The following is a 72,089-nucleotide window of genomic DNA, read 5'->3' as shown; positions in this document are numbered from 1 at the left end:
CATATAAAAAATATATAGGGAAAAATTGGGTATCAACAGCTGCCCCTTTTTACCCGAGAAGGATGAAAGAGTTTTCGGGTAAAGAAATGATGGCCAATTTTGACCGGATGGGATGTTTTGAAAGACAGAGGCCAAACTCCGATTTTCAAATTGCCTGCATATCCCTAGTTTTATAGAAATCAGGCCATGTGTAGTTCTGAATTCACCCGCGGAGTAGGCCGATGAAATTATTGCAAGAACGGACACGAGATGCGGAAGCAGCTACGGTGATCAGTTAAGGCTCGGGACGGTTGGAGGGAATGGGAGCAAGATTGCTCCTGCTAGGATAGCGGTTGCTTACTGGTTACCTGCAGATAAAGATGCTACAAACGTATTTGCGAAAATTTAAACATGATGCAGATTCCCTTTGGACCATAAAGGTTGTCTTTGGACGGTTAAAGATGACGTCCTTAAACCATGACGTCTTGGGCCATGAATTGTTTAGTGAGGGATTAGTAGGCCATGAAATGGTATTCTCAGTGATGAAAATAGTGCCTCTAAACCATGACGCCTTTGAATAATGATATGAAAATTTGAGAGATCCTCAGGCCATGGCATGGTGTCTTCCGGCTATGAGGATAGTGCCTTTAGACTATGACACCTTTGGACAGATTGTCAAATTTTCAGCCCATGATATGCAATAATATGATGTAACAAGACAAGGCTTAGTCTTGCGAAGTGGAGGGCAGAGCTTAGCCTGATTGAAAAGCAAGTAGATAGTAGTAGAAATGGAGCGATATCTATGCAAAGAAGGGACAATGTTTCGTCCGGTGAAAATGGTAAGGCAAGGATTAGCCTTATGCAAATGGTGAGGCAAGGATTAGCCTTATGCAAATATGGAGTCCGGGATGAGACTCATGCAACTATGGAGTCAAGGATTAGACTTATGCAAACATGGAGTCAGGGATTAAACTCATGCAAAGGTGGGACATAGCTTAGTCTCATGCAAAGAAAAGGCAGTGCTTAGCCTTACGCAAATATGGAGGTGTCACACCTCCTTTTTCCGCACCCGGGCGGGTGCAAGGGAGTTTTTCCAATTAAAGGACAATCGAAACGGGATTTGTTTATTTATTTCAGAGTCGCCACTTGGGAGATTTAGGGTGTCCCAAGTCACCAATTTTAATCCCGAATCGAGGAAAAGAATGACTCCATATTACAGTCTGTGCACCAGAAATCCGGATAAGGAATTCTGTTAACCCGGTAGAAGGTGTTAGGCATTCCCGAGTTCCGTGGTTCTAGCACGGTCGCTCAACTGTCATATTTGGCTTGATTATCTGATTTAATGCAAATTGAACATATGTGCAAATTTTAACTTTTAACCGCTTTTGTCGTTATTATTATCTTACAAGAATTGCAACGTCGTGAAAACATATCTCGAACCACGTTGCATCAATGCACCCGTGGTTATCGATATATCTCGACTCGGTTGAGATTTGGATTTGGGTCACATAAATGTGCACCCGAATTAAGGAAAATAAATTGTTAAAGGCGCGCCTAAAGCAACTAGCGTCTTGTTATTTTGGGGAAGGTCGTAAAAATTCGTTAAACGGCACATCCCGAATTCTAAATACTTTAATATATACATACATTTAGAGGGCCTCGCAGCTTTGTACATTTTTGTTAGTCGAGGCTCGTCTCATTCTTATTTTTAAAAGGAATTTGCGACGTCATGGACACGCATCTCGAACCACGTCACAATCAATGTACCCGTGATTAGAAACACATCTCGAATCCGTCGAGATTTGGATTTGGGCCACATAAATGTGCACCCGAATTTAAGAAGGTAAAATTATTAAATACGCGCTTAAAGAGGCTATCGCGTTATTATTCCGGGAGGTTCGTGAGATTTGCTAAACGACCCACCTGGGAAGCTGAATGCTTCGATATATACATTTAACGAGGGCCCTGCAGCTTATTCTTTATCTTGTCGAGGCTCATCTCGTCCTTATTTTAAAAGGATTTCCAATAGCAACTACGTTTCTTGTTGCGTTTGTCTCTACTAATTGAAAATAGAGATAGTCCTAGTTAATTACATGCTTGCAGGCTTATTTATAGCAGGATTCAAAATGCTTTTACAGAATAAGAAAACGTGATTACGTACCTGGACAACTAATCGAACATTATGGGCCCAAATCCAGCTCATGAGGGATGGGCCAGACCTGGGCCACTGTTTATCCTATGCGGGCCTGCTTGGTCTGTTTCGACCTGGGCTTGACCTTCCTGAGGTTGAGGCCTTGAACTGGTTCTTTGTTCTAAAATGAGTTTATCAGCTATAACAAGGCAATTGATCAAAGAGGAAGAAAATTAACTAATGATTGGCAGCCTTCAAGCATTCATAGTCATGTTAATCATAGGCATAACTAGTTTCTGGACTATAACCTAGCATACTGTCAAGCCTTTCATCTATCATCCTATACATATACTAAAATATCAAGTTACCCTATAATCGTCATTTTTTGCTAAGTATGAAGACTAAAGCCAGTATCCAAACAGAAATGTAAACTACTATGCATTACAATGATAATCCATATAGCAGTCTACATATCAAATAAACATCTTCAACCCTTCTCTTTTGTATTCATGCTCGACTTTCAAATTACATTGGTGGTGTATTAGTCATGTACCTGGTAAGGAAAGCCAAGGAAGAAGGAGAGTAATCAGTTGAGTAGTATGCAACAAACAACAGCAAAAACAGCCACACAGCAACAATGGAGCAACAATACAGTAATAGTCCACAGGCAAACAGCAGCAGTTCCCACCACAAGGAAAACCCAATAGTTGGTCAAGCACCAAACTAACAGTCCCAGAAACAGAGTAATGAACCAGCAAAACCAGCCGAGTATTCAACGTAACCACACCAACAGTTTAACAATCACGAGCAGCTCAAAAGGGCAGACAACAGAACTTGGCCAAGACAGCTTGACCAATGTGAACTCTTATGTAGTTTACAGACAATGTTTGGTTACAATATCCTCTGAATTTATGTTTCTTTCTTTCAGTTTTTCTTTCAAAAAAAACCCTCCCTTCCTTTTAAAAAGAATCCCCTTCTTATAGCCTAACCTCAGCACTTTACAGCCTGCTGGACAACTCAAAATTCCCCCCTCCCTGCTGTTTTTCCACTCAGCTATTTTAAATAAACAGACTCCCATCAGATCCATGACAGCCCCTCTCTATTTTTGTTGTTAAAGTGTCCTAATCTCTTATTTATTTAGCCAAAGTATGGGCAGCAGGAATATAATCTGACAGCACATGCTGTCCAATTATTTTAATTCCTTAACAGCTGACCATACACATGCTGCCCACAATCTGAACCAAGTAAACATGGCATCCATTTAAGATCAAAGTCAGAACTGCCATTATAACCTACCCCCTAGATGTTTTTGATTCAAATTGAACAAAACCATTAGGCAATACAATTCAGTTCCTAATGGGATTCAAATACGATCACAGCAGAAATAAACAACATGAATCAAGTTGTTATCATTAATGACTGAAACTAATTGACGACATACATCGACTCGACTATATTAATCGTAACACATAACAATCAGTCGTTCATATAAACAACACGTACAGAGTCCCGAATGACTTCAGACAACTTTGTTCAATCACTGGGAACCTATATGAATTAACTTATTTGACGACTAATCTAATTGACGATCATGTATATCACAGAATACATTCAGAACACACACAGACAAACCAACGACCAAATAAAGGTCTTTGACAGAGATGGAAGAAATCTGAATGAAAAAATAACAAAAATAACAAACAAACACAACGAAACATGCTGACAACTTAATTAGCAGTTGAATAAAACAAAAAAAAGAAAAGAAAAACTTACCGAAAAATGTCCAAACAGAATTGACCCAAATCTGACTCAACTTTGCCCTCTTGAGGCCGAACAAACTTTAATTAGGGTGTTCTCACACGAGAACACCTTGATTAAGGTCTATTAGACCTCAAACCCTGTTAAGACTGACCGGTTTCCAAGGCTATTCATGTTCTAGGGTTTGGATCTTCAGATCTGGTTTTTTAGGAGTTGTGGGTAGATTCGGACCAAACCAAGCCTGGTTTGGTCACGAGGGTGGTCATGGGGGTGTCTGGTACGAAGATTGTGAGGTTTGGTATAGGTCAGAATTCGACTCGAATCTTCAAATGAAGATTCGAGATGAAGGAAGGTGATTCGAGGCTAGGGGGTAATAGATCCGTGTTCAGGACAGTGAGGGGGTCCTAGGGTGTTCAGGAGGTGGTCACCGGCGTTCATGCCGCCGGGTTTTGGTGGAAGGAAAACCAGGGCGGCTGCTAGGGTTTGGGTATTTCAGTGTTTGGTGAAGGAGATGAGTGAAGGGGGGGTTCGGATAGGGGGCGTGGGGTGTGAGGGAAGGTTTATATACGGAGTAGAGGATTGGATCCGGGCCGTTAGATCAGATGATCTCAACGGCTGGGATCTGATGGTGAGGGGTGAGACGAGGTCGTTTGGCATTAAAACGGGGTCGTTTGGATTTAAGTGAGGGGTTGGGTTGGACCGGCTAAACAGGTCGGGTTACGGGTGCGGACGTGGACCGTTGGATGAGTGTGGTTGAACGGCTCAGATCAGACGCCTGATGCGGCGTCGTTTCGGGAGGTGCCTGGGCAGGCCTGGTCTGGACCGGGTCCTTGGACGTGGCTGATGTGGGCTGAACTTGGGCCTCAATTCAAAAATAGGCCCAAGTCCGATTTACTACACCATTTGCATTCGTTTCTTTTGTTTTCCAATTTTAAAAATACAACTAAATTAAAATGAACTTGCCACATCCAACTAATCAATATTTAACACAATCATTTACACACATACTAAAAAAATTCTAAATGGTTAAATCACAACCTGAAATAAAAGATGCACACATATTTTTTGTGAATTTTCTTTTTTAATGACCGAATTATGGTTTAATTATCACGACATACATGCTTTGTATTTCGATCGGTAAGATTAAATGCAAAATGGACAGACCCACAAATGACTAACAGTACATGTCACGAAAAATTGAAAATTTGTACAGCGAGGTGACTGGTCACTATTTTTGTTTTCTTATGGAGTGATTGTCCGTGAAGCAAAAATCACGTGCTTACAGCTGCCCCTCTTTGCACGAAGACACGAAGGGTTTTCGCCCATGCGAATACTCCGTGCGAAGCATTTCTTTTTTTTTTTTTTTGAAAAAGGTTTGACCGAACCTTTGCTTCAGAGGTTTCCTACATATCCTGGGCTGAACAGGAATCAGGACAATGTAGTTCGGAAAATTTTGGTAGCTGGGACTACCGCGTGACTGTAGTGTTAGTTGCTGCTGTGCGCTGTTGCATGCTGCTGTAGGATGCTACCGCTCACCGATCTCCTTGTTACATTTTTCTGAAAGGAAAAACAAGAAGCTAAGCTAGACTATGGATCATGAGATCTCATCTATCTTCAACTTGTTCTTGTTGCCTTGCTTTCTTGTCGGCTAGCGCTTTCCTCCGATGCCTTTATTTTGTGAACTTGGGGAATGATACTGGTCCTTCGCCTTTTCTTCATGCCAGTTTTCATCACTTCGCTTGATCTGCTGGGAACATGGCCCTCTTCTTTAAGCCTTTCAATGGTTTCTTCAGTGGTATGGCTTTCTTCATCAAAATTGTTATGTTGGGCATGCTATAACGTTCCCAAACTGCTTCTTTCGAGACGCGCTCCCTCTTCCTTTTGAATCGCGCGCTTGCCTTTGCAGCCTTCTGCTTCTTGGTGCTGGGGATTTTATTGTTTCCTGCTTGGGGGATCTCTGTTGTAACCTTCCGCCTTCAGGTGGGGTTACTGATTCCAAAATCTAGAGCTGAAAAGTATTCCCGCATTTTACTGGTGGGCGGCCTAGAACTTAAATGTATTCCCGCATTCTACTGGTGGGCGACCTAGAATTTAAATGTATTCCCGCATTTTACTGGTGGGCGACCTAGAACTTAAATGTATTCCCGCATTTTACTGGTGGGCGACCTAGAACTTAAATGTATTCCCGCATTTTACTGGTGGGCGACCTAGAACTTAAATGTATTCCCGCATTTTACTGTTGACGACCTAGAACTTAAATGTATTCCCGCATTTTACTGGTGGGCGACCTAGAACTTAAAAGTATTCCCGCATTTTACTGGTGGGCGACCTAGAACTTAAATGTATTCCCGCATTTTACTGGTGGACGACCTAGAACTTAAATGTATTCCCGCATTTTACTGGTGGGCGACCTAGAACTTAAAAGTATTCCCGCATTTTACTGGTGGGCGACCTAGAACTTAAAAGTATTCCCGCATTTTACTGGTGGGCGACCTAGAACTTAAAAGTATTCCCGCATTTTACTGGTGGGCGACCTAGAACTTAAATGTATTCCCTCATTTTACTGGTGGGCGACCTAGAACTTAAATGTATTCCCGCATTTTACTGGTGGGCGACCTAGAACTTAAAAGTATTCCCGCATTTTACTGGTGAGCGACCTAGAACTTAAAAGTATTCCCGCATTTTACTGGTGGGCGACCTAGAACTTAAAAGTATTCCCGCATTTTACTGGTGGGCGACCTAGAACTTAAATGTATTCCCGCATTTTACTGGTGGGCGACCTAGAACTTAAAAGTATTCCCGCATTTTACTGGTGGGCGACCTAGAACTTAAAAGTATTCCCGCATTTTACTGGTGGGCGACCTAGAACTTAAAAGTATTCCCGCATTTTACTGGTGGGCGACCTAGAACTTAAATGTATTCCCGCATTTTACTGGTGGGCGACCTAGAACTTAAAAGTATTCCCGCATTTTACTGGTGGGCGACCTAGAACATAAAAGTATTCCCGCATGTTACTGGTGGGTGACCTAGAACTTAAAAGTATTCCCGCATTTTACTGGTGGGCGACCTAGAACTTAAATGTATTCCCGCATTTTACTGGTGGGCGACCTAGAACTTAAAAGTATTCCCGCATTTTACTGGTGGGAGACCTAGAACTTAAAAGTATTCCCGCATTTTACTGGTGGGCGACCTAGAACTTAAAAGTATTCCCGCATTTTACTGGTGGGCGACCTAGAACTTAAAAGTATTCCCGCATTTTACTGGTGGGCGACCTAGAACTTAAAAGTATTTCCGCATTTTACTGGTGGGTGACCTAGAACTTAAATGTATTCCCGCATTTTACTGGCGGGTGACCTAGAACTTAAATGTATTCCCGCATTTTACTGGTGGGCGACCTAGAACTTAAAAGTATTCCCGCATTTTACTGGTGGGAGACCTAGAACTTCAAAGTATTCCCGCATTTTACTGGTGGGCGACCTAGAACTTCAAAGTATTCCCGCATTTTACTGGTGGGCGACCTAGAACTTAAAAGTATTCCCGCATTTTACTGGTGGGCGACCTAGAACTTAAAAGTATTCCCGCATTTTACTGGTGGGCGACCTAGAACTTAAAAGTATTCCCGCATTTTACTGGTGGGCGACCTAGAACTTAAAAGTATTCCCGCATTTTACTGGTGGGCGACCTAGAACTTAAAAGTATTCCCGCATTTTACTGGTGGGCGACCTAGAACTTAAAAGTATTCCCGCATGTTACTGGTGGGCGACCTAGAACTTAAATGTATTCCCGCATTTTACTGGTGGGCGACCTAGAACTTAAAAGTATTCCCGCATTTTACTGGTGGACGACCTAGAACTTAAAAGTATTCCCGCATTTTACTGGTGGGCGACCTAGAACTTAAATGTATTCCCGTATTTTACTGGTGGGCGACCTAGAACTTAAATGTATTCCCGCATTTTACTGGTGGGCGACCTAGAACTTAAAAGTATTCCCGCATTTTACTGGTGGGAGACCTAGAACTTAAAAGTATTCCCGCATTTTACTGGTGGGCGACCTAGAACTTAAAAGTATTCCCGCATTTTACTGGTGGGCGACCTAGAACTTAAAAGTATTCCCGCATTTTACTGGTGGGCGACCTAGAACTTAAAAGTATTCCCGCATTTTACTGGTGGGCGACCTAGTACTTAAAAGTATTCCCGCATTTTACTGGTGGGCGACCTAGAACTTAAAAGTATTCCCGCAATTTACTGGTGGGCGACCTAGAACTTAAAAGTATTCCCGCATTTTACTGGTGGGCGACCTAGAACTTAAAAGTATTCCCGCATTTTACTGGTGGGAGACCTAGAACTTAAAAGTATTCCCGCATTTTACTGGTGGGCGACCTAGAACTTAAAAGTATTCCTGCATTTTACTGGTGGGCGACCTAGAACTTAAAAGTATTCCCGCATTTTACTGGTGGGAGACCTAGAACTTAAAAGTATTCCCGCATTTTACTGGTGGGCGACCTAGAACTTAAAAGTATTCTCGCATTTTGCTGGTGGGCGACCTAGAACTTAAAAGTATTCCCGCATTTTACTGGCGGGCGACCTAGAACTTAAAAGTATTCCCGCATTTTACTGGTGGGCGACCTAGAACTTAAAAGTATTCCCACATTTTACTGGTGGGCGACCTAGAACATAAAAGTATTCCCGCATGTTACTGGTGGGTGACCTAGAACTTAAAAGTATTCCCGCATTTTACTGGTGGACGACCTAGAACTTAAATGTATTCCCGCATTTTACTGGTGGGCGACCTAGAACTTAAAAGTATTCCCGCATTTTACTTGTGGGCGACCTAGAACTTAAAAGTATTCCTGCATTTTACTGGTGGGCGACCTAGAACTTAAAAGTATTCCCGCATTTTACTGGTGGGCGACCTAGAACATAAAAGTATTCCCGCATTTTACTGGTGGGCGACCTAGAACTTAAAAGTATTCCCGCATTTTACTGGTGGGAGACCTAGAACTTAAAAGTATTCCCGCATTTTACTGGTGGGCGACCTAGAACTTAAAAGTATTCCCGCATTTTACTGGCGAGCGACCTAGAACTTAAAAGTATTCCCGCATTTTACTGGTGGGCGACCTAGAACTTAAAAGTATTCCCGCATTTTACTGGTGGGCGACCTAGAACATAAAAGTATTCCCGCATGTTACTGGTGGGTGACCTAGAACTTAAAAGTATTCCCGCATTTTACTGGTGGGCGACCTAGAACTTAAATGTATTCCCGCATTTTACTGGTGGGCGACCTAGAACTTAAAAGTATTCCCGCATTTTACTGGTGGGAGACCTAGAACTTAAAAGTATTCCCGCATTTTACTGGTGGGCGACCTAGAACTTAAAAGTATTCCCGCATTTTACTGGTGGGCGACCTAGAACTTAAAAGTATTCCCGCATTTTACTAGTGGGCGACCTAGAACTTAAAAGTATTTCCGCATTTTACTGGTGGGTGACCTAGAACTTAAATGTATTCCCGCATTTTACTGGCGGGTGACCTAGAACTTAAATGTATTCCCGCATTTTACTGGTGGGCGACCTAGAACTTAAAAGTATTCCCGCATTTTACTGGTGGGAGACCTAGAACTTAAAAGTATTCCCGCATTTTACTGGTGGGCGACCTAGAACTTAAAAGTATTCCCGCATTTTACTGGTGGGCGACCTAGAACTTAAAAGTATTCCCGCATTTTACTGGTGGGCGACCTAGAACTTAAAAGTATTCCCGCATTTTACTGGTGGGCGACCTAGAACTTAAAAGTATTCCCGCATTTTACTGGTGGGCGACCTAGAACTTAAAAGTATTCCCGCATTTTACTGGTGGGCGACCTAGAACTTAAAAGTATTCCCGCATTTTACTGGTGGGCGACCTAGAACTTAAAAGTATTCCCGCATTTTACTGGTGGGCGACCTAGAACTTAAAAGTATTCCCGCATTTTACTGGTGGGCGACCTAGAACTTAAATGTATTCCCGCATTTTACTGGTGGGCGACCTAGAACTTAAAAGTATTCCCGCATTTTACTGGTGGGCGACCTAGAACTTAAATGTATTCCCGTATTTTACTGGTGGGCGACCTAGAACTTAAATGTATTCCCGCATTTTACTGGTGGGCGACCTAGAACTTAAATGTATTCCCGCATTTTACTGGTGGGCGACCTAGAATTTAAATGTATTCCCGCATTTTACTGGTGGGCGACCTAGAACTTAAATGTATTCCCGCATTTTACTGGTGGGCGACCTAGAACTTAAATGTATTCCCGCATTTTACTGGTGGGCGACCTAGAACTTAAATGTATTCCCGCATTTTACTGTTGACGACCTAGAACTTAAATGTATTCCCGCATTTTACTGGTGGGCGACCTAGAACTTAAAAGTATTCCCGCATTTTACTGGTGGGCGACCTAGAACTTAAATGTATTCCCGCATTTTACTGGTGGACGACCTAGAACTTAAATGTATTCCCGCATTTTACTGGTGGGCGACCTAGAACTTAAAAGTATTCCCGCATTTTACTGGTGGGCGACCTAGAACTTAAAAGTATTCCCGCATTTTACTGGTGGGCGACCTAGAACTTAAAAGTATTCCCGCATTTTACTGGTGGGCGACCTAGAACTTAAATGTATTCCCGCATTTTACTGGTGGGCGACCTAGAACTTAAAAGTATTCCCGCATTTTACTGGTGGGCGACCTAGAACTTAAAAGTATTCCCGCATTTTACTGGTGGGCGACCTAGAACTTAAAAGTATTCCCGCATTTTACTGGTGGGCGACCTAGAACTTAAATGTATTCCCGCATTTTACTGGTGGGCGACCTAGAACTTAAAAGTATTCCCGCATTTTACTGGTGGGCGACCTAGAACATAAAAGTATTCCCGCATGTTACTGGTGGGTGACCTAGAACTTAAAAGTATTCCCGCATTTTACTGGTGGGCGACCTAGAACTTAAATGTATTCCCGCATTTTACTGGTGGGCGACCTAGAACTTAAAAGTATTCCCGCATTTTACTGGTGGGAGACCTAGAACTTAAAAGTATTCCCGCATTTTACTGGTGGGCGACCTAGAACTTAAAAGTATTCCCGCATTTTACTGGTGGGCGACCTAGAACTTAAAAGTATTCCCGCATTTTACTGGTGGGCGACCTAGAACTTAAAAGTATTTCCGCATTTTACTGGTGGGTGACCTAGAACTTAAATGTATTCCCGCATTTTACTGGCGGGTGACCTAGAACTTAAATGTATTCCCGCATTTTACTGGTGGGCGACCTAGAACTTAAAAGTATTCCCGCATTTTACTGGTGGGAGACCTAGAACTTCAAAGTATTCCCGCATTTTACTGGTGGGCGACCTAGAACTTCAAAGTATTCCCGCATTTTACTGGTGGGCGACCTAGAACTTAAAAGTATTCCCGCATTTTACTGGTGGGCGACCTAGAACTTAAAAGTATTCCCGCATTTTACTGGTGGGCGACCTAGAACTTAAAAGTATTCCCGCATTTTACTGGTGGGCGACCTAGAACTTAAAAGTATTCCCGCATTTTACTGGTGGGCGACCTAGAACTTAAAAGTATTCCCGCATTTTACTGGTGGGCGACCTAGAACTTAAAAGTATTCCCGCATGTTACTGGTGGGCGACCTAGAACTTAAATGTATTCCCGCATTTTACTGGTGGGCGACCTAGAACTTAAAAGTATTCCCGCATTTTACTGGTGGACGACCTAGAACTTAAAAGTATTCCCGCATTTTACTGGTGGGCGACCTAGAACTAAAATGTATTCCCGTATTTTACTGGTGGGCGACCTAGAACTTAAATGTATTCCCGCATTTTACTGGTGGGCGACCTAGAACTTAAAAGTATTCCCGCATTTTACTGGTGGGAGACCTAGAACTTAAAAGTATTCCCGCATTTTACTGGTGGGCGACCTAGAACTTAAAAGTATTCCCGCATTTTACTGGTGGGCGACCTAGAACTTAAAAGTATTCCCGCATTTTACTGGTGGGCGACCTAGAACTTAAAAGTATTCCCGCATTTTACTGGTGGGCGACCTAGTACTTAAAAGTATTCCCGCATTTTACTGGTGGGCGACCTAGAACTTAAAAGTATTCCCGCAATTTACTGGTGGGCGACCTAGAACTTAAAAGTATTCCCGCATTTTACTGGTGGGCGACCTAGAACTTAAAAGTATTCCCGCATTTTACTGGTGGGAGACCTAGAACTTAAAAGTATTCCCGCATTTTACTGGTGGGCGACCTAGAACTTAAAAGTATTCCTGCATTTTACTGGTGGGCGACCTAGAACTTAAAAGTATTCCCGCATTTTACTGGTGGGAGACCTAGAACTTAAAAGTATTCCCGCATTTTACTGGTGGGCGACCTAGAACTTAAAAGTATTCTCGCATTTTACTGGTGGGCGACCTAGAACTTAAAAGTATTCCCGCATTTTACTGGCGGGCGACCTAGAACTTAAAAGTATTCCCGCATTTTACTGGTGGGCGACCTAGAACTTAAAAGTATTCCCACATTTTACTGGTGGGCGACCTAGAACATAAAAGTATTCCCGCATGTTACTGGTGGGTGACCTAGAACTTAAAAGTATTCCCGCATTTTACTGGTGGACGACCTAGAACTTAAATGTATTCCCGCATTTTACTGGTGGGCGACCTAGAACTTAAAAGTATTCCCGCATTTTACTTGTGGGCGACCTAGAACTTAAAAGTATTCCTGCATTTTACTGGTGGGCGACCTAGAACTTAAAAGTATTCCCGCATTTTACTGGTGGGCGACCTAGAACATAAAAGTATTCCCGCATTTTACTGGTGGGCGACCTAGAACTTAAAAGTATTCCCGCATTTTACTGGTGGGAGACCTAGAACTTAAAAGTATTCCCGCATTTTACTGGTGGGCGACCTAGAACTTAAAAGTATTCCCGCATTTTACTGGCGAGCGACCTAGAACTTAAAAGTATTCCCGCATTTTACTGGTGGGCGACCTAGAACTTAAAAGTATTCCCGCATTTTACTGGTGGGCGACCTAGAACATAAAAGTATTCCCGCATGTTACTGGTGGGTGACCTAGAACTTAAAAGTATTCCCGCATTTTACTGGTGGGCGACCTAGAACTTAAATGTATTCCCGCATTTTACTGGTGGGCGACCTAGAACTTAAAAGTATTCCCGCATTTTACTGGTGGGAGACCTAGAACTTAAAAGTATTCCCGCATTTTACTGGTGGGCGACCTAGAACTTAAAAGTATTCCCGCATTTTACTGGTGGGCGACCTAGAACTTAAAAGTATTCCCGCATTTTACTAGTGGGCGACCTAGAACTTAAAAGTATTTCCGCATTTTACTGGTGGGTGACCTAGAACTTAAATGTATTCCCGCATTTTACTGGCGGGTGACCTAGAACTTAAATGTATTCCCGCATTTTACTGGTGGGCGACCTAGAACTTAAAAGTATTCCCGCATTTTACTGGTGGGAGACCTAGAACTTCAAAGTATTCCCGCATTTTACTGGTGGGCGACCTAGAACTTAAAAGTATTCCCGCATTTTACTGGTGGGCGACCTAGAACTTAAAAGTATTCCCGCATTTTACTGGTGGGCGACCTAGAACTTAAAAGTATTCCCGCATTTTACTGGTGGGCGACCTAGAACTTAAAAGTATTCCCGCATTTTACTGGTGGGCGACCTAGAACTTAAAAGTATTCCCGCATTTTACTGGTGGGCGACCTAGAACTTAAAAGTATTCCCGCATTTTACTGGTGGGCGACCTAGAACTTAAAAGTATTCCCGCATTTTACTGGTGGGCGACCTAGAACTTAAATGTATTCCCGCATTTTACTGGTGGGCGACCTAGAACTTAAAAGTATTCCCGCATTTTACTGGTGGACGACCTAGAACTTAAAAGTATTCCCGCATTTTACTGGTGGGCGACCTAGAACTTAAATGTATTCCCGTATTTTACTGGTGGGCGACCTAGAACTTAAATGTATTCCCGCATTTTACTGGTGGGCGACCTAGAACTTAAAAGTATTCCCGCATTTTACTGGTGGGCGACCTAGAACTTAAAAGTATTCCCGCATTTTACTGGTGGGCGACCTAGAACTTAAAAGTATTCCCGCATTTTACTGGTGGGCGACCTAGAACTTAAAAGTATTCCCGCATTTTACTGGTGGGCGACCTAGAACTTAAAAGTATTCCCGCATTTTACTGGTGGGCGACCTAGTACTTAAAAGTATTCCCGCATTTTACTGGTGGGCGACCTAGAACTTAAAAGTATTCCCGCAATTTACTGGTGGGCGACCTAGAACTTAAAAGTATTCCCGCATTTTACTGGTGGGCGACCTAGAACTTAAAAGTATTCCCGCATTTTACTGGTGGGAGACCTAGAACTTAAAAGTATTCCCGCATTTTACTGGTGGGCGACCTAGAACTTAAAAGTATTCCTGCATTTTACTGGTGGGCGACCTAGAACTTAAAAGTATTCCCGCATTTTACTGGTGGGAGACCTAGAACTTAAAAGTATTCCCGCATTTTACTGGTGGGCGACCTAGAACTTAAAAGTATTCCTGCATTTTACTGGTGGGCGACCTAGAACTTAAAAGTATTCCCGCATTTTACTGGTGGGAGACCTAGAACTTAAAAGTATTCCCGCATTTTACTGGTGGGCGACCTAGAACTTAAAAGTATTCTCGCATTTTACTGGTGGGCGACCTAGAACTTAAAAGTATTCCCGCATTTTACTGGCGGGCGACCTAGAACTTAAAAGTATTCCCGCATTTTACTGGTGGGCGACCTAGAACTTAAAAGTATTCCCACATTTTACTGGTGGGCGACCTAGAACTTAAAAGTATTCCCGCATTTTACTGGCGGGCGACCTAGAACTTAAAAGTATTCCCGCATTTTACTGGTGGGCGACCTAGAACTTAAAAGTATTCCCGCATTTTACTGGCGGGCGACCTAGAACTTAAATGTATTCCCGCATTTTACTGGCGGGCGACCTAGAACTTAAATGTATTCCCGCATTTTACTGGTGGGCGACCTAGAACTTAAAAGTATTCCCGCATTTTACTGGTGGGCGACCTAGAACTTAAAAGTATTCCCGCATTTTACTGGTGGGCGACCTAGAACTTAAAAGTATTCCCGCATGTTACTGGTGGGCGACCTAGAACTTAAATGTATTCCCGCATTTTACTGGTGGGCGACCTAGAACTTAAAAGTATTCCCGCATTTTACTGGTGGGCGACCTAGAACTTAAAAGTATTCCCGCATTTTACTGGCGGGCGACCTAGAACTTAAATGTATTCCCGTATTTTAATGGTGGGCGACCTAGAACTTAAATGTATTCCCGCATTTTACTGGTGGGCGACCTAGAACTTAAAAGTATTCCCGCATTTTACTGGTGGGAGACCTAGAACTTAAAAGTATTCCCGCATTTTACTGGTGGGCGACCTAGAACTTAAAAGTATTCTCGCATTTTACTGGTGGGCGACCTAGAACTTAAAAGTATTCCCGCATTTTACTGGTGGGCGACCTAGAACTTAAAAGTATTCCCGCATTTTACTGGTGGGCGACCTAGAACTTAAAAGTATTCCCGCATTTTACTGGTGGGCGACCTAGAACTTAAAAGTATTCCCGCATTTTACTGGCGGGCGACCTAGAACTTAAATGTATTCCCGCATTTTACTGGTGGGCGACCTAGAACTTAAAAGTATTCCCGCATTTTACTGGTGGGAGACCTAGAACTTAAAAGTATTCCCGCATTTTACTTGTGGGCGACCTAGAACTTAAAAGTATTCCTGCATTTTACTGGTGGGCGACCTAGAACTTAAAAGTATTCCCGCATTTTACTGGTGGGCGACCTAGAACTTAAAAGTATTCCCGCATTTTACTGGTGGGCGACCTAGAACTTAAAAGTATTCCCGCATTTTACTGGCGGGCGACCTAGAACTTAAATGTATTCCCGCATTTTACTGGCGGGCGACCTAGAACTTAAATGTATTCCCGCATTTTACTGGTGGGCGACCTAGAACTTAAAAGTATTCCCGCATTTTACTGGTGGGAGACCTAGAACTTAAAAGTATTCCCGTATTTTACTGGTGGGCGACCTAGAACTTAAAAGTATTCCCGCATTTTACTGGTGGGCGACCTAGAACTTAAAAGTATTCCCGCATTTTACTGGTGGGCGACCTAGAACTTAAACGTATTCCCGCATTTTACTGGTGGGCGACCTAGAACTTAAAAGTATTCCCGCATTTTACTGGTGGGCGACCTAGAACTTAAAAGTATTCCCGCATTTTACTGGTGGGCGACCTAGAACTTAAAAGTATTCCCGCATTTTACTGGTGGGCGACCTAGAACTTAAAAGTATTCCCGCATGTTACTGGTGGGCGACCTAGAACTTAAATGTATTCCCGCATTTTACTGGTGGGCGACCTAGAACTTAAAAGTATTCCCGCATTTTACTGGTGGGCGACCTAGAACTTAAAAGTATTCCCGCATTTTACTGGCGGGCGACCTAGAACTTAAATGTATTCCCGCATTTTACTGGTGGGCGACCTAGAACTTAAAAGTATTCCCGCATTTTACTGGTGGGCGACCTAGAACTTAAAAGTATTCCCGCATTTTACTGGTGGGCGACCTAGAACTTAAAAGTATTCCCGCATTTTACTGGTGGGCGACCTAGAACTTAAAAGTATTCCCGCATTTTACTGGTGGGCGACCTAGAACTTAAATGTATTCCCGCATTTTACTGGTGGGCGACCTAGAACTTAAAAGTATTCCCGCATTTTACTGGTGGGCGACCTAGAACTTAAATGTATTCCCGCATTTTACTGGTGGGCGACCTAGAACTTAAAAGTATTCCCGCATTTTACTGGTGGGCGACCTAGAACATAAAAGTATTCCCGCATTTTACTGGTGGGCGACCTAGAACTTAAAAGTATTCCCGCATTTTACTGGTGGGCGACCTAGAACTTAAATGTATTCCCGCATTTTACTGGTGGGCGACCTAGAACTTAAAAGTATTCCCGCATTTTACTGGTGGGAGACCTAGAACTTAAAAGTATTCCCGCATTTTACTGGTGGGCGACCTAGAACTTAAAAGTATTCCCGCATTTTACTGGTGGGCGACCTAGAACTTAAAAGTATTCCCGCATTTTACTAGTGGGCGACCTAGAACTTAAAAGTATTCCCGCATTTTACTGGTGGGCGACCTAGAACTTAAATGTATTCCCGCATTTTACTGACGGGCGACCTAGAACTTAAATGTATTCCCGCATTTTACTGGTGGGCGACCTAGAACTTAAAAGTATTCCCGCATTTTACTGGTGGGAGACCTAGAACTTAAAAGTATTCCCGCATTTTACTGGTGGGCGACCTAGAACTTAAAAGTATTCCCGCATTTTACTGGTGGGCGACCTAGAACTTAAAAGTATTCCCGCATTTTACTGGTGGGCGACCTAGAACTTAAAAGTATTCCCGCATTTTACTGGTGGGCGACCTAGAACTTAAAAGTATTCCCGCATTTTACTGGTGGGCGACCTAGAACTTAAAAGTATTCCCGCATTTTACTGGTGGGCGACCTAGAACTTAAAAGTATTCCCGCATTTTACTGGTGGGCGACCTAGAACTTAAAAGTATTCCCGCATTTTACTGGTGGGCGACCTAGAACTTAAAAGTATTCCCGCATGTTACTGGTGGGCGACCTAGAACTTAAATGTATTCCCGCATTTTACTGGTGGGCGACCTAGAACTTAAAAGTATTCCCGCATTTTACTGGTGGGCGACCTAGAACTTAAAAGTATTCCCGCATTTTACTGGCGGGCGACCTAGAACTTAAATGTATTCCCGTATTTTAATGGTGGGCGACCTAGAACTTAAATGTATTCCCGCATTTTACTGGTGGGCGACCTAGAACTTAAAAGTATTCCCGCATTTTACTGGTGGGAGACCTAGAACTTAAAAGTATTCCCGCATTTTACTGGTGGGCGACCTAGAACTTAAAAGTATTTCCCGCATTTTACTGGTGGGCGACCTAGAACTTAAAAGTATTCCCGCATTTTACTGGTGGGCGACCTAGAACTTAAAAGTATTCCCGCATTTTACTGGTGGGCGACCTAGAACTTAAAAGTATTCCCGCATTTTACTGGTGGGCGACCTAGAACTTAAAAGTATTCCCGCATTTTACTGGTGGGCGACCTAGAACTTAAATGTATTCCCGCATTTTACTGGTGGGCGACCTAGAACTTAAAAGTATTCCCGCATTTTACTGGTGGGCGACCTAGAACTTAAAAGTATTCCCGCATTTTACTGGTGGGCGACCTAGAACTTAAAAGTATTCCCGCATTTTACTGGTGGGCGACCTAGAACTTAAATGTATTCCCGCATTTTAATGGTGGGCGACCTAGAACTTAAATGTATTCCCGCATTTTACTGGTGGGCGACCTAGAACTTAAAAGTATTCCCGCATTTTACTGGTGGGAGACCTAGAACTTAAAAGTATTCCCGCATTTTACTGGTGGGCGACCTAGAACTTAAAAGTATTCCCGCATTTTACTGGTGGGCGACCTAGAACTTAAAAGTATTCCCGCATTTTACTGGTGGGCGACCTAGAACTTAAAAGTATTCCCGCATTTTACTGGTGGGCGACCTAGAACTTAAAAGTATTCCCGCATTTTACTGGTGGGCAACCTAGAACTTAAAAGTATTCCCGCATTTTATTGGTGTGCGACCTAGAACTTAAAAGTATTCCCGCATTTTACTGGTGGGCGACCTAGAACTTAAATGTATTGAAACTGTTTCCCCGTTTTTCCGAGAAACTTTTCGACAATCGGCAGAAAATTTTCTGCCCCGGTTTTTTGGTGATTTCCCTGGCGTTGCGTCTTGCCGCCATTATCAATCCTTCATTTTCCTGCAGCAGACAAAAGAATTTAGTTAGTTTTAATCGTGGTGGGAGGAGGTGCCTTTCCGGCGGATGATTTTTCTCTCTTCCCCTTTCCTTGCTCTATGCCTCCATAATTGGTTGGTGGACAAAACTGCTTGCTGGGGGTATCCGGCCTGCTGGGGATTGGTTTTCAATTTATCCCCTTTTCTGCTTTCTCTTTATAGTACATGTTGTGGGAGTCTGCTTTTACTCCCGAAACCACTCTCTTTAGGAGTTTACTTCCTCCAAAACTGCAGGGCACAACCTTGCATTGCCTGGGGCCAGCCTTTAGGACTGTTGGGGTTATCCTGCATTGGATGAATCCCCCTTCGGTCTCTGGTAGTAAGCTTTGAAAAATCCTTTTCAAGACAAATTTTATGAAGAGAAATAAAAGGTAGAAAAAGGAGAAAATCTTTCTGAACCAATTATTTGGTGGGAGAAGAAATTCAGAAGAACTTATCTGGAGGACATGACTGGTCCCCGTGATCATGACGTGCACCATAGATTCTCAACCCAGTCTAGTTGTATCAATCGATTTGCCCGATGGTCTGACTTGCTGGGGATGATAAATGAGTGTACATTTTGTTGCGAATGTGGTCGCTTTTTTGTTGATCTGTCTTGTCGCCTCATAGTGCCCTTCGAGGGGTTTTCATTAATAAGACTCTCTCTTTTCTCTCAGCTCCCGGCGCCTTATGGTGCTTGTGAAGGTTTTCACCAATAAGACTCTCTCATTTTACATTTCTCATCTTACGTCGCCTTTCGGTGCCTGTGAAGGTTTTCACCGATAAGACTCTCTCATTTTATTTCTTCATCGAGGAATCGGGGTATTGTCGATACGACCCTCTCTTCTGGAGATTCCTTTTACCATCAATTCCTTCCCAGTCTTATGATCCTCTTCTTTGCTGGGGATCGGGGTATTATTCTCGGCTTTATTTGCTTGACTTGGCATCTCTTGGATATTGATCGGGAGGTCTTTTGGACGTCGATGTTGGTTTTGGTGTGGGGCTAAAGAAAGGCTTTAAAAAAAATGAAATAATTTCGACGGGTGATCTACTACAACTTTTGGAATCAAACCTTTGTTGGAACTTAAAACATAACCTCTGCCCCAGTTTTCTTGCTTGGGGAATTTTATTTTTTACACTTATGTTGAGCTACGTGCGTTACGCACACTGTGCCTATTATGCACACTATGACCGAGCCGTGAGGCGCCTACGTATCCTCTTCGAGGAATCAGGTCAAACGTAGTTCCCACGGTTTTGTATTTCTTATGATTTTATCTTCTTTTTCTTTTCTTTCTCCTTCTTTTCATTTTCCTTTAAAGATTTTTTTCTTTTTCTTTTCTTTTCTTTCTCTTTTTTTTTTCTTTTTTATTTCATGTCTTTTCCATTAGTGATTCCAAAAAGAGGGGTATGAAAGAATAACTTAAGGCTCAAAGGGGGGAGCAAGGGTTAAAAGTGTTTGGATAGAAGAAAGGATTGCCTCCGTCATCTCATTATCCAATAAATACCAGATACAAACAAACGAACCAAAAATTGCCATAATTAAAGAAATTACGCATAATATCTCTTGACTGCATCAGAATTGATAGCCATGTCGATACATCTCCCCTCGATATCTGTCAAACACAAAGCACCATTAGACAATACTCTGGTCACGATATAAGGCCCTTGCCAATTTGGGGCGAATTTTCCTTTTGCCTCGACCTGATGTGGGAGGATCTTCTTCAGTACCTGCTGCCCTACTTCAAACTTCCTGGGGCGCACCTTCTTATTATATGTTCTCGTCATTCTCTTCTGATATAGCTGACCATGGCATACTGCTGCCAATCTTTTCTCGTCTATCAAGCTCAACTGTTCCAATCGAGCTTTGACCCATTCATCATCATCAATCTCGGCTTCAGCGACAATCCGGAGGGATGAAATTTCGACCTCTGCTGGTATTACAGCCTCAGTTCCGTACACCAACAACTAAGGAGTTGTCCCTATGGAAGTCCGGACGGTAGTGCAGTAACCCAACAAAGCGAAGGGTAATCTCTCGTGCCATTGTCTGGACCCTTTCACCATCTTTCGCAGTATCTTCTTGATATTCTTATTGGCTGCTTCGACCGCTCCATTCGCCTTGGGACGATATGGGGTGGAATTGCGGTGTGTAATCTTGAATTGTTGGCATACCTCTCTCATCAGGCTGCTATTAAGATTCGCACCGTTATCCGTGATGATCACTTTTGGGATCCCAAATCTGCAGATGATATGGGAGTGAACAAAGTCCACCACTGCCTTCTTGGTTACTGATTTGAAGGTTTTAGCCTCAACCCATTTGGTGAAGTAATCAATGGTCACTAGAATGAACCTATGACCGTTGGATGCTGTCGGCTCGATGGGCCCAATGACATCCATGCCCCATGCCACAAACGGCCAGGGTGCTGACATCGCATGTAACTCTGTTGGTGGAGAATGAATCAGATCTCCATGTATTTGGCACTGATGGCATTTCCTCACGGAAGTGATACAGTCGTGTTCCATGGTGAGCCAATAACACCCTGTTCGAAGGATCTTCCTTGCCAATACATATCCGCTCATGTGTGGCCCACAAACTCCGGCATGTACCTCTGCCATAACCGTTGTGGCTTGACCGGCATCTATGCATCTCAACAATCCCAAATCTGGGGTTCTTTTGTACAACACTCCTCCGCTGAGGAAGAAACCATTCGACAAACGCCGAAGGGCTCTTTTTTGGTCTCCAGTGGCCTGTTCTGGATATGTCCCCATTCTGAGGTATTCCTTGATATCATGAAACCAGGGTTCGCCATCTGCTTCTTCTTCTATGGCGTTGCAGTAAGCGTGCTGATCACGGACCTGGATGTGCAGAGGATCAACATACATTTTGTCAGGGTAGTGCAGCATTGATTCTAAGGTGGCCAAGGCATCCGCAACCTCATTGTGAACTCTCGGGATATGTTTGAACTTCACCGATCGGAATCGCTTGCTTAGATCATGCAAGCATTGTCGATATGGTATGAGCTTTAGATCTCGCGTTTCCCATTCACCCTGAATCTGATGTACCAAGAGGTCCGAGTCTCCCAAGACCAAAACGTCTTGGACATCCATGTCCGCAGCCAAGCGCAGACCCAGAATGCAAGCTTCATACTCGGCCATATTGTTGGTGCAATAGAAACGTAGTTGAGCCGTAACAGGATAATGGCGTCCTGTTTCAGAAATGAGTACTGCTCCTATTCCAACCCCTTTCGCATTTGCAGCTCCATCGAAGAAAAGCTTCCAACCCGGTTCCTCGGGTAACTCCAACTCATTTGTATGCATTACCTCCTCGTCGGGAAAATACATTCTTAAAGGCTCATATTTTTCATCAACAGGATTCTCTGCCAAATGATCGGCCAACGCCTGGGCTTTCATGGCTGTCCTCGTCACATAGATGATATCAAACTCTGTGAACAAAATTTGCCATTTTGCCAACCTTCCCGTGGGCATAGGTTTCTGAAAGATATACTTCAATGGGTCCAAACGGGATATGAGATAAGTAGTATATGAGGACAAGTAATGCTTCAACTTCTGAGCTACCCAAGTTAGGGCGCAGCATGTTTTCTCGAGTTGAGTGTACTTGACCTCATGTACTGTGAATTTCTTGCTAAGATAGTAGATGGCCTGCTCCTTCCTTCCTGTGTCATCATATTGCCCCAGTACACAACAAAATGAATTTTCCAGAATCGTCAAGTAAAGGATTAAGGGCTTCCCAGGCTTAGGCGGGACCAATACGGGTGGATTAGACAGATACCCTTTGATTTGGTCGAAGGCCTCCTGACATTCTGCCGTCCAACCTACCGCAGCATCCTTTCTCAGCAGCCGAAATATGGGCTCACAAGTTGCTGTGAGTTGAGCGATGAACCTGCTGATGTAATTGAGTCTACCCAGCAAACTCATTACCTATGTTTTGTTCCTTGGTGGTGGCAAATCTCGGATGGATTCAATTTTGGATGGGTCTAACTCAATCCCCCGTCGACTGACGATGAACCCTAGCAGCTTTCTTGATGGAACCCCGAATGCGCATTTGGCCGGGTTGAGCTTGATATCATACCTTCGGAGTCTTTGGAAAAATCTCCTTAGGTCTGCTACATGGTCCTCCTGACGCCAAGACTTTATGATCACATCATCGACGTACACCTCGATTTCTTTGTGTATCATGTCATGAAACACAACAGTCATTGCTCGCATGTACGTTGCCCCGGCGTTCTTCAATCCGAACAGCATTACCCGATAGCAGTAAGTTCCCCATGGCGTAATAAACGCTGTCTTTTCCGCATCCTCCTCGTCCATTAGGATCTGATGATAACCCGCATAGCAATCTACAAAGGATCCGATCTCGCGCCCAGCACAATTATCGATCAAGATATGGATGTTGGGCGATGGAAAATTGTCCTTGGGACTTGCTTTGTTGAGGTTACAGTAGTCAATGCACACCCTGATTTTCCCATCCTTCTTTGGAACTGGTACCACATTGGCCAGCCATTCGGGATATCGAGTGACCCGAATGACCTTCGCCTGCAACTGCTTGATCACTTCTTCTTTGATCTTTACACTCATTTCTGTTTTAAACTTCCTTAGCTTTTGCTTGACCGGAGGGTACGTCGGGTCAGTGGGTAATTTGTGAACCACTAAATTGGTGCTTAATCCAGGCATATCGTCATATGACCATGCAAAAACATCTTTGAATTCCATGAGGGTTTTGATCAATTCTTCCCTAACATTCGGCTTAATGTGGATGCTGATTTTGGTTTCTTGGACGTTATCAGCGTCTCCTAGATTTACAGCCTCAGTGTCATTTAGGTTAGGCTTGGGTTTTTCTTCAAATTGGCATAGTTCTCGGTTTATCTCTTCGAAGGCCTTATCTTCGTCATATTCAAATTCATCGTCGCAAACGACCTCTTGCATCATTGAGTCGGATTCAGATTGATTTATTAGACTAGGTCAAAGATCCGTTGTGCATTCCATGTCATTAGAACCAGTAAAAAGAGAACTGTTCTGAAAGAAAAAGAATAAGACAAAATTAAAATGGGCAAAAGAAAAGAACTTTATTAAACTTGCGGGATAAAAGGGTTCACACTTTTACAAAACAAAAGTAAAATTTGGATTACACCCTGGAATAATCCGAACAAACAAACAAACAAAACATAAATCAAAGCCTACTACCAAGACTCCCCTCGGACAGGAAGAGGAGTAACTGTCCAATTGTTGGTCTTGGCCTCAAGCCCCACAAATTGTATCTCTGTTCTGCTGGAACCTTCTCCAGCTTCTACCACACTGACATCAGCGAATAGCCTCTCAAAACTCTGATTCAGGTCCTCATTTATACCGATCAATGGTCCTAGAATCTTTGGGACCGGTGACCCCTTGGCACTTACTTTGACAAAAGACCTTGAGAGACGTGGCACCGGCTTAGGCAGAAACCAGACCCTCTTCTTCATTTTTCGCATTTGCTTCCTATTTGCTGCGGTTGGTTTGAACCCCAATCCGAAAGTTTCCAGATTTTTAGGCAAGGTGACAGGTTGGACAATCCCCTGAAGCTCGACTCCTAGGCCCTTTCCCGGCACAAATCCATTACCCAGCATTTCTGAGACCATCATGACTGTCGCGGCAGCTACCCCAGGGTGTGGGATGATCTCTCCTTCAGAGATTTTGTTGGCCGACCCTGTATCGAAAATCTGGTAGACCCAAAGACCTTTGTCATCAGTGGTCTCTATGAAAGGTACAATGGCGCCACCCATGGTGCACGCCGGGTCCTCGCCGTGTAGCACGACCTCTTGTCTTTCCCACTCGAACTTTACCATCTGATGTAGGGTGGAGGGCACTGCTTTGGCTGCATGAATCCATGGTCACCCCAACAGAAGGTTATAAGATACTGTGGCATCTAACACCTGGAACTCCATGGTAAATAGGACTGGCCCGATGGTTAATTCAAGTACAACATCCCCCACAGTGGCTGTTCCGTTTCCGTCGAACCCTCGGACACAGATGCTGTTCTTGTGGATCCTTCCGTGGTCGATCTTTAACTGGTTCAGGGTAGATAGTGGACAAATATTGGCACTTGAGCCGTTATCCACCAATACTCGAGTTACCACCGAGTCTTCACATTTGACAGCTAGGTATAGAGCTTTATTATGCTCCGTACCTTCCACCGGCAGATCATCATCTGAGAATGTCACCCTGTTCACCTCGAAAATCTTGTTGGCAATGGTTTCTAGGTGGTTTACAGAAATCTCATTGGGTACATGAGCTTCGTTTAATATCTTCATCAGGTCCCGCCGATGCTCCTCAAAATGGATCAGCAATTATAGCAATGAGATCTGGGCCGGTGTTTTTCTCAGCTGTTCGACCACGGAGTAGTCCTGCACTTTCATCTTCCTCAGGAACTCCTCAGCCTCTTCTTCGGACACAGGTTTCTTGGTTGCAGCCGGGTTGGTTCTTCTTAGCTCCACTGGAGCAAAACAACGACCTGATCGAGTCAGCCCTTGCGCTTCACAACTGACTTCTTCCACCTGTTTTCCTTTGTACATCACCACCGCCTTTTCATATTTCCAAGGCACAGCCTTGCTATCAATCATCGGCAGCTGGACTACAGGCTTTATGGTGACCAGTTCTCTATATGCCCCCTTCAACACAACTGCAGGTGCGGGCGGAATCCCTGATATTACCAACTTGTTTGGCTCGGGTTTGCTTGTTATGGCGGACGGGCTCTTTCCCAATATCACTACTGGCTTGACGCCTTCTCCCTGCGACTGTACCCTCGTTCCTCCACTGGTTGAGACTTCTTTCGGGGCGGCCTGGATCATCATCACTGTTTGTGAGGGTTTTCTCAACTCTCCTCCCTCATACACTAACTCAATCATGTGAGTCTCGTGGTGCGCTGGCAGTGGGTTCTGGTTGATGTTAGGAGCTTCCGGTGTCTGGACCTCGCAATAAGATCCTGTATGGCATGCCTCAATTTCCAACACTTCTCGGTATCATGCCCGAGCATCCCCGAGCAGTATTCACAACTTATTGATCGATCCAAATTCTGAGGTGGGGGATTTGGTTCTCGAGTCTGGACAGGACTAACCAAACCCAATTGCCTCAGCTTGTGGAACAAAGTAGTGTAGGTTTCTCCCAACTCCGTGAAAGTTCTTTGTTTCCGCAACCTGTCATTCCTAGCATCTAGATTTCCCCGAAATCCTGCCCCTGAAGGGTTTCTATATGCCCTCGGTGGAGGATAGGTATTTTGTGGTGGTGCATATATGTTTTGGGGAGCCGGCGCGCGCCATTGCGGGCGAACTGGAGGCGGAGTGTATGCCTGGGCCTGGTGTACGGAACAATGTGGTTCTCGAGGTGGATAGAAATTTTGTGGTGGGTTGTATGGGTAGTTGGACCTGTGAGGTCTGGGTTGGTTGTAGTGTGGCTTGCCAGCCCTGGACCAACTTCCTGCCTCGATCGTGGCAACTTCTTCTTTCTTTTTTCTCAGCACACCTCCTGTGCCGCTCTGAATAGCCTGGGTTGTGGCCTTGAGTGCCGAGTAGTTCAAGATTTTGTCAGACCTCAGACCCTCTTCTATCATGACCCCTATCTTGACCACCTCGTTGAAAGATTTTCCAACCGTTGTCACCAAGTGACCAAAGTAGGTTGGATCCAATGTTTGCAAGAAATAGTCCACCATCTCTCCCTCTCTCATGGGAGGATCGACTCTAGCTGCTTGTTCTCTCCAGCGGAACCCGAACTCGCGAAAACTTTCCCCGGGTTTCTTCCCAATTCTTAATAATGTGAGAGCGGTCAGGGACTATCTCGAGATTGTACTGGAAATGACCTGCAAAAGCCTGTGCCAGATCATCCCAAGTATACCACCTGCTGGAATCCTGCCTGGTATACCATTCTAGTGCAGATCCGCTCAGACTCTGGCCGAAATAAGCTATCACCAGCTCATCCTTGCCGCCTGCCCCTCTCATTTTGCTACAGAATCCCCGCAAATGTGCCATGGGATCACCGTGCCCTTTATATAAATCAAACTTAGGCATCTTGAACCCAGCCGGGAGTTGGACGTCTAGGAAAGGGCACAGATCTTTGTACGCTACACTGACCTGGTTGCCCAAACCGTGCAGGTTCCTGAAGGACTGCTCCAAGCTTTTGAACTTTCTCAATACCTCATCCTATTCAGGGGCCTTAACCGGCTTCTCAACCTCTACCGGCACTTCCAAGTGTGGATTGTAAGCCTGTGGCTCGGGGGCATGAAACGTAGGCTCAGGGGGATAGTATTGCGCATCGTGAGCCTAAAACAATGGCTCACTGGTCGTTCTTTGCAAAGGGGCTGATGTGGGTCCCACAAAAATGGGAATACTGGGTGTTGGGAGAGGTTGATGGGGTGGTGGAGCTTGGGAATCATGAGGGCTTCTTTCTTGATGATAACGGGGATTTGGGAGGCTTGTGGAAGGGCCAGAGTGAGGGTATTCCGGCATGTGCCCCAGTGGCTCAGGGCTCTTTTGTGCTTTGGCTAGGGCTAGCTGCATTGCATTCATCTCTAGTCCCATCCTTTCAATCTTTTCCATCGCTTCTTTTAACAACTGGCTCATCGGCCTTTCTTCCTCATTACTATTTTCTGAAGTAGTCATGCTTGTTGCTACCGGTCCTTTGGATCTGGTTTGGTAGGATTGTGTTGCCAGAGTTCTTTAACAACTAACTTGTCTGATTCAGACAACAACAAACTTTGTTAGCGTTAGAGCTTAACAGATTTGATCATAACACATAGAGGATGCAATGCTTCTAGGCAGTTAACCGTTTCTACATGCTTTGCTTCAAACAACATGCGTCATCCCGGCTTGCTCATTTGTCCCCTTTTTATTTATTTTTGTATTTTCTTTTCTTTCTTTATTAAAAGCGGTCGAATCTTATGGGGATTGCCTACGTATCACGTCCCCGCGCGAATCAGACCAGGCGTAGTTCTGCCATAAAGTAAAGACACATAGAAATTCTTTCGGAGTCACTTAATTTCATTAACAAAATTTGCTATTACACATTACTTCAGACAAAAATAGCAACAATACAGACTCTACAATTTTTAACTTGGTTTGACTAAACGAAAAGAAAACAACATATGGGAAAGCAACAAAGCCAAATAAGCAGGACTCGACCCAAGCCTAATTTTCCAACTTAGGGGCCCACGAGGCATCTTTCGGCCCTTTCGCGGCCCTAGGTGTAAGGTCTCTTTGCAGGCTCTTCAACTCGTTCATAATCCGGTGGACGTAGCCCATGATGGAAACAAGGAGGGTCTTCCGGGGTGTTCGCTCACATGCCAGGCATTTCATGTAGATGTAATGCCCGATTTCGTCAATCCTTGCTTGAATGTTATCCCTTTCACTGAACAACTACCTGATTTGTCAGTTCTTCAATCCCAGTGCCTGAGCATTGTCGGCAAGTCGATTCTGGAACAACTCCATTTGTCTTTCCATGCAGGCCATTGCATCGTAACACTGTCTTCTGTCGGCCTGGGCATCTCGTGCTTGTTTGATGATCCGCTCATGCAGAGTGGAGTTCGTCTCTCTTAATATCCCGATGCTCATTTCATAATCCCTTATGACCTATTGCAGACGCTGCCTTCGGGCTATTGTACCTTTTGCCCATTTGACCCTCATCCTTGCGATGCAAGTTTCCGATTGTTCTAATTTTTCTTGGCTCTGGATGACCTGATTTCTCAAACTTGCTATCAATCTTTCGTCGGAGCGACGCCTCTATCGGTCAATGTTATTCTTACTGGCTTGGCGAAGGCGGGCCTTCAAGGTCTGGTTCTCCTGGGCTAGCTTGTTTCTTTCTGCCTGTTCCGAGGCGACTTGCACATTATTTTCAAATACAAGTCTTTCAACTTGACGCTTTAGCTTCCCGATTTCAGTTCGGTAACCTTCCTCTTTTGCGAGCCAGCCCCATTGTTCTTGTGATGACTCAACAAAATCTTGGAGGTGAGGCCGTTTGGTGGGCCGCTCCGCAATGTTCTTCTTATTATGCCAAGCAAGATAAGCTGGTGAGACTTCACCTCTGGATACATCACCTACCCGAGTATTTACCGTCAGGTACTGGCATTCTCCCCATATGCAACGAACTGTCTTTTCAGGAAATTGGCCGTCACTGCTGACCTCGACTGCATAAGTGCTGAGATCTTCGTCCGGGTGTACTACTTGACACCTTCCTAACTGCCTCATCACCCTGTAAGGGGCATAAGGTTGAATACCTCTGAGTCCCATCAAGAGGAAGTGAGGACCAGTGGCGGGCATGTATATGATTTCTTCCACAGAAAGCCAACCCAAAGTCCAGTTTATTTGATCTGCAGTTATGGCCCGGAGATAGGATATCCATTCTTCAAACCCTCCTGGTGATCGGAAACCTGAAACCCTCAGGTTATAACCCTCGATGCAGCCCCCATTTGTAGACATGTAGCGCATATACTGAGGATGGTGACACAGGTGTTCGATCATCCACATCTGTAATAACAAGTTGCACCCCTCGAAGAAGTCTGTCCCGGCCTTACAAGCCATGAGGGCTCGATATATTTCTGATACTACCATAGGAGCAAGGATGCTTTTGTCGTTGGTAATTAGGACCTTAACGATTCCAGCCACCTTCAAATCGATATTTCTATCTTTTCGGGGAAACACCACAAGGCCCAAAAATGCCACCATAAAAGCGAATCGCCTATGCTCATTCCACTTTACCAGATTTCCCCTACTGCAAACACCACTTTCGGGATCATTGATTCCTCATATGTTCCCGTACCTCTGGTATATGAATTGTAGGTAGAAAAACCTCTGTCCAGTTCAGCGTATGGGACTCCCTTGCTTATCTTTAGCAGATCCATGAATTTGTGTGAATTCACAACTCTTGGAGCGATCAGGTATTTGTGTCTCAAACCTTCAGTGACGTCCATGTAACCCGCCATTTCTTCTAAGGTTGGGGTGAGTTCAAAATCCGAGAAACGGAATACGTTGTGGGCCGGGTCCCAAAATGTAACCAAAGCCTTTATGATGTCGCATCGGGGCCGGACATTCAACAAATTAACCAGACCTCCCAGGTGCAGTTTGATCTTGTCTTGCTCTGACTTTTCCAGATCCTCCCACCATAATCGCACCTCCAGAGGGATCTTGCTCCTAACCGTTACTGGCAAACTTGGACTTATGCTCATTCTGCATGTTTATTGGGGTGATTAAGCAAAGATCCAGACTCATTGGACTCAAATACCAAATTGACACACCCTTCTTCCTAAAAAACGAAATTTGGTTGTTTCTGAAAAGCGTGATGTCACCTTGACTATTTAAAACTTTTGTTCCTTTGGATTGTACCTATATTTTGATAAATAAGTTAAGCCCGATGGGGGTTGCCTACGTATCTCACACCCCGCGAGAATCAAACTGACGTAGTTCGGGCATAATCCGAATTTTGGAGACACACTATTTTTCCTCTTCTATTTGAAAATAAAACAAAGACTCTTATTTTTCTCTTACTTTCTAAAACAAATTAATAATACACACATTTTCTCTTTTTCTGTTTTTTTTTTTTCAAAATTCTGGCAGAGTTTTAACTGTTTTCTGGGTATTGGTTTTTTTCAAAAATAAATAATTAACTCCCTAACCGTTATTCTTTTTTTTTACAACATTCCCAATATTCAGAAGCCGGTCAGCATGCAAGCTTTGAAACAAGTAAATGCATAAAGCAAACAGGATGTAGCAGGATGGTCTTTATTCTCAGGTTGCTTGTCCTAGACGGACCCAACCCCTGTGTTGAGTCCCCTAAGTCAAATGCACATGATGCAAATAAGCGTTCCTACTAGGGATCCGGCATGAAGTCATGTTATACTAAGCTGTAAAACCTTAGGTGTTTGTTCTAGACCTGGCTTACCCGAGCGGACAACTCGAGCCGAGGATGGGAGCTGTGTACCGGTAACCAAAAGGCCATCCGATTTTGCAACTCCTCCGAATCCTCGTTCTATTTTGGTATATGACACTAACAGAAAGAAGCCACGACCAGCGTGCACTCCTCAAGAGAGTTAAGAGAGGGGTTTCGGCACAGTTTATATGTACAGTTCAAATAATATCAAAGCAGTAAAAGCAGCATTTAGCACATTAGGCTCAAACACGTAAAAATCAGATAATAAATAAAGCCAAATAATAACAATTATTTCAAGCTCGAATTCTTAACCCTGAACCAGTGGTTCTGGGTTTTTAGTCCCCAACAGAGTCGCCAGAGCTATCACACCTCCTTTTTCCGCACCCGGGCGGGTGCAAGGGAGTTTTTCTAATTAAAGGACAATCGAAACGGGATTTGTTTATTTATTTCAGAGTCGCCACTTGGGAAATTTAGGGTGTCCCAAGTCACCAATTTTAATCCCGAATCGAGGAAAAGAATGACTCCATATTACAGTCTGCGCACCAGAAATTCGGATAAGGAATTATGTTAACCCGGGAGAAGGTGTTAGGCATTCCCGAGTTCCGTGGTTCTAGCACGGTCGCTCAACTGTCATATTTGGCTTGATTATCTGATTTAATGCAAATTGAACATATGTGAAAATTTTAACTTTTAACCGCTTTTGTCGTTATTATTATCTTACAAGAATTGCAACGTCGTGAAAACATATCTCGAACCACGTTGTATCAATGCACCCGTGGTTATCGATATATCTCGACTCGGTTGAGATTTGGATTTGGGTCACATAAATGTGCACCCGAATTAAGGAAAATAAATTGTTAAAGGCGCGCCTAAAGCAACTAGCGTCTTGTTATTTTGGGGAAGGTCGTAAAAATTCGTTAAACGGCACATCCCGAATTCTAAATACTTTAATATATACATACATTTAGAGGGCCCCGCAGCTTTGTACATTTTTGTTTGTCGAGGCTCGTCTCATTCTTATTTTTAAAAGGAATTTGCGACGTCATGGACACGCATCTCGAACCACGTCACAATCAATGTACCCGTGATTAGAAACACATCTCGAATCCGTCGAGATTTGGATTTGGGTCACATAAATGTGCACCCGAATTTAAGAAGGTAAAATTATTAAATATGCGCTTAAAGAGGCTATCGCGTTATTATTCCGGGAGGTTCGTGAGATTTGCTAAACGACCCACCTGGGAAACTGAATGCTTCGATATATACATTTAACGAGGGCCCCACAGCTTATTCTTTATCTTGTCGAGGCTCATCTCGTCCTTATTTTAAAAGGATTTCCTATAGCAACTACGTTTCTTGTTGCGTTTATCTCTACTAATTGAAAACAGAGATAGTCCCAGTTAATTACATGCTTGCAGACTTATTTATAGCAGGATTCAAAATGCTTTTACAGAATAAGAAAACGTGATTACGCACCTGGACAACTAATCGAACATTATGGGCCCAAATCCAGCTCATGCGGGATGGGCCAGACCTGGGCCACTGTTTATCCTATGCGGGCCTGCTTGGTCTGTTTCGACCTGGGCTCGACCTTCCTGAGGTTGAGGCCCTGAACTGGTTCTTTGTTCTAAAATGAGTTTATCAGCTATAACAAGGCAATTGATCAAAGAGGAAGAAAATTAACTAATGATTGGCAGCCTTCAAGCATTCATAGTCATGTTAATCATAGGCATAACTAGTTTCTGGACTATAACCTAGCATACTGTCAAGCCTTTCATCTATCATCCTATACATATACTAAAATATCAAGTTACCCTATAATCGTCATTTTTTGCTAAGTATGAAGACTAAAGCCAGTATCCAAACAGAAATGTAAACTACTATGCATTACAATGATAATCCATATAGCAGTCTACATATTAAATAAACATCTTCAACCCTTCTCTTTTGTATTCATGCTCGACTTTCAAATTACATTGGTGGTGTATTAGTCATGTACCTGGTAAGGAAAGCCAAGGAATAAGGAGAGTAATCAGTTGAGTAGTATGCAACAAACAACAGCAAAAACAGCCACACAGCAACAATGGAGCAACAATACAGTAATAGTCCACAGGCAAACAGCAGCAGTTCCCACCACAAGGAAAACCCAATAGTTGGTCGAGCACCAAACTAACAGTCCCAGAAACAGAGTAATGAACCAGCAAAACCAGCCGAATATTCAAAGTAACCACACCAACAGTTTAACAATCACGAGCAGCTCAAAAGGGCAGACAACAGAACTTGGCCAAGACAGCTTGACCAATGTGAACTCTTATGTAGTTTACAGACAATGTTTGGTTACAATATCCTCTAAATTTATGTTTCTTTCTTTCAGTTTTTCTTTAAAAAAAACCCTCCCTTCCTTTTAAAAAGAATCCCCTTCTTATAGCCTAACCTCAGCACTTTACAGCCTGCTGGACAACTCAAAATTCCCCCCTCCCTGTTGTTTTTCCACTCAGCTATTTTAAATAAACAGACTCCCATCAGATCCCTGACAGCCCCTCTCTATTTTTATTGTTAAAGTGTCCTAATCTCTTATTTATTTAGCCAAAGTATTGGCAGCAGGAATATAATCTGACAGCACATGCTGTCCAATTATTTTAATTCCTTAACAGCTGACCATACACATGCTGCCCACAATCTGAACCAAGTAAACATGGCATCCATTTAAGATCAAAGTCTGAACTGCCATTATAACCTACCCCCTAGATGTTTTTGATTCAAATTGAACAAAACCATTAGGCAATACAATTCAGTTCCTAATGGGATTCAAATACGATCACAGCAGAAATAAACAACACGAATCAAGTTGTTATCATTAATGACTGAAACTAATTGACGACATACATCGACTCGACTATATTAATCGTAACACATAACAATCAGTCGTTTATATAAACAACATGTACAGAGTCCCGAATGACTTCAGACAACTTTGTTCAATCACTGGGAACCTATATGAATTAACTTATTTGACGACTAATCTAATTGACAATCATGTATATCACAGAACACATTCATAACACACACAGACAAACCAACGACCAAATAAAGGTCTTTGACAGAGATGGAAGAAATCCGAATGAAAAAATAACAAAAATAACAAACAAACACAACGAAACATGTTGACAACTTAATTAGCAGTTGAATAAAACAAAAAAAAAAAAGAAAAGAAAAACTTACCGAAAAATGTCCAAACAGAATTGACCCAAATCTGACTCAACTTTGCCCCCTTGAGGCCGAACAAACTTTAATCAGGGTGTTCTCACATGAGAACACCTTGATTAAGGTCTATTAGACCTCAAACCCTGTTAAGACTGGTCGGTTTCCAAGTCTATTCATGTTCTAGGGTTTGGATCTTCAGATCTGGTTTTTTAGGAGTTGTGGGTAGATTCAGACCAAACCAAGCCTAGTTTGGTCACGAGGGTGGTCATGGGGGTGTCTGGTACGAAGATTGTGAGGTTTGGTATAGGTCAGAATTCGACTCGAATCTTCAAATGAAGATTCGAGATGAAGGAAGGTGATTCGAGGCTAGGGGTAATAGATTCGTGTTCAGGACAGTGAGCGGGTCCTAGGGTGTTCAGGAGGTGGTCACCGGCGTTCATGCCGCCGGGTTCTGGTGGAAGGAAAACCAGGGCGGCTGCTAGGGTTTGGGGATTTCAGTGTTTGGTGAAGGAGATGAGTGAAGGGGGGGTTCGGATAGGGGGCGTGGGGTGTGAGGGAAGGTTTATATACGGAGTAGAGGATTGGATCCGGGCTGTTAGATCAGATGATCTCAACGGCTGGGATCTGATGGTGAGGGGTGAGACGAGGTCGTTTAGCATTAAAACGGGGTCGTTTGGATTTAAGTGAGGGGTTGGGTTGGACCGGCTAAATAGGTCGGGTTACGGGTGCGGACGTGGACCATTGGATGAGTGTGGTTGAACGGCTCAGATCAGACGCCTGATGCGGCGTCGTTTCGGGAGGTGTCTGGGCAGGCCTGGTCTGGACCGGGTCCTTGGACGTGGCTGATGTGGGCTGAACTTGGGCCTCAATTCAAAAATAGGCCCAAGTCTGATTTAATACACCATTTGCATTCTTTTGTTTTGTTTTCCAATTTTAAAAATACAACTAAATTAAAATGAACTTGCCACATCCAACTAATCAATATTTAACACAATCATTTACACACATACTAAAAAAATTCTAAATGGTTAAATCACAACCTGAAATAAAAGATGCACACATATTTTTTATGAATTTTCTTTTTTAATGACCGAATTATGGTTTAATTATCACGACATACATGCTTTGTATTTCGATCGGTAAGATTAAATGCAAAATGGACAGACCCACAAATGACTAACAGTACATGTCACGAAAAATTGAAAATTTGTACAGCGAGGTCACTGGTCACTATTTTTGTTTTCTTTTGGAGTGATTGTCCGTGAAGCAAAAATCACGTGCTTATAGGAGGTAGAGCTTAACCTCATGCAAGATTTGGGACAGGGCTTAGTCCTATGAAAATGGAAGGCAATGCTTAGCCTTATGCAGATATGGAGTCAGGGATTAGACTCATGCAAGATTGGAGATAGAGCTTAGTCTCATGCAGAGAGAAGGCAGTACTTAGCCTTATGCAAATAGGGAGGCAGAGCTTAACCTCATGCAAAGAGAAGGCAATGCTTAGCCTTATACAAATATGGCGTCCGGGATTAGACTCATGCAAGATTGGAGACAGGGCTTAGTCTCATGTAAACATGGAGTCAGAGATTAGACTCGTGCAAATGTGGAGTCAAGGATTAGACTCATGCAAATATGGAGCCAAGGATTATACTCACGCAAATGTGGAGTCATAGGTTAGAATCATGCAAATGTGAAGTCAAGGATTAGACTCATGTAAAGGGAGAATAACAGATAAGGGTAGAGTATGCCTTAGCTAGAGTTATATTCAGTGTCTTGTGGCTTGATTGTTAGGACTCTGGTATGTGTATGCTTGCGAATACTTTTTTTAAATTCACCATGCCTGCATCCAAAGAAAAATTGTAAGTTTTTTAAGGGGAGGTTGGTTCGTGTCTTGTCTGCCGGCCTTGCTCTACTTCGCTTTGGAATCCCCCTTTTGAGTTCCCCTAGGTAGCACCTGACTGTTATGAAAATAGAATTTTTGAAAAACATGTATTCTTTGATAAAATAGAATCGTTTTGGAAGCGTAATGATATATCAAGTAATTTTTGATGAACTTAGCGACTGTGACACATTTCAAAGGCACTGCAACTCACTTATGTTGGAATTTTGAGGGTCCTCCTCAAAATTCTGCCCTAGTTTGGTAGATGATTTTTTTAAACTGTTTGCGGACGGCAAACCCTGCTGAATCTTCTTCAGAATTTTGAGAATCCTTATCAAATATTGCCCCAGTTCTTGACTGATTACTGACTTCTAGGCACATGTTGGTGTTGGTTGGACTTGCTCCTAAATTTTGAGGACCGAACCCAAAATTCTGCCTAGTTTCTGCTCTTGAGGGGAATGAAGATTTAATTATGATATGACTGAACCCATAAGGCTGCCTACGTATTCCTTCTTAAATGGGAATCACGTCAAGCGTAGTTTAACTGCATCAGATGAGGAAATGTAAATACTCTAAGCATAGTATCTCTTGACTGCATCTGAATTGATTGGTTTTGGCCAAATTTCTCCATCCATTTCTGCAAGTATGAGTGCTCCTCCTGTCAGCACTCTGTAAATGATGTACGGACCTTGCCAGTTGGGGGAGAATTTCCCTTTGGCTTCATCTTGATGCTGGAAGATTTTCTTCAATACCAACTGCCCTGGTGCGAACTGTCTTGGTTTGACTCTTTTGTTGAAAGCTCTAAACATTCTGTTATGATAAAGTTGGTCGTAACATACTACGTTCATCCTCTTTCCATCGATAAGGGCCAATTGTTCATAGCGACTCCTTATCTACTCTGCATCGCTGAGTTCAGCTTTCTGTATGATTTTTAAAGAAGGGATTTCCACCTCGATTGGGATGACAGCCTCGGTACCATAGACCAGCATGTAGGGGGTTTCCCCGATTGACGTGGGAACTGCAGTGCGGTACCCTAACAAAACAAAGGGTAACTTCTCATGCCACTGCTTGTGATTCTCTACCATTTTCCTTAGTATCTTCTTAATGTGTTTTTTGGCGGCTTCTACGGCTCCATTCATCTAAGGTCTATAGGCGGTGGAATTCTTGTGCTTGATTTTGAAAGTTTCACATATAACTTTCATCAGATCACTGTTAAGGTTGTCGGCATTGTCAGTAATGATGGACTCAGGAACTCCGAATCGACAGACAATATGATCCTTGACAAAATCTGTGACAACTTTCGTATTTACAGCTTTGTAAGATGCGACTTCTACCCATTTTGTAAAGTAATCAATGGCTACTAAAATAAATCGGTGTCCGTTCGAAGCAGTGGGCTCAATCGGACCAATAACATCCATTCCCCAGGCGGCGAATGGCCAAGGTAATCTTGTTGCATTGAGCTCATTCGGTGGCACTTTTATCATATTGGCATGCACTTGACATTGAAAGCATTTGCGAACATACTGAATGCAATCTGTTTCCTTGGTCATCCAGAAGTAACCACCCTTGAGTATTTTTTTAGCCAAGACAAAACCATTTATGTGTGGACCGCAGGTTCCAGCATGTACCTCTTCAATTAATTTAGAAGCCTCTTTTGCATCGATACATCTCAATAAACCCAAATCATGAGTTCTTCTGTACAAGTTCCCTCCGCTGTGGAAGAAGTGATTTGACAATCTCCTGAGTGTGCGTTTCTAAGTGTGATTTGCATGCTCCGGGTATTCTCCTTTTGATAAGTACTCCTTGATGTCATGGAACCAAGGCTTTCCATCTGCTTCTTCCTTGACATGAGCACAATATGTCGGCTGATTATGGATCTTCACCGGAGTGGGATCAATATAGTTCTTATCTGGATGTTGTATCATCAATGACAAAGTGTCTAATGCGTCGGCAAACTCATTCTGACTTCTGGGGACATGTCGGAATTATATCCTTGTGAACCTCCTTTTCAATTCCTGCACATGGTGCAGATAAGGCAATATCTTGGAATTCTTGGTGGCCCACTCTCCTTGTACCTGGTGCACAAGCAAATCCGAGTCACCAATTACCAGCAATTCCTAAATGTTCATATCGACTGCCATGTTGAGCCCTAGTATGTAGGCTTCATATTCCGCCTAATTGTTGGTGCAGGAAAATCTGAGTTTAGCAGATAGAGGATAATGTTGACCCATTTCTGACACCAAAACTGCTTTAATGCCCACTCCTCCAAAATTTGCAGCTCCATCAAAGAACATCCTCCAACCGTCGTATGCTTTGATAATGTCTTCTCCTACAAATGATACTTCTTCATCAGGAAAATATATTTTCAAGGGTTCATATTCTCGTCCCACCGGATTTTCAGCGAGGTGATCTGCCAATGCTTGTCCCTTGACTACTTTTTGAGTTATAAAGATGATGTCGAACTCACTCAGTAGTATCTGCCATTTAGCCAACTTCCTAGTAGGCATGGGCTTCTGAAATACGTACTTCAGGGGATCCATCCTAGATATGAGGTATGTAGTGTAGGCACAAAATAATGCCTCAATTTCTGGACTGTCCAAGTCAAAGCAAAGCAAGTGCGTTCGACCAGAGAATATTGTGCTTCATAAGGTGTGAATTTCCTACTCAGGTAATATATGGACTGCTCCTCTATTCCTATCTCATCATGTTGTCCTAAAACACATTTGAACGCTCCATTGAATACAGATAGATAGAGTAGCAAAGATCGTCCTGATTCTGGTGGGACCAGAACTGGCGGTGTGGACAGGTATTCCTTGATCTTGTCAAAAGCTTTCTGACAATCCTCGGTCCAACTTGTCTCGGCATCCGTCCTCAGCTTCTTGAAGATGGGCTCACATATTACTGTGGACTGTGCTATGAATCAACTGATATAGTTGAGCCACTCCAGGAAGCTAATCACGTCCCTTTTGCTTTTAGGTGGTGGTAACTCCTGAATATCTTTGACTTTAGTCGGATCTAACTCGATCCCTCGGCAACTAACAATGAATCCCAATAACTTTCCTACGATAACCCCGAATGCACACTTTGCGGGGTTCAACTCAAATTGTACCTCCTGAGTCTGTCGAAGAATTTCCTCAAGTCTGCTATATGATCTGCGGCCCTCTTGGATTTGATAATGACGTTGTCCACATATACCTCTATTTATTTGTGTATCATATCATGGAAGATGGTTGTCATGGCCCTCATGTAAGTGGCCCCAGCATTCTTCAGACCGAATGGCATCATCTTGTAACAGTATACACCCTAAGGCGTAATAAAAGTTATCTTCTCGGCATCTTCTTCATCCATCCAGATCCGGTGATAACCTGCGAAGCAATCTACAAAGGATTGGAGTTCATGCTTGGCACAGTTATCTATCAGGATGTGTATATTTGGTAGAGGAAAATCGTCCTTAGGACTTGCTCTGTTTAAATCCTGATAATCAACACATACCCTGACCTTCTCGTCTTTTCTTCGGAACCGGCACAATGTTAGCTAACCATGTTGGATATTTAACCACCCTGAGAACCTTGGCTTTGACCTACTTGGTAACTTCCTCCTTGATTTTCAAACTCATGTGTGGTTTGAATTTTCTGAGTTTCTGCTTGACCGGCGGACACATGTGATTGGTAGGCAACTTGTGAGCTACTATAGATGTGCTCAAACCGGTCATATCTCCATACGGACATGCGAAGATATCCTCATATTCCTTTAGAAAATGGATGTATTCTGCCTTATCTATTGGTGACAAGTGAATGCTGATGCGAGTCTCTTTGACGGTCTCGGCGTCTCCTAAATTTACTGCTTCTGTTTCGTCCAAGTTAGATTTAGGCTTGTTCTCAAAATTCTTAACTTCTCTGACAATTTCCTCGAGTATCTCATCTTTTTTCTTTGAGTCAATATTCTCATGTTGCGTGGCCTCATTACATGTCACAGTCACTGGTTCATTAAGATTAAGTAATAATAACACTATAAAGGGAAAAGTATAAAATAGTAATGAATAATGATAAAGGATAAATGCATTTGATTAAAACTGAGAAAATTGTTCAAACAGAGCTTGGCTCGGTGGATCGAGCATTTATTTTGAAACAACAAATCTTAAAACAAAATTGCTGAAAATTTAAAATGCCTAGAATGGCTATGAATTCTGCCAAGTTACACAAGGACTTGGCGGGGTCGGGATAGTGTGGCAGTCCAGTTTCCGAGAATAGCTTCCTTTGCCACAGTATGAATGGTGAGGCCTTCTTCCTCTTCCTCCTCAATTATGGCACTACAATCCATATCCTCATCTTCCAAGAACAGATCCTTCAGCCCAGCTAGTGCTTCTTCTTCTGCGGTTCCCCATATTGTGTCAGCCTGGTGGAAAGATTGTTCTAAACGTGATACCGGTTTCTCAAGAGGGTAATATGGTCCACGCCATGGAGGTGACCACTTCCTGTACTCTTTCCATGTATACTGGTATCCAAGCCCAAAGGTGGTACCATGATATTTTAGTCGTATCGGCTTGGTGAAACCCTGGAGGTTCTTTCCCAACCCTTTGCTGGGTTCATATTCGGCCCATGCTAGTATGCTTTCTATTGTGTTACTTCACCACTTATCCTTCTCGATGGCATTGACCCGTTCAATGTGGTGATAGGTTTCTCCTCCTAGCCTTCTTCTATGTCCAATGGCCGGGATGGTTTGACTAGTGTAGATGGGGTAACTTCCATCTCCATGAATAATTACCTCCTGAAGGTTCCATTTTAATTTTACGGCTTGATGCAGTGTTGAGGCATGGATCCATGGGCAGCCCAACAAAAGATTATATAAGGATGGTATGTCAAGCACTTGGAATTCAACGTCGAACCAAGTTGGTCCCATCTGCAAGAAAATGTTGATTTCCCCGATCGTGGCCCTCTAGGACCCATCTAAAGCCTTCACATTCATGGTTCCAGTCATTATTTTGTGGAAACCTTTGTCCAACCTTTTCAGGGTGTCCAACGGACAAATATTTAGACTCGAACCTCCATCGACCAGGACCCTGGCAATGAACTTGTCTTCTAATTGCATGGTGATATGCAATGCTCGATTATGATTTAAACCTTCAGGCGGTAGCTCATCTTCGTGGAGGATAATCTTATGGCTCTCTAGCACCTGACCGACCATGTTGTCTATTTCTCTACTAGTGATATTATTAGGTACATAAGCCTCGATCAGTACTTTTATCAAGGCGTTCTTGTGTTCTTTTGAATTCTGTAATAGTGATAGGATAGATATCTGAGTAGTGACTTTGTTTAGGTGATCAATAACAGAATACTCTTTCACATGTACTTTCCTCCACAGGTCATCCGGTCCGGTCTCAATGACAGGCTGCCTAGCAGTGGCATCCTTACTTGAACCTCCCAAGTGTTCAAGTGTGTAGACTCTTCCAGTTCTAGTCATTCCCTATGCGGCAGCAGATTCCTCTATCTTAGTCTTCCCTTTTTGCCGAGCCTCAAAGACATAATCCCAGGGTATTTCTTTTGAGTTGAATGGGGGTGTGGTTGACATCGTCACAGTAAAAGGTATTACCATTTCTACTTCAAATGGAGCGGAGGTGGCTGCAGGCGGAGCTACTTCCACCTCGAATGGAAATGATGCAGTTACCTCAATATTAATAGGTTCCTAAGTCTGAACCATGAGAGGAGTAAGTGTAACTGCAACCTTAAAGTCATCGCCTTCTCAGATAAGCCCAATTGACCCCTCAAGATCCCATTCTTTCTTTGTTTCTATAACATGTATATCATCACCTCTATGATCAGCGATGGGATTGTTGCAGACATTAGGTATGGCTTCCTTCGCTTGTATGACCTTGTTATCGATGAGTGTTTGGATCTTATCCTTCAATGTTCGGCACTCAGCAGTGGTGTTCCCTTTCATATCGGACTGGTATGCACAGGTTTTGTTCGGATTGACCCATTGGGATGGATTTTCTAGTGCCAAAGCGGGAATAAGAGTGATGTAACCTGCGACCTTTAACCTTTCATACAATTGGTCGATGGGCTCAGCAATGGCGGTGTATTGTCTGGGTGGCTTGCGATCGAAGTTGGGTCTTGGTCTTGGATAATTTTGGCGAGTTGATGGTGATTGGAAATGGGATGGTCGGGAATTATAGGTGTGATGGACAGTGGCTGGTTGGGAATATCTAGGAAATGAAGGCTGATACATAGGTGGTGATGCTTGGTACGTAGGTGGAGGTGTTTGGTATGTAGGTGGAGGTGTCTAGTATCCGGGTGGAAGTGTTTGATAGGTGGGTGGAGGTGTCTGGTAGGTGGGTGGAGGTGTTTGATATGTGAGTGGAGTTTTTGGGCCTTGGGCCACCATTATTGCCTCAACATCTCTCTTCTTCGATATGCCGCCTGATTAGAGTGCCTTATTCGTGGCTTGTAGTGCCTCGAAATTTGCTACCATCCTGCTCTTGATTCCTTCCTCGATCCTTTCCTCAAGCTTGATGAAATTAGAGAATTTGTGATTTTTGATAACCATCAACCTCTCATAATATTGCAGATCATGTGCCCTGACGAAAAATTTATTCATCTGCTCTTCGTGTAGAGAGGGTCTGACCTTGGCTGCTTCTGACCTCCAATAAGTAGCATACTCGCGGAAAGTTTCAGTGGGTTTCTTCTTGAGATTCTGAATGTAAAAGATATCGGGTGCATTTTCTGTGTTGAACCTGAACTGGTCAAAGAAATCTGACGCCATACTCACCCAATTGGACCATTTCTTGGGATTCTGGCTAATATACCAAGACAAAGCATCCCCTGTAAGGCTCCACATAAGAGCTTCATTCGAATCTTTTAATATTTTCCAACCCCGACAAGCTTGTCATAGTAGGTTCTTAGGTGAACCCTGGAATCACCTGTACCATCAAACATTTTGAACTTGGGAGTCGGGCTGTATGCACAGATCTTCATAGTTCAAACCTTCTATTCCTCTATCGCCTTTAACACCTTGAACTCGGCTTGTTAACTTCTTGAGTTCTTCAACCATGTTCTTAATGAGCAGGTCCTTTTTGGAGGGTTCCGGTGCACTGGAGATGGGTTGGGTAGAATGTGGTATAGTTTCCATGTATATGGGATTGCTCTGATGGGTGCCAGGAACTTGGGTATAGTGATGGTCATTGGTGGAGTTTTGTGGATCGGGAATGAGTGGTGGTGTATTTTGGGGAGTGTGGTAAGTAGTGGTTGGTGGGTACGGAATTGGTTGATGATGATGTTGTGGTGGAGTTAGTATTGGTAATGGATTGATATTTTGGGGTGGAGTTGCGTATTGATTTAGTGTGGTAGGATTTTGTGGTTGTTGGTTTTGTGTCTTCTGCGGAGGTGTTGGGTTCTTTGCGTTCTGTTGGTGGATATCAGGGACATTGAGGGTGAGTTACAAATTTGCCAAATTGCGGACCTGCTCGAGTTCTCCTTGTAATTCTAGTATCTTTTGTTCTAGTCTCAAAACTAGGTCATTCGGGGCCGGAGTACTATGGCCGTCGGAAGTCTCTACGTTCTCAATGTTTTCCTTTCGGATTCCACTTAAGTCGTCCATCTTTGATTTTCCTCTGCCTTTTGTGTTTCTTGGAGGAGGAGGAGGAGGAGGGACTCTAGTTCTGGTATGATTTGCTGATGAGGCCAGTATGAGCGAACCAACCTAAGGGAATGGGAATAATAATAAAGATAAGCAAAAACTAAAAGGTAACAAGTTAGTGAGGATTCTGAAATGTTTGTAGTATTTAAACACATATTGTGAAATGTAAACTCATATCCTAATTTGGGAGCCTTGTTGCGCCCAAGGTAGGCCTAGCGACAAATAAATTTGGAGAACTTTAAGTGCCAATAAATGATTCATTTCATAATATAAAAATAGACGAATTCCAAAGCGATACTAAGATAATAATAAAATAATTCACTACTGGCACTTGGCCTGATTACATTTGGAAAGTGAGCAAACCTAATCTACTTAGCCTCGGAAGGGCCTTCCTCAGGTTGAATGTTCTCATTGATCAAATTCTCCAGTTCGCATAGGTTCACCAGTAAAAATGCCTTTGCCAAATGTTCTCCTTCACTTCTCTCAGTGTTCTGGCAATCGGTAACTCTCTTCCTCACCTTTCCTTCCAATTCCAACAGGTTGTATTCCAGATATTCCAGCTTTTTGCTGGATTTGGTGGCCCTCTCTTTCCATTCGTTGATTTGGTCATTTGACGGAAGACTTCTCCACCAGTCTATCAAGAGTGAGGGTATGCTAACCATACGGAAGCTGGGGACCTCGTTCTTCATTTTCTGCAAAACAAAAGGGTCAATACCATACCCCCACCGAACTGGACTATTTATACATTTATGATCAACATATCGACATTTAGTTCTCCAAATCAATACACAGAATGTGGTTGTATCCATTGGGATTATGGAAAACCCGATAGACTTTGGATAAGGCTTATCTTAAAGGATCATTATGTGGAACACATAACTGATCTAACTAGGTTTGACCATGATGCATGTAGAAATGTGATTTTTGACCCTCCCCAAAATTTCACCCATTTTTAGAGTAAAATGTTTAGTTTAGGCCTAATATCGATATTTCAATTAGTTTTGACTGTTTTACTTTATTTTTATCAAAAAAATAAAAATTACAAAAAATATTTCTTCTTTTTAGTTGCTTTTAGTTTATTTCTTTTTCGTAAAACTAAAAAAAATACAAAAATCGTACATTACTTTTATTTTAATATGATATTTGAAAATACCAAAAAAAGTAGGTTTGTTTAAATGATTAGTCTTATTTTAATAGTTGTTTTATTTAAGTATGATTAATTAATAGATGAGGTCGTATTTTAGTCTCGTTCGTGGGGAAAGAATAAATCGGGCTCAAACGATCCATTTTTAGGACTAATTTTCGGATCTAGACCATAATTCCCAAGCCCATAATTCCTAGGCCCATACCCATTACCCATTTGACCTAACCTAATCCCTACTCCCTATAAAAGAATCCCCTAATCTCAATTCCAAAGGAGGGGAACGGAGATACCTAAAAGAAAAAGCTACTGCCGCCGCAAACCCCCAAAGTAATCCACCACGTCTTCTCCATTCCCCCACCCTATTGCCTTTCCATGTTTATATTTTTCTACTAAGACTTCTTAGTAGGATTCCTTTTCTTACCAAAATCAAGTCTTTCAAAGTCATCCAACAGATTTGAATAAAATTCATTACTTGGGTTGTTTTATTATCGAAAAAAAATCATCAAAGATCCAAATTGTGATCTCAAAAGACAAAACAGTTGAAGAATTTGGATTTGGGGGCTTAACAACAATACATGACTCACCATGGGAGTCGAGTTTGGGGCTCGTATGGTCACCATTGACAGACGGCCAATTAAACTCCAATTTTGAGACACACTGTTCGGAGAGATGCTGCCGTGGTCGAGCTCCGTCCATTAGCTTCACACATGTTTCTCTGTTTTTTGCATTGGGTTTTGAGATTTACAATTGTATCAGTTGGTTTATTTGGGACTTCTTCTCAATACATTGGAAACGTTTCATTGCTCAAGGTCCGATTCTTTCTTTCCTTTGCTATTCTATTTTATTTCTCCATGGTTCAAACATTTTATATCCATATTATTGATGCTTTATTACTTCACTTTTCATGTGTATTTACCTTTAAATTCTTAATATTATCCGTCATAGTGGGTTTCATGAGATATTGGTACTAATATTTGTAACTGACTTGTTAAATTGATGAACCAAGCGTTTTTGGCACTTTTCTGCTGGGAAGTTTATTGGATGTAACTTTTAAAAGCTTGCTTTTGTTTGGTGTTAGCTACGTGAAATATTTTGAATAGGGTCATGTTAATTCTTAGTTTAATTAGGTGATTGATACAACTATTTGGTTAGTATATTAGTTGTTTCTTTAATATTGACTGTAAGTTCTTTTAGCTACAGTAGAAATGAATCTTAATGTTGAAAACAGAATGTTAAGTTATATTTAGTGACTTATTAATAATAACTAAAATCGTACACTTTTTCGCAAAATAATTCCATAATTGATGACTTTGCGATAATTCGAAACTTAGGAATATAATCAAGAACATCATAGTCTGCTTTAGACACGATTAATAATTATCGTGGCCATGGGTACGGTTCTCGTGGCATGGTCATGATACATAAATCTAAATTTGGGTGTGCATTTCATGTGACCCGACCATAACCTCGAACAACAGTAAAAATAATCACATTGTAGATCGCGGGTGCATTTCATGTGATGCGGTTTGCAATGTGTACCAAAACGACAAGTGTACGACAATCGTGCCTTGTTCCAGAAATAACTCCATAAATAATTAAAAGCGGTTTTAAAGTTAAAAATGCATATAGGTTTAAAATGTGTAATTAATCAGATAATTAAGCCGGATATAACAGTTGAGCGACCGTGCTAGAACCACGGAACCCGGGAATGCCTAACACCTTCTCTCGGGTTAACAGAATTCTTTACCCGGATTTCTATGTTCGCGGACTGTAACACAGAGTCAAGCTTTTACTCGATTCGGGATTCAACCGGTGACTTGGGATATCATAAATCTCCCAAGTGGCGACTATGAATTTAATAAATAAATAAATCCCGTTTTGATTGTCCTTTAATTAGAAAAACTCCCTATATACATCCCTTTTACGAGGGTGTAGGTAAAAAGGGAGGTGTGACAGCTCTGGCGACTCTGCTGGGGATGGAACCCAGAATCTCTGGTTCAAGGTTCAGAATTCGAGCTTAGAATAATTGTTATAGTTGGCTTTATCCATTATCTAAATTTGTTACATGATTTGGGCCTAATGTGCTAATTGAATGCTTTTACCACCTTGATATTCCGTGAACTGTATATAAACTATTGCGAAATCCCTCTTCTCTCTAAGTCTTCTAAATCATGAAGAATTGTGCACTTTGTGTGACTTCTTTTCTGTTAGAGTCATATTCCAAATTTAGAACGAGGTTTGGACAAGTTGCAAAGCCGGTGAAGCATCTGTATTCCCGGTACGCTGCCTCCCTCGGCTCGAGCTGTCCGCTCGGGTAAGCCAAGTCTAGAACAAATAAACCCAGGTTTTTAAACCTATAAAAACACAGCCTCATGCCAAATCCCTAGTAGGAACATTTGTCTGCATCACGTGCATTTGACTTAGGGGACTCAACACAAGGGTTGGGTTCGTCTAGGAAAGGTGTACCCAAAATAACAGACCATCTTAATGCATCCTATGTGCTACATGTTGCATTTCTTCAAGAGTAAAAGGGTCATTCGGCGGACCAATGATAATTGAGGGTGAATGAAAAAAAGGGAAAAAAAGAGAGGCCGAAGTGTGAGGATAAAGCGAGTAGGGCCCAATTATATTTTTGTTACCTTTTATTAAGAAAAAAAGCATGAAAACTTCAAAAAGATTTTGCACTTCTTATCATTTTTCAAAAAATCAAAAAATCGAAAAAAAGAAAAGAAAATCCAAAAAGATTTTATATGTTTCATCATTTGTCGAAAAAAAAAGAAGAAATGTGTTTTCTATATGTGAGTTGTTTTTTTATTATTCTCGCCCGTATCCAATCTGCCCGAACTACGCATACCTGATTCTCGTATTTTGGGGCGGGATACGTAGGCAACCCACATAGGGTCCGGTCTTCCTACTAAATCTTAGGTTCTTAGCTTTGCGGGGTCATAGCCAAATTTTGCACTTCTAGCCACCTTTTGGCCAAATAAGCCATTTTGCAAAAATAGCCTCAATCATGTCTTGCATGTGTCTTAGGGAATGTTATTGTCTCACATAGTGTTAGTTTAAGTTTTCTCATATAGGTGTGGATCTACTTACTGGAGTTTGAGCATGACAGACACCCCGTGACCATCAAGTCAGGATCGCTCATTCAGGAGTTGCTTAAGGAGTTTTTTTTTATGTTTTGAGTCTGTTCTTCATTTTATGTCATCTTTTACTTTCTAGTTTTGTACAGTAATGTCAAGCCTTTTGTTATTTTATTTTCTTCTTTATATTTTAAAAATATGTTGTAACTCAAAAATCCAAAAAAAAAAAGAGATGTTGCATGTTATATTTCGTTATAAATATTCTTTAGAATACTAATTCTAGAAATGAAAAGATTTTGAGCTTGTTTTTCCTTTAGGAAATTAATATCTAGGACATAAAATGAATTGTTTTTATATTTTCTTTAGTATATTATGACTGAAATTCAAAAAAAGAGAATTTTCTTTTAGTACTTCTTTAAAAGCTTTCTTCAAGGTGTTAATTCCAAAATCCAAAAAGATTTTCTTTTGAGGTGTTTCTTTGGGAAATTAGTGAAAAATGAAAACAAAATACTTTTATTTTCATTAGAACTCTATAATATTGTACATAGAAAAATACTTTATCTTTTGTTTATCATTAGAATTTCTTCTTTAGGTAATCAAAATTGAAATCCAAAAGCATTTTGTTTTATCTTTTTCATTGCTTGTTTCGAAATATCGTGTCAGGATATCAAATGAAAATTTAAAATATGTTTCTGTGGTTTATTCTTTAGATTTCCTTCTTAAGAAAAACGAATCAAAAAATATTTTTTCTCTCCTAAGGTTTTCTTTAATAATTTCCCACAGAGTATTTGTCTTGAAAAAATATATATGAACGTTAAGCTTGAGTTTAGAATAGGTTATAGAACATTAAGTCTAGAAAATTCAAAAAAAAAAGATTTGTTTCTTTTATTTCCCTTTTCTCGTCAGAGTAGTCATTAAGGTAAAAAAAGGAGAATGTTAGTTTGTTTCCTTTATTCCAGATCTTCCCGAACTACGCAAAGATCTGATTCATGCGGCGTCATGATACATAGGCAACCTACATAGGGTTCGATCGAATCATTTTTTTATTGTATTATTATTAAAAGAAAAAGAGGAAAAAGAGAAAAAAAGAGGAAAAAAGGGGAGAAAGCAAAAAAAAGGTGAAATTGTGGGATGTGAGATATGAGAGAAAGAAAAGAGTGATGATGAAAAAAAAGGAGAAATGAAGGAAAATGGGCAAACTAGCAAGTGCTAGAAAAACAAAGAAAAGAGAGGTTGAAATGAATAAATTGGGATGATGCCAGCTGACCTTTGTACCCTCGAAGTCATTTTAGAACCGATAACTGTGGCTAGGTGCATTGCACATAAAATGAGATTATCTTATGATTAATGCCCTAACGCTAATGCGATGACTTCATTTTATTATACTCATAGTAGAAGGGTGGTTGGTTTGTGGTTTTAAAGTAGTAACTCTTCTCTACAACATAAAGTCAAAAGGCATTGGCAGACAACAACAGAACTGAGTTGGTTGATATCGGCGCTCGAAAGCAGTTGGTTGAACAGGACAATGGGTTGGTTGAAGAGGTAAAGATGTTAAAACAACACATTGCTGACATGTATCAGGCTTGGATGACTGGGAAGGCACCACCCCCGCCACCACCTAGCTTCCTAGATGCTGCCCTTACCCAAACTCCGGACACTATGCTAGATGATCCTCCATACTCTCCAGATCCACCTGCTTATCTCCAAGCTCATGATGCCCAATATTACCCCTCAGAGGTTGCCCACAAAGTTCCCTACTCATACAAATAGGGGCCAAGGGATGAGCCTCATGTTGAAAATGAAATGTTCACAGGAAGAAAAGGGCGAGATGGGATACCCAGGAGGCTGAAAGGCATAGAACAGTCCTTAAAGAATAAGCAAGGAATGGGAGACCAGGGTAGCATGTCTTACAAAGAATTGTCTATGTCACCCGACATTCGTCTGCCTGCGGGGTTTAAAGTGACAAAGTTTAACTTGTATGATGGGTGTGGGGATTCAGTAGATTTGAGGGATTATTGCAGTAAAATGAGAAGTGTTGGCGAGAAAGATGATTTGTTGATGGAGTACTTCAGTGAGAGCCTGACTGGGGCAGCGTTGGAATGGCATAATTGCCAAGATGTTGGTAAATGGCCTACATTGGGTGACATGGTTCAACATTTTGTTCGATACTTTCAATATAGATAGGGTGTTACCCCAGACCGCTTCTCCCTATCTAAAATGGAAAAGAAGTCGGAGGAAAGCTTTAGAGAGCTTGGGCTCAGATGGAGGGAGCAGGTTGCTCGAGTCAATACCCCGATTGGTGAAGAATAAATGGTTGAGCTTTTCCTACAAGCTCAGGGGCCCACCTACTTCAGTCATTTGATCCCGACCCTGGAGAAGGCTTTCAATGATGTGTTAAAAATGGGGGAGCTAGTAAAAGAGGGAATCAAGTCAGGAAAAATTATGAGTTGTTCGAAAAATATTCAGAACATCCCAATAAGCTTGGGTGGAAGAAAGAGAAACAGAAAAGATGATCCAATGGGCTTTCACGATCAACACTTCCAGCCTCGACTTCATCCATGTGGATATCCTTATGCACCAGATGATCCTCCCCAATGCCACTTCTCTCCACAGAACTCCCAAAGTCGTACATCACTCTCCCAGTACCCAGCTCCACAAAATTCCTATCTACCCCCACGAGCCTATCGAAAACCCCCTGGATCAGGTTTCCGGCCCAGTCAAGCCTTTAAGAATGAGAGGTTACAGAAGAAGAAAACATTCACTCTATTGGGAGTGTCATATGCCAGTCTGTTCCAGAGGCTAAGGAAATTGGACATGCTGAAGCCGACCCAGATAAAAATGCCAAACCCTCTTCCAAAGAAGTTTGATTTTGCTCAAAGGTGCACCTATTGCTCAGATGCCCTGAGGCATGACATAGAGAAGTGTTGGAATCTAAAGAATGCGATTCAGAAACTTATTGATGCAGGCGACATTGTCGTGCAAAATCCAGATGCAGCAGACACTAGCCAAAGTCCATCGCCTGTGCATAATGAGACGCATGTGGTGGGTATGGTTTATTTTGAAAAGGAATGTGAGAATTCTTCTAGGAACCTCGGAGGTCCACATCCTACTTAGCTTTCAGCGCTATCAGAGGTTGATCCTAAGAATGAGCAGGCAAAAGGAACCCAAAGGCAATCTGTTAAGAACAATGTGATGGAGACGTGTGAAGGTCCTAGTATTGTTGATGCAGAAGTCAGTGACTAAGATGTTGAGTTTGATGATTGGAAAGACACTCTTTTCTTGGTTAACCAGGAAGGAGTTTTTGGTGGTTTATTTAGTTGTCATTTTTGTTGTCCGGGTTATTTTAATATTGTAATCTGAATATTGTCTTGTGACTCAAACCTTTCTATCCTTTTATTTTGCCTAGTTTGTTTAGTCATAGTAACCTGTTTAGCGTTGTCTAGGTTTGTTCTAGGTTCGTAACCCCAGTTTAGTTTTTTTTTGTTGTCCAAACCCTTTCACCCTCTGTCTAATGTAATTTTCTATTTTCTGTGATTTCTAGTCATTTTCGTTTAGTTCTCTTTTCTTTTATAGTTCTTTCCTTGTTGACTCTAGTAACATGACATGCATGCGTAATTCTCAGCTTGGTCTTAAAAAGTCAGTTTAGTCATGAAGCTGAATGAAACAATTTTGAAGATGATAGGGACATTTGAGGGAAATAAGTAAAGGCATTTTGAGGTCACTTCAAGCCCGAATTATATGAAACTGGGGCAGATAGAACATAAAGAAACCCTGTTGAAATGCATCATGCCGCATCAGTTTGAAGATAATGGAAAGTTTGCCCCAAATTTGTAGGGGACCGTTCGTGGTAATGAGAGTGAGGGTGTTGTCCAATGGGGCTTGGTAACTAACAGATGTAGAAAGCGAATGCGTGGATATGATTAACAAGTCTAGTGCAATCAAAGATGGTACAAAGGTTTTCCTTGGCTTGTTTAATTGTGTAGTTTGCACTTGGCATGTTTTGGAGATTGGAATGACGAATGCATTTTGTTCTGCTATCTAAAAACTTTATCCTTCGTTACACCTTTGAGCCTTATTTATTTTCTTTCATACCCCTCTTTCGGAATCAGTAGCAAAAATCAGAAACACAAGTGTGAAAGATAAGTAAAGGAAAAGGAGAAAAGAAAGGAACAAAAAGGGAGAGAAGAAAAATGAAAATCGAAAAAAAAAGAAAAAAAAGAAGAGAGAAAAAAAAGAATGAAAAGAAAAAGAAGAAGAAAAACAACAAAAAGAGAAAAAGAAAGCAAAAAAGAGAAAAGAGAAAATCACAACAACAAAGTAATTTCTATGACATTAACTACGTTCGACCTGATTCCTTTTAAGGATACGTAGGCAGCCTCACGGTTCGGTCTCATCAAAATAAAAATCTAAAAGTCCCCAAGCAAGAAACTGGGGCAAAAGTTGTGATTGTTGTAAGAAATCAGATTCCGAAAGTTGTAATTTTGAACCCATGTGAATTGTTTTGAGCCTTTGATATCCTTTCTTTTAACCCTATCCAAAAGCCCACGTTACGGTTCAAAGAAAGACCTTCCGATCAGTCTTCGAAAGATGCCAAGTCAAGCAAGGAGAGGTAATTCATATCAGGGGCAACACTCTGGTCCAAGCAGGAAAATAATGAAAATGAGAGAGTCTTATTGGTGAAAACCCTCACGGGCACCGTAGGGCAACGAGAGCTAAGGGAAATCCAAAAATGAGAGAGTCTTATTGGTGAAAACCCTCGCGGGAACCGTAAGGCGACGGTAAGTTGAGAGAAAGAACAGAATGAGAGAGGCTTGATAGTGAAAACCTTCGGGCATTACAAGTTGAAGAAGGATTGTGAATCAGATTGGATAATCGGAGCATTGAAGTCCAGTTTCACGGTTTAGGGGTATAACAGGAGTTGAACATCAGACTTGCTCAACAGAATAGGCCACAGGTGCATGTCATGGTCATTATAGTTGGTATCCACATCTGATAGGTTTCTACTTTGTAGTTTTCTTGTTAGGAATCATCTCTCTCCTTTGTCCTTTACTCTGTTCCTTTTGTCAGGTTTACTTCCTCTTCCTGAGTCTGTTTGGTCAAAATAAGTGAGAAATGACTTCAAAATTTGCCACCAGCTTTCGAATTGCACAAAACGGGATCTGGCCAAGCACATCAAAGTGGCATAAGTTAGGAAAGAACAACAAGCGAACTGAGTTGGTACAATCAACATGCTTTGGAGTCCATGAGAAATACAATGGTTTGTTATATTTCAATTCGTGAACAGTGCAACAGATAGAGGATGTTGGGTAAACGGGTCAAAGATATTCTCTGTGATAAGATCAACAAAGAAAGTGTTTAACCAGTGACAAGCAAGGTATTCCAAGCAGAAATCAAAGTTATCGTGACAAGTGAGGGAACAATAGACTTCAAGGCCAAGGCCGATGATTTAAGTCAGGAAGGAATAGCATGCGCACTAAGTGGATGGCAATTAACGTTCTTTGGAATTCATGTCAACACAAGAGCACGATGCAACAGATGGAGGGTGTTAGGTGGACGGATCAAAGGTATTTTCGGTGAAACACAAAGGTTGGTAAATGTCAGTCCATGAGCAATGCAACAGATAAAGGGATTTGGGTCTGAACGGAGAAAGGGTATTTTCTGTGATAAGGATGACAGAGAAAGTGGTTAGTCCATAAGCAAGCAAGGTCCTCGAATGGAAATCAGTTATTATGGGAAGTGAAGAAGCAATCGCCCTCAAAGTCAAGGCCACAAACCAACCACCACATTTTAAACTGACAAGATTTTTCTTTGATTGAAACAGGGGCAGAAAATTTCGGAGAAACCCTCCGCAAGGAAAGGCAAGCACCAGACAGGTTTGAATGTAAATTTTCAGGACCCTCCTGGAAAATGGGACCTAGTTTAAAATTCAAAACAATCATGAGTATCATAATCTAGCATAAATGTAACCCCAAGGAATATAAGTTGGCTTCAAAGTTTGCATGTTTGAGATAGTATTCAATTAAGAGTTGTCAGGACCCTCCTGAATAATGGGACCTAGCTTTAATATTTCCATTGGATAACAAAATCTAGCGTAAGTTCTGGTGTAGGGTAATATAGGTAGCCGTAAAATTGTCACTTTTAAGATAATACTTGATTTTTGATTTTTAGGACCCTCCTGGATAATGGGATTTAGTTTTAAGACCTCCATAGATAACGAGATTTAGCGGAAGTCACACCTTTAAGAAATATAATTTAGCTTTAAAACTGTCATTTCACTAGGAGTTTTCAGGACCCTCTTGGATAATGGGATCTAGCTTTCAAATTCTTAGAATACTTGGTGACATGATACAGTTAATACTCACGTATGCGCCCAGCTACCAAACCGGGGAAGAAAAATTTTCTTTCTTTTTGAATATTTTGTTGAAGTCAGGAGCCCGCCTGGAGAGCAGGGAATACATTTCAAGTCAGCAGTCAGGATCCCGCCTGGAGAGCAGGGAATACATTTCAAGTCAGCAGTCAGGAGCCCGCCTAGAGAGCAGGGAATACATTCAAGTTCATCAGTCAGGAGCCTGCTTGGAGAGCAGGGAAAATATTTCAAGTTTAGCAGTCAGGAGCCCGCCTGGAGAGCAGGGAATACATTTCAAGTTAGAAGTCAGGAGCCCGCCTGGAGAGCAGGGAATACTTTTCAAGTCAGCAGTTAGGAGCCCGCCTGGAGAGCAGGGAATCATTTCAAGTCAGAAGTCAGGAGCCCGCTGGAGAGCAGGGAATACATTACAAGTCAGCAATCAGGAGCCCGCCTGGAGAATAAGGGAGTACAATTCAAGCTTTAGCTTTCAAGTTCTTATTGATATTTGGTAATGTGATCCGTTTTACACTTACATGTGTGCCCAGTTACCGAAACGGGGGCAAATGATTTTCTTTGTTTTGGTTTATTTTGTTAAAGTCAGGAGCCCGCCTGGAGAGCAGGGAATACATTTCAAGTTCAGCAGCCAGGAGCCCGCCTGGAGAGTAGGGAATACATTTCAAGTTCAGCAATCAGGAGCCCGCCTGGAGAGCAGGGAATACATTCAAGTTCAGCAGTCAAGCGTCCACTTGGAGAAAAGGAAAGCATCTCAAAGTACAATTCGAGTTCAGCAATCAGGTATCCACCTGGAGAAAGGGAAAGCATCTCAAATTACAATTCAAGTCAGCAACAAAAGGAGCTCGCGGCAAAAATGTGAATCAATAGTCCGAGGTCATCAACAAGAAGTTAGTCACAATAAAGAAAAAAGAGAGAACGGCAAGAAGTGAATCCAAATGCAGAAGTTGATGGAAGATGTGAACTACTTAAGACATGGTGGAAGTCACAAGCACTACATGTCCGGTCTTGATCCAAAAAAGCTGTAGAAGAACGAGCCAACACCTACAGCTAACAAGCACCAAGGTTCAGATCTAAAGTCTGCATGAAGAACCATTCAAGACTCAAGATCAAGCTTCAGAAGACTTATAGATAGGAATCTTGTAACTCGTAGTTGAAAGGCTTAATTAATCTTTTTCATTTGATTTTTGATGTAATAACAGGAACCGCGGACCGGAACCTCGACTGGCTCTCCACCTCGGTACTCCATCATCTCACTCACCTCTAAACTACACGTGGTCTGATTCCTTTATAGCCAAGGATATGTAGGCAGCTCAGATACAAGAGCTCGGTCACATTCCCCTTTTCTTAGTTTTAGTCCCTCCAAATAAGGGTCGGGTCAAAAAACCTGTCTAATCATTCTTCGTCTGAAAACTCTTCGTGTTTCCAGTCAAAGAGGGGCAGTTATAGACATGTGATTTTTGACCCTACCCGAAATTTCACCCATTTTTAGAGTAAAATGTTTAGTTTATGCATAATATCGATATTTCAATTAGTTTTGACTCTTCTTTATTTTTATCAAAAAAATGAAAATTACAAAAAATATTTCTTCTTTTTAGTTGCTTTTAGTTTATTTCTTTTCGTAAAACTAAAAAAAATACAAAAATCGTACATTACTTTTATTTTAATATGATATTTGAAAATACCAAAAAAAGTAGGTTTGTTTTAACGATTAGTCTTATTTTAATAGTTATTTTATTTAAGTAAGATTAATTGATATATGAGGTCGTATTTTAGTCTCGTTCGCGGGGAGAGAATAAATCGGGCTCAAACGATCCATTTTTAGGCCTAATTTTCGGATCTAGACCATAATTCCCAAGCCCATAATTCCTAGGCCCATACCCATTACCCATTTGACCTAACCTAATCCCTACTCTCTATAAAAGAATCCCCTAATCTCAATTCCAAAGGAGGGGAATGGAGATACCTAAAAGAAAAAGCTACTGCCGCCGCAAACCCCCAAAGAAATCCACCACGTCTTCTCCTCCATTCCCCCACCCCACTGCCTTTCCACATTAATATATTTCTACTAAGACTTCTTAGTAGGATTCCTTTTCTTACCAAAATCAAGTCTTTCAAAGTCATCCAACAGATTTGAATAAAATTCATTACTTGGGTTGTTTTATTATCGAAAAAAAATCATCAAAGATCCAAATTGTGAGCTCAAAAGGCAAAACGGTTGAAGAATTTGGATTTGGGGGCTTAACAACAATACATGACTCGCTATGGGAGTCGAGTTTGGGGCACGTACGGTCACCATTGACAGACGGCCAATTAAACTCCAATTTTGAGACACACTGTTCGAAGAGATGCTACCGAGGTTGAGCTCCGTCCATTAGCTTCACACATGTTTCTCTATTTTTTTCATTGGGTTTTGAGATTTACAATTGTATCAGTTGGTTTATTTGGGACTTCTTCTCAATACATTGGAAAAGTTTCATTGCTCAAGGTCCGATTCTTTCTTTCCTTTGCTATTCTATTTTATTTCTCTATGGTTCAAACATTTTATATCCATATTATTGATGCTTTATTACTTCACTTTTTATGTGTATTTACCTTTAAATTCTTAATATTTTCCGTCATAGTGGGTTTCATGAGATATTGGTACTAATATTTGTAACTGACTTGTTAAATTGATGAACCAAGCGTTTTTGGCACTTTTCTGCTGGGAAGTTTATTGGATGTAACTTTTAAAAGCTTGCTTTTGTTTGGTGTTAGCTACGTGAAATATTTCAAATAGGGTCATGTTAATTCTTAGTTTAATTAGGTGATTGATACAACTGTTTGGTTAGTATATTAGTTGTTTCTTTAATATTGACTGTAAGTTCTTTTAGCTACAGTAGAAATGAATCTTAATGTTGAGAACAGAATGTTAAGTTATATTTAGTGACTTATTAATAATAACTAAAATCGTACACTTTTTTGCAAAATAATTCCATAATTGATGACTTTGCGATAATTCGAAACTTAGGAAAATAATCAAGAACATCATAGTCTGCTTTAGACACGATTAATAATTATCGTGGCCATGGGTACGGTTCCCGTGGCATGGTCATGATACATAAATCCAAATTCGGGTGTGCATTTCATGTGACCCGACCATAACCTCGAACAATAGTAAAAATAAACACGTTGTACATCGCGGGTGCATTTCATGTGACGTGGTTTGCAATGTGTACCAAAACGACAAGTGTACGACAATTGTGCCTTGTTCCAGAAATAACTCCATAAATAATTAAAAGCGGTTTTAAAGTTAAAAATGCACCTAGGTTTAAAATGTGTAATTAATTAGATAATTAAGCCGGATATAACAGTTGAGAGACCGTGCTAGAACCACGGAACCCAGGAATGCCTAACACCTTCTCCCGGGTTAACAAAATTCCTTACCCGGATTCCTGTGTTTGTGGACTGTAATACATAGTCAAGCTTTTCCTCGATTCGGGATTCAACCGGTGACTTGGGACACCATAAATCTCCCAAGTGGCGACTCTGAATTTAATAAATAAATCCCGTTTCGATTGTCCTTTAATTGGAAAAACTCCCTATATATACTTCCTTTTACGGGGGTGTAGGTAAAAAGGGAGGTGTGACAATGCATGCACAATTTTAAATAGAGTAAGGTTTCAATGGGGTTTAGACTGGTACCTTCAAGTGGACAACTCGAGAGGGATGGAACTGTCACGCCCCGACCTCGAGAGGTGCGACCGGCGCTCAATCGAGTGAACCCAACTGAGCAAGCCTTATCAAACACTACTCATCCAACTCAATATGAATAAGGAAACCATGCATTCATTTATTTAGACCAGGAAAGATAGTACATTCAACATTTTAGTTCATTTTATATCACAACATTAAATCATAGTTAAGTGTCCAAGATTCCATACAGCTATAGTTTAAAAGAATGCAAGAGTACAAGGTTGCAACATGGTTCATTGACCTATCCAATACCTGTACATAACCCACACAAACGTCTACGGAGCCTCTAAGGATACAAAAGATAGTGATGACAATGCCAGCAACAAAGCCCCGGCTATACCTCAAAATGGATAGTTATAACAAAAGGTGTACAACATGACCCTTTGAAGGAGGAAGGGCTCACCAAGATTTTGAGAAAAGAATGCACTGCTACACACGATCGGCACTATCCCCTATGGAGCCACCTACATTCATTTAAAAATGTAGCGCCCCGGCAAAAGGGACGTTAGTACCATGAAGTACTAGTATGTATAACTAAACACCATCTAGTTAGAAAGAACTATACAAGAACAAGAATTCAAAAATATAACTCAAAACTTCAAACGATCACCACATTATCAATCAAAAGAATCGTGCAACTTCCACATCATTTTCCTTAGCTTTTTAGTTTGGGGCATTCCATACTACTCATCATTAGTTCACAATACCATCGCTATCTTGAGAGGAGTCCGATCTCGACCCGATCGGCTAGGTCGCCTTATTTGGGACATATACTTCAATTATAATCTCATTTTCCTTCTTTTCCGGAATTTATTCACAATACCACCGCTATCTTGAGCGGAGTCCGATCTCGGCCCGATCGGCTAGGCCGCCTTTCCAAGGCATTGCTCCCATTGCATTAATCACTTCGTTTCACATATATCATTTCATAGGCACTTGGGGCCACAACTTATCACATTATCCTTGGCACTAGGCCACATTTTATTACATCATTCCCATATTCAACATTAGCTTTGCCACTTAGAAAAGTAGGTGCACACAAGAGCAGTTTAAATCATAAGCATAGATAACACTTCACGTAGATGGCACAACAATGCAACTTCAATCGAAATTTAAGGTCTAAGCATTCAATACATGATTCATATTCCATAATTCACGTTTCACATTGTTCACATTTTCAATATTTACTTTGCCACTTAAGATCATAGGCGCATACGAAGGCAATTTAAATCATAAGCATAGAGAAGAATTCGTCAAGTTTGGCATATTAGTTCCAAAGTAACCTTGGCATGACATTTAGGCATTAGCGCATAGACCATGTTCTCCACACATCCTTCATATACAAAGAATAACATATTAAACACAGGAAGAAGTACCTACCACGTACATTTTCACAATAATAATCCACCCTTAATCTTACCGCATTAACACAAACACCAACGTAGCTCAATTTCTAAAAGACGGGGTTTTAGCCATACATACCTCAACCGAGCTTTCCTTAATCCTAAAACGTTCCGGAATGTTCGCACTTCAATTTATTTAAGCAATATAGCACAATTTAACTCATAATCAAGAAAAGAACATAATCTAAGCTCTCTTGAGCATTTTACCGAGCAATTAGTGTTCATTAAGGCCTTATGGTTCTTAATATGCAAGATTACACTAGCCCATTACCCATGCCTCCTCTTTTATAATTCCCCATACTCATCAAGAACACATGCATGCAATGCAAACCCCCTTACCCCAATGAATTACCTCACTAATGACCCTTTATAGCTATGTGTAAACATGAGAGCTGAGGCGATGAAGCCTTACCTCTTGGGATGAGGGTTTAGGTCCCTCACTTGATTATCTTCAATATTTTAACAAGGATTTTTGGATCAATATTGATGAAAGTTACTTCCCCTCTCTAAGACCCCCTCTCTCTCTAAAAGCATCAGGAAAATAGGCTCAAAATGAGCTATTACACTATATATAATGATAGGAGGTCGGGTTTAAAATTTAGAAAATTGGAGCCCCGAGTCAGATCTGCGATCGCAAAGCTAACATGTGGCCCGCACAATGGACCACAAAAATGCTCCCCAAAACATGAACACACTGTCTGGGTATGCGGTAGAAATGTCGTCTGCATACCCGTTCTGAGGTCGCATAATGCACCGCAGAACTGCCCCTTACAAAATCCCAAGGGAAATATGCGATGACTATGCGGTCCTCATATTAGTTATGCGATCGCATAGTTGACCTCAAATTTTACCAACACACTGACTCATTTTCCGGCGACTATGCGGTCCGCATACCTGATATGCGACCGCATTCTCGACCGCAGAATCGCACTTTTTTAGAAAACATTATTTCTTGACTTTTTAGAGCATAGATCAGTCCAAAAAGGTCCGAACCGCGGCTCGCAATCTCGCCGCAAAGAATTTTATGAATTTCTAATACATATTCCTAACTTAGCACCACGAGATTCGGGTTTTTCAGCAAAAATCTTCACGGGGCCTTACAGGAACCGTCGACTGCACCGTTGATCGACTGGTTTTACCGCAAATAAGACTTTCCGAATTTAAGGGTAGTAAATAGGAAGAGTGCAACCACTCATTAAAGTTTTGCTATAGGATTTGAGACGCACGAGTGGAATATGATGCGGAGCATGATTTATGCAGCAATTAATAACATGTAGTCAAGTATTTTCACATAGGAAAAATAAATACAGTATTTAAATACTTGAAGGACAATTACAGGAAAAAAAAAGAAAATAAAGAGACAAGTCAGTTTCAGGGCAATAAAGAAATCATAAATACTTGAAAAATAGACAGTTAAATCCAAATAAAGAGGCAGGGTACGGGATAAGCATGCTTGGACTAATTTGTAAAAGACAAGTTCATTATGGTAAAAGCCTAAAAATATCCCAAGTAGAGTCGCCATGTTGTCGCGCCCCTATTTTCCCTCCCCTTTTTGAGACGGGAAGAAGTCCGGGTTTCGACATTCACGGGGTGTAATGACTCATTTCCTTTTGGAAATTGGGTATTTTAAGAGTCGCCACCTAATAGATTATGGTGCGTTAGGGCACCTAGAGCGATTAACTCTTGGGTTGGTTTGCATTACCAGAGATTAGGGTAAGGGCTCGAAATAACCTCGAGGGGAAGGTGTTAGGCACCCCTATTGGTCCACAATTGTGGGTCTCGACCAAACTTATATTCACAAATTAGTCCATATAAACAGTTGAATTAAACAAGTTGCAAGTAAAGCACGTGCGATAATTCAAGTAGTAAGATAAAGGTTTGAACAAGTTGTAAAACAAAGATTTCAATCAAAGAAATGATTTAGTAAAGAGGGGTCCTAGGTTGGTTATCCTATAAAGGATTTAGTAAAGAGGGGTCCTAGGTTGGTTATCCTATAGGGTCACCCCACTCAATGTTCGGTAAACACTCCTCAATAAGGGGATACACGTGACATTAATGCGTAGTCATCATATCCCATGTCTACCCTTCCCATCCCCTTATTGGTCATGCAAAGCGAGTATTTGATCAATGATTCCTATTACATGTTGCTACCCGTCCCTTCTTAATGGTCCTGGAGGGAGTTAGGACCACTACCTATAGGTGGTTCTAGATGAACCCCTAAGGTTTTAAAAGGAAAAAATTCTAAGGCGATAGTCAAAAGCATTTAGGACTTTCACACATAATGAGAACAATTAAGAGGCTCAAAGTTTCCTCCTCAAACAAACACACAAGCAACACGACTCAAGCACAGTTAAGGTATTTTATTAAACAATGTCCTAAAGCAGGATATCTAAGTGAATATGCAGAAATAGACAACCTTTTTTTTACTTAGAAGTTACAACCTAGTGGTTGCCTAGGGACTCTTTTGAAAGCATGTAAGGATCAGAAACGTTAAGCGACAAGGATAGTTTAAGAGAAATGCAATTTTGAAAATGCCCTAAAGGCTTGCCTATATGCAAAATACTAGTTTCTATGCATAAACAAATAGATTTTGAACTAGACTTCTTCAATACCTATAGGCATGATATCTAATGAGATTGAGGTAGTTTTGAAAGAACATGTTTTAGCAAATGCTTAATGCTTAATAAGACCAATTTAATAATGAACTAGGCACAATGAAGTTGATTTATTTGACTAAGTTAAATTAACAGACAGAATTGTGAGTAGGGCTTCCTATAGGGATGATATCTAGGCGGATTACAGATTTTAAGACACCATTGTTTAGGACCCTATGTGCATAGTTTCTAAACATGACAAAATGTAAAACCTTATAAGCATGGTTTCTACTTGATAAGTAAACAAGCTTTAAAAGTAAAGCCTTATAGACATGATTTCTATTAGGCAAAGCAAACATATTAAAGAGTAAAGTCCTATGAGCATGTTTTCTACTTAGGCAAATAATCAGACTTTAAAATTAAGGTTATAAGAGCAGGATTTCTACCCGTATTACCCCAGAAAGTATGCATCTACCCACCCTTTTACTAAATACCCCAATATCTGTTTACAAATTATTACAGGCCAATGAATAAATTACATAAGTAAAAATAGAAAATCAAGAAGCTATTCTATAGGGAGCCTTCAATTAGGCTCAAGTTCCATAGCCTCCAATGGTCTCACAAGCCTCAATTCCATAAACAAATCAGAGTCTAGGTGCATCAAAGTTCCCTAAGGATCTCAAGGATCCCGGGCAGTGCTTACACCTAGACTTAGTAACCAAAGATTGAACAAGTGCAGTGTGGAAAGGCCAGCCTTAGTATGCCAGAGTTCAGAGGGTTCTCAAAAGGTTCCCAAGGCAGTACACATACTAGAGGGGGCAGAACTTATTGACTAAGAGTAGAGTGAGAAGTTATGGACACAAGTTGAAAAGGTTTTAGAAGAAACTGCATTTTTGAAAATAATGTAGTAAAACAATCAGAGACTTGTTTGAAGAGATGAACAGAAGTTAAAATACCTTAGGACAGGTTTACACATAGCTGGTTCATAAAACTAAGTAAATTCAATAATCACACACAGGGGTCAAGGGGTTTGGGACACATAGAGCAGTTGACTACAAACACATAACCCAACAAGGGTCTAGGACTGGTTTAATCATGCTCAAAAATAGCTGACACTGGCATAGTCACAAAACAAGTCCGGAAAGATACAACAATATAGAGGGGTGATAGGGATTTACGAATTCATGGTATATAGGATAGTAAGTACACAACAAGTAGGAGATAAGACATGCTCAGAAACACACATAAAGGGGGAATACACTGACCTAAAGGAAGGGGAAGACATAATATCATGCTGATAATGTACTCTTAACTACAAATTTCACAACAGAAACACAAATAGAAGCAAACTAGAAACAAGAGAAACTGAAACAATAAGAGAATCATGTTGTTGTTGGAATTTTGAATTGAAACTAGGACATACCAATTAAGAGGAGAGTAAGCAGAATGAAAAGAACAAGAGAGAGCACAAATGATTAGCCTTAGCTTGTAGCCGGCTAACAGTAGCAAATAGCATAATAGAGAGCAGAGATTTTTAGTATGAGAGATAGTTTTAGACCCAAGTGTTCGTCTCTTGTGTTAATGAAAGACTAGAGTTTTTATAGTTGAAAACACGTAGTAAAATAAGGTAAGAATCATAGTAGTATGGTAATTAAGGAACTCAAAATCAGTTAGTCAGAAAATCAAGGTCAGTACTCCCTTAAGTTAAGGGAATTAATTCAAACGGTAAGAACCAGTAGCATATAAGGCAAGAGAAAATCAGTACATGACTAGTAAGGAAAGAGTCAAGGTTCACTAAGCATCGGGTGGCCAATTAGGCCTAGGTTCAGCAAACTTCAATTAAGGAAACTTCAATTAAGTCAGAATAAAATACCACAGCAAATAAGGTAGGGAATCAGTCAATTTAAACAAATGAGGTAAAATTTTGGGGTTTCAAAAGAAATCATTCAATGAAACCATCAGTTAAGAAAATCAGAATCAATCAAGAGGGAGTCATGATTCTATACCTCAACATATAAATAGAGAAGGACAAACAGTCGTGCAAACAAGCAAGGTCAGAAATATTTACAGAAAGAGGCAAGAGATAAACAAATCAAGATGAATATATTCACAGAGGTGATACAAGTAGACCAAGGACTCAATAAAACCCATTCGAAGCATTTTAACCAACAAAAACTTAACAAGAGTTGAGTAGTCATGCTAACACACAGCATCAAAACAAAGAAGATCTAAAAATTAGGACTTTTAACATAGGCGAGTTAAAAAGCAGTAATAACATAGAATCAGTCAAGATATGCGAGGAAAAAGGTTTAAACATAAAGAGAAATCAGTTTAAACAAGTGTAGAAGAAACTTTGAGAAACCCTAACTTTAAAGAAAGTAAAAACAGCTTAAAGTTGATGATTTTACAAAAGAAGTTTGAGAATAGTGTAAAACTTAGAAAGAAACAGACTTAAATCGTTAAAAGGAACACATATATGAGAGATACAAACGAAAGTTTGGGTTTCAAAACAAACCCAAATAGAAACGGAAGAACCTTCTATAAACTTCAAAGATCGTAACATATATGGTGTGATTTTGCCCAAAATCACACCGGAGAGGCCATGAACAACCAAACTAGAAACCCTAGATATAAATCGTCATGGACCAGGGCCCTTGATGGCCTCAGAGATGATGAGCAAGGCGATGGGCTTGGGGTTGAAAGGTGGTCGCAGGAGATGACCGGAGAAGGAGGCAGCGATTGAAGGGGATTAGGGTTAGGTTGAGAGAAGAGAGGAGATGAGAGCGTTTGAGGGCGGTGGAATCTCAGAAATGAGATAGGGTTAGTGGTCTTTAGGATTAAAAAAGGAAAGAGCTCGTTTAGACCGCCCTAGATCAACGGTCAGGATTTGACCGGGTATATGCATTCCGGGTTTGGGTAGGAGTTTATAAGGTCTGGGTCGGGTTAATTGGGTAGGAAATTGGGCTGGGGTTGGGTTAAAATTAGGCTAGAATTGAAAGCCAAATTTGACTATGATTTAAATAGCCACTTTTCCCTATTTTAATTTATAATAAATAATAAATAGTTTTCTGAAAATAATTCTTCTATACCAATATGATTTAAAATATATAATTATCATTTTAAATATATAGGGACCAATTTCACGCCTATAATATATAATTATACATTAAAATGGGCTAACATTGCAATTATATGCAATTTAGCTTAAAAAAAATACTAAATGTAATTATCAAAATGCATGAAAAACATATTTGTCATATTTTGGCATAAGTATAGAAATTAAATGAATAAATCTTCCTAACAATAATTTTGAAAATAATTATTGGGGATTTTATGAATAAAAAGGAAGAAAATAAATCAATTTAAACCCTTAAAATTATGGGAAAAATAATAAAAACCTTGTGCATGCTTATATATATATATATATATATATATATATATATATATATGCTTATTCAAAGGTATTTATGCATATAAAAAATATATAGGAAAAAATTGGGTATCAACAATATTGTATCCACGTGGATTGAATTTAAACAGTATTCTTGTAGTTTCTAGCTTGATTGCTATCCAAGATGATCAACATGTTACACCTTGTGCGTCCCAAGGTGACGTATAATGAATATGAAACTTGTTAATCATGATTTAAATGAGTTTAAAGTTATAATATGACTATATATGATGTTTGGATATAATATTTAAAGTTTGAAAAAAAATCGGATTTAGGTTGCGGAAAAACTAACTAAGGATTTGCCTTGTAACGAAGCTTTTTGAGCAATATATTTCATGTGCTATATGAGGTATTCTTGGGACATATTACATACCAAATTGAAGGTCTGGCAATTTAGTTTCCAAATCTCTGAATCATTCATTCATACAATATACGGATAGAAAGATATAAGTGTCGGAAGAAGAGCCAATGCTAGGGTGTCAAGCTAGCACCTCTTTGACTTTTCAAAAGTGGATACATATATCCCTTATGTCATCTCTTTCTTCATTATTCCCCAGACCACGACCAAAATAAGACCATAAACTTACCCTTAAGCTCTTTACAAGGGTTTCAACAAAGATTAACATCTCGGGTACAAAATCGAGAAGCGGTAACACTAGAACGATCCCTACGATGTAAGTATCATTATACCGCCTCTCTTTTTCTTTGTAGTTAGTTTTGGAAGGTACTTAAGAGTTTAAAAAATGCTTAATTTCTGTATTTAAGTTTTTAAATATCAAGTAAGGTTGATAAATTTGTTTCCTAATAGTTAGAACTCACGGGACGATGATTGGAAGCCGTGAGTTGATTTATTCCACTTTTAGTTGACTATTTTGTAGTCCATTCGTATTGGCTTATTTTGCTAATGATTTATGGAGTTTGGAAGGATGAAAGGTCGTGGAGAAATGCCACATGTGGTAGGTAATGGGCTGGTCGCTAAACGTTGCACTTTCATAACTTGATGATTGGATATGTTATGGTATATTTGGTGTTATTGAAGGTCATGAATTGTAGTTGGGTTGTTTTTGAGGTGCTGATTGTATTGTGTTGGTATATCGCCTATAGTAGGCTTGAGGGAGCAGTAAAATCAGGGGAAATGCTGCCCGTTTTATTTTAGAATCGAGTTATCGTCTGAGATACATGATATACTAGCGTCATCTAAGTTGTACATGTATTTCTTTGTTATAGGGTTGGCGCGCTAGTTGTTATGAGCTTGTTGTTGAGTTGCACTGACGCCTCTAGGTATGTTAAGTCTATTCCTCCTTTCCTTTTGGTATGATCCATATAATACAATGAAACGAGCAAGCATGCAACTTTCACAAATGATTCTATTCTTAGAAGTACTAGGGTTACCTATGTTCTTGATTCCCCATATGTCCTACTATCATATCATCTGTTCATGGGTCTCATGACATCCCGAGAGATCTTATTGACTTACTTATAGTATATGTATATGGGGTGTGGAGAAAGGTTATGGCATTATATATGCAACACCACTTGATCAGCTGGCATACGTTGATGATCCCTGAGGCTGAGATGATATGATGGGTTGACATTAGAGGCCTGATGATGTTATGTACGCATATACCTATCCATGATATGATATTTATACGCATATGCATGACATTATAAGTGTTTTATGATTCACAGAGCTATTCAGACTTACAGGTTGAGTCCTTTACTCCACGTTTCTTTCATGACTTTTATATACCTTTTTTTATGACTTACATACTCGATACATTATTCTCACTGACACCCCTATTACCTGGGGTCCTGCGTTTCATGCCCAAATGTGCAGGTAGACAGGCTGATGGTCCCCCTTCTTAGGATCCTGGCTCAGCGAGAGTTGGTTCACTCTACTTGATCTGGAGCTATTGTTGGGTTTTGGTACGATACTTTTGTATACATATATGGGTATGATGGGGCCCAATCCATCATTTATGTAGTTGTACACTTTATTAGAGGTCTGTAAACAGTCATGTATAGTTGGATAGCATATGGCCTTGTCGGCTCGCCCTATCGTATTCCGTATATATATGTATATATGTCTTTGGGGCATGTTTTCCTGCATATGTTATTCACATGAATTGGTAGTTTATTGCCAGAATTTATGCATGACCTACACTTATTTCATGTTTATATCTTAGAAGTATGCTTAGGGGTGTTCGACAGGTAGAACTGGGGCACTCGTCACGGCCCATCAATTTAGGTCATGACAAAAGTGGTATTAAAGCAGTTCCATCCTAGGCTTGTCTACAGACCGTGTCTAGTATAGTCTTGTTTATGAGTGTCTTGTGCATCACACTTATAAATAGAAGGTTACAAGACATATAGGATGCTATCCTCCCTTCTTAACTTCGATTATGCGATATAAGGATTCATTTTCCTAACGATATGTTATGTTTTTAGTGATGCCCAAGAAGGCTACAGCCGCCAAGAAGGGCAATACTATGGCTGATGAGACTACAAGTCAAGTGCTACGAGTTACCAGGGCTCGGGGAAAGTCGCATAATGAGACTTTATCTCAGATTTCACATACCTTGCCCTCTCCAGAGGAGATCCGAGGGGCACCGCTTCCAGCACCCGCTCCAGTACCCCCAGCTCCTCAGCTAGATGAACTGTGTCAGGAGATGAGAGATGCTATTCAGCTATTGACTCGTAAGCTCGCTATGGTTCGGATTTTTTAGATTGAACTGTGCATTAAAAAGTTAAAGGAAAATGCTCACAGAAAAATGTGTTTCTGTGGCCCATCATGCGGCTGCATAATCACTCTACGAACTGCATATTGGACGCAGAGTGTGGCAGAAAATTTGGCCAATTTTGAGGCCAGTTATGCGATCACATAATCGCTTTGCGGGCCGAATATTGATCGTGTAATCATTCTTGGGATTTTGCGAAGGGAAGTTCTATGGTGCAATATGCGACCGGAGAACAGGTATGCGGACCGTATACTGGTCGCATACCTGGGCAGAAAATTCAAGCCCCTAAGGGCTACTTTTGCGGTCACTTTGCGGGCCACATAACGATTATGCGGTCGCATATGAGACCGAAGATCCGTGTCGGGGCTCCAAAATTCTAATTTTAAAACCGATCCCATGTCGTTATAACTTATGCAAGGGCTCATTTTAAGCCTGTTTTCTAGTACTCCTAGAGTGAGAAAGAGGGTCTTAGAGAAAGGAAGTGTCCTTCATCACAATTTCTCCACAAATTCTTGTTTAATCGTTGAAGAATTGTCAAGTGAAGTTCCTCAAGTCTTCTCCTTAAAGGTAAGAATCTATGCCCAATTCATAATTTCGAAATTCTTCTAAAATGGGTAATTAGCAAGATAGTCCAAAGGCTTGGGGTTTATTTGTTTTGCATGCATGGGTGGTAAAGGAACCTAGGATGAATGTGAGCTAAAAATGGTAAAGGATGGGGTATGGGTTGATTAAATCTTTCACCAAAAGGCCTTAAAAATATAATGCACACCTAGTGCTTGACAATGAGCACAAATGGGCTAAAGTATCGATCATCCTTCTAACTCTTGAATCAACTTATGACATTTCTAAAATAGATTGAATGTGCTAAGGATCCCCGAATTTGTTGTAGAACGTACGGAAAGCTCTATTGAGGTATGTATGGCTAAAAACCCCTATTCTTTAAAATTGAAACCCCCATGGTGTCCATACAATTGATGTAAGTCCCAACCTTGATTGATGTAGAAGATGATATTCCAAACGTGTTTTTGTTGTAAGAATCTATGTGCAAAAATGTATTTGAATGTTCCCATTATGCTGCCTTGTCACTTGAGGATGTGTTAAAGATATTGAGTATGTGTTAAATTGCCAAAGTATGTGGAAGCCTCTATATTTCCATGATTCATAAATTCTTCTGTGTGTGTACCTAATATCTTCAATTAAAAGGCTTATTGACAAAATTGATAATAATGTGAAATATGGGAAAAGAACCCGAATTATGAAATGCGGCCAAGTGCCAAGTGTGATATAATAATTATGGCCACTAGTGCTGAAGAGACTAAAATATGTGAGGGAAATATGGAATGAGATGATTGATGGAAAATGGAAATGTCTTGAGTAAGACGGCCTAGCCGATCGGGCTGTGATTGGATGTCATGCCACATACATGGTGGTATTGTGTTGGAAAATAAACCTGAATTGAAACGGAAATTGAGATTCTGGAAAAATGTCTCCAAGGAGATGACCTAGCCGATCGGGTCGTGATCGGACCCCGTATAAGGGTACGGTGGTATTGTGAATAATGAGGTAGTAATGCTAATAATGGCCCAAGTTAAATCTATAGAAATCTTACTTCAAAACTTATGTGATCCCTTATTTGATGTTGTGGTGTTATCTACAGTTTTTCATCGATTTTATGATTACTTCTTCTTGTACTATTGATCTTTCTAAGGAGATGGTGTTTAAGTTAAGCATACTAGTACTATTCGACAGTACCAACATCCCTTTTGCCGGGGGTGCTACATCTTTAGATGGATGTAAGTGGTTCCGTAGCAGACAGTGCCGATTGCAGATAGCGGTGCATCCTCCTCTCAACAGTATTGGTGAGCCCCCTTTCTTCCAGTGGTCATGTAGTACATCTTTTGTTATAAGTTACCACATTTTGAGGTATAGCCGGGGCCTTGTTACCGGCATTGTCATGATTGTCTTTTGTATCATTAGAGGCTCCGTAGACGTTTATGTGGGTTGTGTATGTGTATCAGAGTGGTCACTAGACTAAGTTGTATTTTAAACTCTTGTCCCACTAAATTGTAAACTGCATGTAATTTTGGGAACTTAACTATGGTGTAATGAATATGAAGTAAAATAAACTAGCAATGTTTATATACACGATCTCTCCCCTGTTTAACTAATGGTAATGCTTCCCCTTTTAGATCATGAACGAATCGTGTAGGAAAGGTCTAATAGGCTTGCTCGACCGGGTCCACTGATTGAGCACTAGTCGTGCTCCCCGAGGATGGGGCATGACAAACTTGGTATTAGAGCCTAAGGTTTTAAAGTGTCCTAGGATGTATCAGAGCCGTGTCTAGTAGAGTCCTTCTTATTGTTGTGTAGTCGACCACACCTATAAGATGGAGGCTACTTGGACATTTAGGAATAATACCCTTCATTATTTATCTATGTCGTGCGATAGAACTGAATGTGAGGTTGTTTTCCTCTAACTCGTGCATTGTTCTAACTTTCAATAATTGGCACCTAAGAAGAAAGCAAGAATTGGCCAAGAATCCAATGCCACCCCAGGAGTGGCTGTTGATTCTCCACTTGATTTTTCCGGAGAGGATACTCCCCCAACTATTTCACTGACTTGATTCTTCTACACCAGAACAGACTGCCCCAGCCCCTACATCTACTTAGGGTGCAACTATCCCACCCACCGATACTCTTGTTTAACCTCCAACCCCAGCTTCCTGTTCTGGTATTTCTGATGTGGATCTTAGGGGAGCTATCTAGATGCTGACACAGCTAGTGGCTTCTCAGGCCTAGAGATCAAATGTTGCACCCAGCTCTTCTAGCCAGCAAGGGATTCTACCAGTGCTAGGTTGAACATATTTCTTCAGCTTGATCCTCTAGTGTTTACTGGTGCAAATCCCTTAGGATTTTATTGATGAGATGCACAAGACCCTTAGGATTATGCATGCAAATGAGATAGAGGGAGTGAAGTTGGATGCCTACCGTCTGAAAGGGGTGACCTATTTGTGGTTTGAGCCATGGGAAGACTCTCGTGAGGAGGGGAAACCTCCGGTGAAGTGGAGTGAGTTTGCTAACGCCTTTATAGATCATTTCCTGCCTGCTGAGACAAGGTCAACCCATGCAATAGAGTTTGAGAATCTAAAGCAAGGTAGCAAGGATGTGTGGGGGTACTACATGGATTTTGCATGTCTATCCAAGTATGTTATTCACATATCGCCTACTATGGAAGCCAGGGTGCGCCGTTTTGTTTAGGGCCTTAGTTCTTTGACTATTAATAAGGCTTCTACAGCTGCCTTGAATTCTGACATGAATTATGGAAAGATGGTGCCATTTTCTCAGGCCATAGAGAACCACAAATTGAAGAACAGGATGGAGCAAAAGGGTACCAACAAGGCCCGGTCTACGGGAAACATCGTGGAGTCATTTGGCGGGGCAAGATTAGCTTTTAGGAGAGGATCATCAGGGTCGTCCCAGTCTATTGCACAGTCTTCAGCCAGTGTACCGCCATCAGGGCCCAGTCAGCAACAACAGTGGAGTTGTTTTAGGCCCAGTCAGGGCAGCAGGGGACCTCACCAGCAGGGTCGGTCAGGAGGGAGGTCCCAGCAGCAGCAGAGGCCCCCATGCCCCAGGTGCGTAAAGATGCACTCAGTGATTTGCTACATGGAGTTACTCATATGCTATGGGTGTGGGATGAGGGGCCATATTCAGAGACATTGTCGTGTATCCCGCTAGGGTGTGGATAGGGGCACAACATAGTTATCTATCCCAGCAGTTGCTACATCCTCAGCACCCTCTCCAGCTCGAGTTACTCCAGCACCCACAGGGCGTAGTACAGCTAGGGGTGGTGCGTAGAGTTCGGGCAGACCCAGCCGGTTCTATGCTATGAGTGGTCGCCAAAGTGCAGAGGCTTCTCCATATGTTGTCATAGGTATTATGGTTGTTCAATATCATGATATGTATGCTCTTATTAATCCCGGTTCCACCTTGTCCTATGTTACCCCTTATGTTGCTATGGAATTCGGGATAGAACTGGAACAACTTCGTGAGCCATTCTCGGTATCTACTCCGGTTGGTAAGTCTATTATGGCTACGTGAGTTTATAGAGATTGTGTTGTTATGGTACGTGGTCGGGATACCATGGCCGATCTCAT

The 72,089-nt window shown here is 41.4% G+C and overlaps 1 long non-coding RNA gene across 3 annotated transcripts; it reads left to right on the top strand.

Annotated features, from left to right (window-relative positions):
• The first annotated feature begins 44,849 nt into the window (after positions 1-44,849).
• LOC142181605 (uncharacterized) lies at positions 44,850-67,291 on the top strand. 3 transcript variants are annotated; one of them, XR_012710309.1, is made up of 3 exons: positions 44,850-45,379; positions 47,651-56,499; positions 67,032-67,291. It is a non-coding gene; the product is annotated as an uncharacterized LOC142181605 (long non-coding RNA). The 3 variants fall into 3 exon arrangements; XR_012710310.1 differs by lacking the exon at positions 67,032-67,291 and having other exon boundaries at positions 47,651-54,507; positions 54,601-56,585; XR_012710308.1 differs by lacking the exon at positions 67,032-67,291 and having other exon boundaries at positions 47,651-56,585.
• The last annotated feature ends 4,798 nt before the right edge of the window (positions 67,292-72,089 follow it).

This window comes from Nicotiana tabacum, chromosome 1 (genome assembly GCF_000715075.1).
Source record: "Nicotiana tabacum cultivar K326 chromosome 1, ASM71507v2, whole genome shotgun sequence".
NCBI lineage: Eukaryota > Viridiplantae > Streptophyta > Magnoliopsida > Solanales > Solanaceae > Nicotiana > Nicotiana tabacum.
Note: the sequence above shows the minus strand (reverse complement) of the source record. Positions and strands in the feature narration are given on the sequence as shown.